The sequence below is a fragment of the Manihot esculenta genome, chromosome 1, assembly GCF_001659605.2.
Source record: "Manihot esculenta cultivar AM560-2 chromosome 1, M.esculenta_v8, whole genome shotgun sequence".
Lineage (NCBI taxonomy): Eukaryota > Viridiplantae > Streptophyta > Magnoliopsida > Malpighiales > Euphorbiaceae > Manihot > Manihot esculenta.
The window spans coordinates 25,921,294-25,992,595 of record NC_035161.2 but is presented as its reverse complement, the minus strand read 5'-3'; the positions used below and the strand labels follow the sequence as shown (position 1 = coordinate 25,992,595).

General features: G+C 32.7%; 8 protein-coding genes and 1 pseudogene across 9 annotated transcripts in view; 3 read left to right on the top strand and 6 right to left on the bottom strand.

Moving 5' to 3' along the window:
• The window catches only part of LOC110627726 (probable copper-transporting ATPase HMA5), a 5,162-nt gene extending 1,963 nt beyond the window's left edge, over positions 1–3,199 (top strand). The window contains exons 2-6 of the mRNA XM_021774084.2: positions 1–881; positions 963–1,217; positions 1,699–1,821; positions 2,000–2,479; positions 2,567–3,199. The exon at positions 1–881 is cut by the window's left edge and continues 514 nt beyond it. Of these exons, the coding sequence (XP_021629776.1) occupies positions 1–881; positions 963–1,217; positions 1,699–1,821; positions 2,000–2,479; positions 2,567–2,983 (2,156 nt within the window). The 3' untranslated portion in view covers positions 2,984–3,199. The remainder of the gene's footprint in view (positions 882–962; positions 1,218–1,698; positions 1,822–1,999; positions 2,480–2,566) is intronic.
• A 5,068-nt stretch (positions 3,200–8,267) lies between these two features.
• LOC110627718 (glutathione S-transferase T1) lies at positions 8,268–11,881 on the bottom strand. The gene is made up of 7 exons (XM_021774071.2): positions 11,660–11,881; positions 11,490–11,563; positions 11,012–11,072; positions 10,864–10,917; positions 10,315–10,394; positions 9,279–9,484; positions 8,268–8,643 (listed from the first exon to the last, which is right to left on the bottom strand). Exons 1-7 carry the CDS (start codon positions 11,722–11,724, stop codon positions 8,431–8,433), a joined length of 753 nt encoding a protein of 250 aa, XP_021629763.1. The 5' UTR covers positions 11,725–11,881; the 3' UTR covers positions 8,268–8,430.
• Positions 11,882–13,185: 1,304 nt separating this feature from the next.
• LOC110609175 (kiwellin-1-like) lies at positions 13,186–13,613 on the top strand. Its single transcript, XM_021748570.1, has 2 exons — positions 13,186–13,209; positions 13,263–13,613. The coding sequence occupies exons 1-2, from the start codon at positions 13,186–13,188 to the stop codon at positions 13,611–13,613; spliced, it is 375 nt and encodes a 124-aa protein (XP_021604262.1).
• A 15,355-nt stretch (positions 13,614–28,968) lies between these two features.
• On the bottom strand, positions 28,969–32,150 carry LOC110620441 (glutathione S-transferase T1). The gene is made up of 7 exons (XM_021764178.2): positions 32,011–32,150; positions 31,806–31,879; positions 30,957–31,017; positions 30,608–30,661; positions 30,264–30,343; positions 29,559–29,764; positions 28,969–29,453 (listed from the first exon to the last, which is right to left on the bottom strand). Exons 1-7 carry the CDS (start codon positions 32,073–32,075, stop codon positions 29,304–29,306), a joined length of 690 nt encoding a protein of 229 aa, XP_021619870.1. The 5' UTR covers positions 32,076–32,150; the 3' UTR covers positions 28,969–29,303.
• Positions 32,151–35,721: 3,571 nt separating this feature from the next.
• Positions 35,722–37,807, top strand: LOC110616911 (probable phospholipid hydroperoxide glutathione peroxidase). Of its 2 annotated transcripts, XM_021759445.2 has the most exons (7): positions 35,722–35,823; positions 35,910–36,003; positions 36,432–36,508; positions 36,760–36,821; positions 37,063–37,181; positions 37,329–37,496; positions 37,606–37,807. In XM_021759445.2, exons 2-7 carry the CDS (start codon positions 35,956–35,958, stop codon positions 37,636–37,638), a joined length of 507 nt encoding a protein of 168 aa, XP_021615137.1. In that variant the 5' UTR covers positions 35,722–35,823; positions 35,910–35,955; the 3' UTR covers positions 37,639–37,807. The 2 variants fall into 2 exon arrangements, with proteins under 2 accessions (XP_021615137.1, XP_021615131.1); XM_021759439.2 differs by lacking the exon at positions 35,722–35,823 and having other exon boundaries at positions 35,836–36,003.
• An 8,284-nt stretch (positions 37,808–46,091) lies between these two features.
• Positions 46,092–47,310, bottom strand: LOC110617670 (kiwellin-1). Its single transcript, XM_021760624.2, has one exon. It carries the CDS (start codon positions 47,297–47,299, stop codon positions 46,721–46,723), a length of 579 nt encoding a protein of 192 aa, XP_021616316.1. The 5' UTR covers positions 47,300–47,310; the 3' UTR covers positions 46,092–46,720.
• A 7,832-nt stretch (positions 47,311–55,142) lies between these two features.
• LOC110599740 lies at positions 55,143–55,702 on the bottom strand (annotated as a pseudogene).
• A 1,591-nt stretch (positions 55,703–57,293) lies between these two features.
• Positions 57,294–58,156, bottom strand: LOC110616016 (kiwellin-1). Its single transcript, XM_021758316.2, has one exon. The coding sequence runs from the start codon at positions 58,103–58,105 to the stop codon at positions 57,527–57,529; it is 579 nt and encodes a 192-aa protein (XP_021614008.1). The 5' UTR covers positions 58,106–58,156; the 3' UTR covers positions 57,294–57,526.
• A 3,148-nt stretch (positions 58,157–61,304) lies between these two features.
• LOC110630827 (AT-hook motif nuclear-localized protein 5) lies at positions 61,305–66,454 on the bottom strand. Its single transcript, XM_021778431.2, has 5 exons — positions 65,309–66,454; positions 64,619–64,686; positions 64,168–64,299; positions 62,134–62,292; positions 61,305–61,758 (listed from the first exon to the last, which is right to left on the bottom strand). Exons 1-5 carry the CDS (start codon positions 65,754–65,756, stop codon positions 61,522–61,524), a joined length of 1,044 nt encoding a protein of 347 aa, XP_021634123.1. The 5' UTR covers positions 65,757–66,454; the 3' UTR covers positions 61,305–61,521.
• Between the last annotated feature and the right edge of the window lie 4,848 nt (positions 66,455–71,302).

The following is a 71,302-nucleotide window of genomic DNA, read 5'->3' as shown; positions in this document are numbered from 1 at the left end:
CGATATTTCCTGAAGGATCAGGAGGAAGAGAAAACCATAGACAAGAGGAAATTAAGCAATACTACAGATCATTTCTGTATAGTTTGGTTTTCACAGTTCCTGTATTCTTAATATCCATGGTTTTTATGTACATACCTGGAATTAAGCATGGATTGGACACAAAAATAGTCAATATGCTGACTGTAGGAGCAATTTTGAGATGGGTTCTATCAACTCCAGTGCAGTTCATCATTGGCAGACGGTTTTATACAGGTGCCTACAAAGCATTAAGGCATCGTTCTGCTAACATGGATGTTTTGATTGCCTTAGGAACAAATGCAGCCTACTTCTATTCAGTCTACTCTGTGTTGAGAGCTGCTACTTCTCCAGATTTCATGGGCTCAGATTTCTTTGAGACTGGCTCTATGCTTATATCATTTATTCTTCTTGGTAAGTATCTAGAGGTTTTGGCTAAGGGAAAGACATCTGAGGCTATTGCTAAGCTTATGGACTTGGCACCTGAGACAGCAACATTATTGACTCTAGATGATGAAGGCAATGTGATTAACGAAGAAGAGATTGATAGCCGGTTGATACAAAAGAATGATGTGATTAAAATCATTCCTGGTGCAAAAGTCGCTTCAGATGGTTTTGTTATATGGGGTCAGAGCCATGTCAATGAAAGTATGATAACAGGAGAAGCACGACCAGTGGCAAAGAGGAAAGGTGATCCAGTGATAGGAGGTACTCTGAATGAGAATGGAGTACTGCATATCAAAGCAACTAAGGTTGGATCAGAGAGTGCTCTTTCACAGATTGTTCGTCTTGTTGAGTCAGCACAGATGGCTAAAGCTCCTGTACAGAAATTTGCTGATCGTATTTCCAAGTTCTTTGTGCCTCTGGTAAGTATTGGAAAAAATCATGTGATAAGTGTTGTAGAAGTTGTTCTTGTTCCTTCCTAAATAATTAACTATCGTTTGCAGGTCATCATTCTTTCGTTCTCAACTTGGCTTGCCTGGTTTTTGTCTGGAAAATTTCATGGCTATCCAGAATCTTGGATACCGAATTCTATGGACAGCTTTGAGCTTGCTCTCCAATTTGGAATCTCTGTTATGGTGATAGCCTGCCCATGTGCTCTTGGATTAGCAACTCCAACTGCTGTCATGGTTGGTACAGGAGTTGGTGCATCTCAGGGCGTTCTAATCAAAGGTGGCCAAGCATTAGAAAGCGCACACAAGGTTAATGGCAAATCCATTTTTCCTTCAACAAATCTAGTTTTGAAATTTGACTTGTGTTGACATATCTAGATAGATACTGCTTCAAGACCAATTCCACCGATTTGCTTGAAATCAAAAAGGGTTTCAAGTTGCTGAACTTGTGTCCAAATCTGGTTGCATTGATCTGTGATCAACTATTTAACTTCTGGAGTGGTGTTTCTTTTCAATATCAATTCTCAGTTTAGCATCTTAATGAATTTTAGTAGCATAACTGAACTGCCAACTTTTTTTTGTGTTTAATCTCAATGAATACATGGAAGATGAAATTTTTTAGAAATAGTATGAGCACCATAAGACTTCTGGCATAAGCAAGTCCTCACAACCATTAAAAAAAAACTCTTTATTCCTGTTAGATTTAAAACTGTGTATTGTTTTCAAAGTAATGTGCATAAGCCTGCAGTACTAACTATTCTTCTAATTGGACTGATTATTGATCTTGCAGGTGAATTGTATTGTGTTTGACAAGACAGGAACTCTTACAGTTGGAAAGCCAGTGGTTGTTAACACAAAACTCTTCAAAAATATGGTACTTAGAGATTTTTACGAACTTGTTGCTGCCACTGAGGTAGGTTTTCTCCTTAAAAAATTGCAGTTTAAGTGTTAACTCAGGCTTGTCTTTTGGAAATACTATCTATATCTTAGACCTTAAAAGAGACTTCACTCGAACTCAAGAACGGAACCTTTAACATCTGTTTATTTTGTGATGACCATCGACCAAGATTACGCTTATCTATCCATATCAGGTAAACAGTGAGCACCCTTTAGCCAAAGCTATCGTAGAGTATGCCAAGAAATTCAGAGAAGAAGAAGAGAACCCTGTTTGGCCAGAGGCACAAGATTTTGTCTCTATTACTGGCCAAGGAGTGAAAGCCATTGTCCGCAACAGGGAAATAATAGTAGGAAACAGAAGCTTAATGCTCGATCACAACATTGCCATTCCAGTTGATGCTGAAGAGATGCTTGCAGAAACTGAAGAGATGGCTCAAACTGGGATTTTAATATCTATAGATCGAGAAGTCACTGGAGTACTGGCCATATCTGATCCATTGAAACCTGGGGCACATGAAGTCATTTCCATTCTCAAGTCTATGAAAGTAAGGAGCATAATGGTGACAGGTGACAACTGGGGAACTGCCAATTCCATTGGTAGTGAAGTGGGGATTGAAACTGTCATGGCAGAAACCAAACCTGAGCAGAAAGCGGAGAAAGTGAAGGAGTTACAGGTAAATGTGGCTCATGTTTATTATACCCGTAGCTAAGATGTCACAGGTTGTGACAACCTTTTAAAGTTTAATCTCTACGAATTGCAGTCATCGGGGTATGTAGTGGCAATGGTAGGCGATGGAATAAATGATTCTCCAGCACTTGTAGCAGCAGACGTTGGAATGGCAATTGGTGCAGGCACAGATATTGCTATAGAGGCAGCTGACATAGTTCTGATGAAGAGCAACTTGGAGGATGTGATCACTGCTATAGATCTTTCCAGAAAGACCTTCACCCGTATTCGTCTGAACTACATTTGGGCTCTGGGTTATAATCTACTAGGGATCCCAATAGCAGCTGGGGCACTTTTCCCAGGAACTGGATTCCGTTTACCTCCATGGATTGCTGGAGCTGCCATGGCAGCTTCTTCAGTAAGTGTGGTTGTGTGTTCCCTCCTGTTAAAATATTACAAGAGACCCAAGATGCTCGAAAACCTTGTGATTCGTGGAATAACGATTGAGTAACTGACCACTGTGGTTGTCGAACAAGTTCTGTTTATAGTTTAGTTTGCTGCTAGGACAAATTAGCTTACATGATGCGAAGATGATATGTGTTTTTTTTTTTTTCCCCTTATAAAAAAAAAAAATTATATGCGAAGATGATTGTTGGGTTGCTCTTGTATATATGTAAAGTGTTTTTTCAATATAATCTTAATACCAAATAATATTTAGGTGTGTTTATTTGTGGAACACAATTTTTTTTTTATTTTCCAAAAAAATTATAATTCTATTTCTCTATGTAAAATAATTAAAAATTAAAAATTCGTTAATAATAACAAAATTATTTTTAAATTTAAAATAATGAAAAAATACTCATAAGTTTCATAGAACTTAATTATTTTGCTTTCAAATTCTTTTATCAGATAGTAATATATTTATTATTTAATAACATAATTTTAAATTTTTTTAAAATAATTACTTAATTTTGATTATAAAAATGTTATAATATATATATTTATTTATGAAGGAGTTATTAATAATTATTTGAAAAAGAATTTAAAAAATATTATAAAAGAGTGAAAAATATTTTTTAAATTTTAATTAAATGTTAAAAAAATTGAAAAATTAATTTTCAAGTTTTTCATTTAAAAAATTATACACGTGAAAACAAAACTCTAATTTTTAGTTTTTATTGGATTTTTTTTTTTACAACTAAATAAAAAACAATTGTAAATATGAATGACACGAGAAATCTTTTCCGGCTAAGGACCAACAAAAAAGGCACAGACTTTATGTACACTATTATTGGGCTGTAATATTATGCATCTAATCAATGCGAGAAAATGAGAATTGAAATGTAAAGTAATATATTCATCATTTTATTTTCATACATATTATTGCGTGTGTACATATTCTACTTATTAAAAATTAATAAAATTATCATATCAGTCGTAATATTAATATCACCGCACCATATTACTATTATTATTTTTATCAATAATTTTATAATAAAAATTTACTTTCATCTTATTTTAATAAAAATCATTATTCATCGACTTTTTTTAAATTTATCTAATATATTTATTATTTAGTATTATTTTAAAATTATCATTAAAAAAATAATCTTATTAAAACTAGCATTATTATGATATATTAAAAAATAATTTATGATAATTTTTAATATGAATCAATTTAAAAATATAAAAGATAATAAAATACTTTTTTTAGGATGCTTTTTTTCAAGTATATGAATTAAGTATTTGATTGTTTAGTCTCACTCAGTTAAATGCTTAAAAAAATATAGGGTAAATTGTAATTTAGTTCATCTGGTTTAGTGAAATGCAACATTTTATCCCTCTGTTTTAAAAAATCTTCAATTTAGTCACTGTGATTTTTAAAAACTATGACATTAGTCCCACTCATTAGATTTTCAGTTAAATCACCGTTAATTTTAGTTAAAAAGACTAAAATACCCATTCTCTCTCCTTCCTCTTCCTTCTTCTCCTTCCCGATCTCCTTCTTCTTCTTCTTCTTCTTCTTCTACACTGCTCTAGTTTCTCTTATCGCACTACAAAAATCTGTCGGAATAGTAACGGATATTAGTAACGGATTTAAATCCGTTACAAATTTGTAACGGATTAGTAACGGATTTTATATTCCGTTATTAATTTTTATTATTTAGTAACGGATTAATAATCCGTTACTAAATCTGTTACTTAATAAAATTATTTATAAATTTAATAACGGATTTTGAGATCCGTTATAAATCCGTTACTAAATTAGCTAAAAATTAGTAACGGATTTCAATCCGTTAATAAATTTGTTACTAAATCGGTTACTAAATAAATAAATAAAATAGTAACGGATTTAATAACGGAATGCAATATATTATATAATTAGTAACGGATTTAGTAACGGATTTAATCCGTTACTATTTTTTAATAAAAAATCGATTTTTTATTTTTTAAAATTCCAATTTTTCTTTTTAAGTTTAGTAACGGATTTAGTCCGTTACTAAATCCGTTACTAATCTAAAAATTAGTAACGGATTAAGAAATCCGTTAATAAAATTTGTTTTAAAAAATGCCGCCTTTTTATTTTAGTTCGCCCGCATTTTTTAAAAAAAAATTAGTAACGGATTTGATCCGTTACTAAATCTGTTAAATTAGTAACGGATTAAGAAATCCGTTACTAAAATTTGGAGAATAATGCCGCCTTTTATTTTAGTTCGCCCGCGTTTTTTTTTTAAAATTTAGTAACGGATTAAATCCGTTACTAAATCCGTTACTAATTCGCGTATTTATACACTCACCCATTTTATCTCCCTTCACTCCATTCATTTTCTTTCTCCCCATTTTATTTCCCTTCATTTCATTCATTTTCTTTCTCCTCTTCTCTCCTCATTTCTTCATTTCTCCTTTATCTTTTTTTTTCTTAATTATTAACTCCATTGTTTTTTCATTTTCTTTCATTTCCTTCAATTTTCTTTCATTTCCTTCAATTTTCTCTTCAATTTTCTTTCATTATTGATCTTTCTTTTATCACTTGATTTTTGTTTTATTTTCTCTCATATATTTTTCTTATATTTTCTTTCATTTTCTTCTATTTTCTTTCATTTTCTCTTCCACTTTCTATCATTTTCCCTTCCTTTTTCTTTCATTATTCATTCATTTACTTTCTTTTCTCTTATATATATACTCTAACCTTTTTTTTTTACATTCTTTTGTATATCTTCATTTTCTCTTTATTTTTCTTCATTTTTTCTTCATCTTTTTCTCATTTTCTTTCTTTTTTCTATTTTTTCTTCCTTTTTTCTTCCTTTTTTTCTCATTTCCTTTAATTTTCCCTATTTTCTTATTTGCTCTTCATTTTTATCATTATTTTCTTTTATTTTCTTTCTTTTGTTATTTTCTCTTTTATATCTCATTTTTTTCTATTCTCTCACATTTTTTTCTTTTTTTAAATTTTCTCATGTAATTTTATAATAATTTTCTCATAAAATTAATAAAATTTAAAATATTAAAGTTAATATTTAATATAAAATACAATGAAAAAATTAATAGTTTACCATAATTAAATTATTATCTAATGTAAAATATAATGAAATAAATTAATTCCATTTAAAAAAATGAAATAAATTAATAATTTAATATAATTTTTAAAATAATTTTTAAAATTAACAATAGATTTAATAACAGAATATAAATTTAAAATATTTTTTTTATTTTTTATTTTATCAAATTAGTAACGGATTAGTAACGGATTTCTATCCGTTACTAAATTTAGTAACGGATGCAATTTATTTATATATTTTTAATTTTTATTAAATTAGTAACGGATTTGAAATCCGTTACTAAATTTCATTACAAATCCGTTACTAAATCCGTTACTAAATCAGTAACGGATTGCTAATCGGTTACTATTGCATTAGCAACGAGGTTCATAGTAACGGATGTAAATCCGTTACTAATCCGTTACTAAACTGGTTAGTAACGGATTTTTCATTGATTAGTAACGGAAAAATCCGTTACTAATCCGAAAAAATCTTGTAGTGTCGGGTGCTTTCTCTTATCCTCTTTTCGATCTAAGGGTTCTTTCTTCCTTCCTTTTTTTTCTTTTTATTTTAATCGTAATCTCATTCAACATATCCTTTGGTTTGGTTACTTAAAATTTCATTGATAGGTTTCAGCTTAATCGGATACACATTTAACTGCCATTATTTTGATTTCCTTTTTCTGCTGTGATGAGATTGTGGAAGAACAAAAATGAAGAAATTAACCCTACAGAGACCATAAACGTGAAAGAAGGATAATTTGATGTAGAGGTCAAAGGTTTAGCCATTGATTTTGGCCCTCTGAAAATGCTATAAGAATCTCTTCCTCTCACAATTTCTTGAATTCTTACAATATTCCTCTGCCAATATATTGCTTAAATGCTATTTGTGGATTTTAGATGAACGGGAAAAAAATAATATGATTACTTTTGTTGTGGATGTTATAGTTATAGTCTTTTTTGGGTTAACTGAAAATCTAACGGGAGGGAGATCGGGAAGGAGAAGAAGAAGAAGAAGAAGGGGAAGAAGAAGGAGATCGGAAAAGAGAAGAAGAAGAAGAGGAAGGAGAGAAAATGGGTATTTTAGTCTTTTTAACTAAAATTAACAGTGATTTAACTGAAAATCTAATGGGAGGGACTAATGTCATAGTTTTTAAAAATCACAGTGACTAAATTGAAGATTTTTTACAATAGAGGGACAAAAAGTTGTATTTCACTAAATCAGAGGGACTAAATTATAGTTTATCCAAAAATATATAATTTATCTGAAAATATAAATATAAATTTTTTTTTTTAAAAAAATTATTAATAGAATAAATAATTGTTAAAAAAATTCTACACTTTTAATTTTGTTACAATTATATTTTAAATTTTTAAATTATTATCAATTTTACTTTAAAATTTATTGATGTAGCATGCAAATAGCCATGTCAATGGCGAGTGATATTATAATTTTATTAATTTTTAATAATACGAATAAATACAGATATAATTGGAGCAAAAGTTTAAAAAATTAAGGTTTAATTGACAATAACTCTTAAAATAAATCATATAAAAGCCGGCAATTTAGTTAACAAGCTCAGAGACTTTGAAATTTCATGTCTGGAATGGTTAATTTTAAAAAAAAAATTAAAATAAATATTTTTTAAAAAAATATTTATTTATTAAATTTTTGTAAAAATTAATTTTAAATTAAAAATAAATCTTTTTAAATTAGTAAAATTTTACAAGGAATAATTTCATTTAAGGCTATTGATATCAAAATTAGAAATTGAAAACTTTTTTTATTTTTTGTTTTTTTATTTATTTTAATTTTATTTTTTATTTTTTAATTAATAAATGCTCTTTAAAAATTAATTTAATTAATATTAACTATTAATATTTAATAAATTTATAATTAATATTAAAATACTTATTATAATACTGTTAATTTTTTGAAAAAAACTATCTTAGTGGCAAAAATAATGTAAAATTAAGATATTAAATATTATAAAAATATTAATAATAATTCTCAATTAATGTGATTAAAAAATAATTGTTATTTATAAGAATAAAGATTTATATTTAATTTAAAATAATAAATTAATTAAATCGATTTTAATTTATTATTCATTTGTTTAATATGAAAGAGTTGAATTGAATTTTATTATATTTGAATTGATTTTAAATGAATAAATCTTTTTATAAATAGAAATGAAATAGAATTTAATTTTTTTTTTCTTATAAGAAATATATACTAAACAAAGGACTTAAAAAATTGCTGGAATTTGTAACTAGCATATGTACTCATTGCAACCATGAATTACATTATTTTCCTAATTCTCTGGGTAAGTCTCCTTATTCTTGGCTTGACCATATACAGGTTCACACCAGAAATACTTGATACATTTCTTTGGGAAGGCAAAAACGTCAAACAATTTTTACAACTTTGAGGGCAATGTTGTTTTCAAGCTTGATTGAGTCTCACTGCTTTTTGCCATTGACCTCTGCTTTTGCAGTCTTGCTTTGGCTTTAAATAGGATCTTATGCACTTCATCAAAGTGAGGTCTTGTTGCTTGTCTTGTATCCTCAATCCATTGCTGAACTTTCTTATATGGAGCAAGTATTCGACTACGATCATTTTCGTCCAAAACCTAAATCCAGAAGTAAATTTTTACACTGATATCATACTATAACTACATATTTTTGCCTATGAACTTCCTCTCAGTAAATCAAATGACTTTGAGCTGAGACAATTTTAGAAACAGAGAGATCCCCGATTCATAATGACATGACAAGCATCGGAAACAGAGCAGTGAATATCTAGTCAAACTACCATGTAATCAAAACCGGCATACAGAAGTGCTCCAATGATAATCCTAGAGAGAGTTTGAAGTGAGACCTAGAACATGTTAACAGGAGCAGACTAAATGTCCTCTAGATTTGATCTCACAATACAGAAACACATGAACAGGAGGAAAAGGCTTACTTTGCTTGATAGGACAAGCCACTAAATAAGCTAAAAATAGAGGTTGATTAAACATATTACCCATGTTAAATAATCTAAACATTCATCAGAAAATCAATGTAAAAGCTTGCAGCTGACGTAGAAAATCAGAAACACACAAACCTCATTTTGTCTGTTTGGAAAATGAAATCTCATTGATATGCAAGCTAACTAGAACTCTCTTTCTCCCCCACACATGCATCAATAGCGAGAACTTCTCTCCGATTATCTTAGTATTAACAGAAAATAAAAAAGAAAGAAAACTGGGTTTTATCTGCATACCTCCAGCTGCATTATTTCACAGACAAGGCTTAGATCTGCTATAGATGGTTGATTGCCACCTAGCAAAAATCGACCACTCCCCTTGAGCCAAAAGGATTCCATCTTTGATAGGGATGAAGAGAGAACTTTCTCAGCTTCAGCAGCAGCTTGTGGATTCAAGGGTAGGCCAAATGCAGGTGCCAATGTAGTATGCAATACATATTTAGCTAAAGATGCAGCATCAGCCCATTAGAAAGTGTGAACCCAGTTAACAAAATCAATACAATAACAATACCGCCACCCAAAAAAAAAATTATGGGTTAAGATATCCATGAAAATCGGAAGAACTACCAGCAGTCACATTGTAAATGACTCGACACAGATTCTTGTCCACGGGGGTGATGAGGGAAAAAAAGGGAGGGAGGATCTTTTGAATGGAAGGACCACAAATAAAAGGGCATCCATGAGGCCATTAATTTTTATTTGGCAACCAAAAAAAAAAAAGGATTCTCCTACAATGAAATGATTCATCAAGCAAATAAGCTGTCATAAGCAATTATGATTATGTACATTCTGATAGTTAACAGAAATTGGTAATTAGTTTATGCAAACTTTGCTTTCAGCTCTTCACTTATAAGCACAGACAAGAGACAAATAAGATCTTCAAAAAGCAAGCCAGCTGGTGAAAACAGAATGCATCAATACAGAAGTCAGAGGTTAATTTCTGCAAAAATACTCTCGGCTCCTAGCTTACAACACAGAGGAAAGACAAAAGAAATATGCAATATGCAAAAATAGGGGGGAAAACACAATGCCTAATACACAACTTATCGATTAATTTCTGCTTATATACTCTCATTCCTAGCTTACACAGAGAAGAAAGTCAAATAAAATCTTCAAAATGCAAAGCAACGGCAAAAGCATGCAACCAGAATCCATGCACAACTACCAGCTTATTTGAGAATGCTTCTGAGTTACAAGCATGTTAAGAAACCCAAAAAACACAGTAATATATGTTCCCAACAAATGGTTTAAGATCAAATTAACTATGAAGCACCTGCTCCCTGGCGTAAGTTAGTGTGGTGCCAATCCAACACAGATTGGATCTTAACTCTCTTGAAAAGATCAGCAGGATACCTTGAAATGTGAACAGGATACTGTTAGGAATCAAGCTGCTATATATAACACAGGTATCAGATTAAATATCCTTCAACTGGAAGCATACATATACTACACATAAAGTCAGCAACAGGTCCAACACTACAGGAAAACAAGCAAGCAAGCAAATTGATTATCTAAAGGTATCTGATTTATCAGACCCATCAGTTTTAGAAAAAAGAGGCACACTATACAACTGAGATTGCCATTTCTCAGAGAAACAAAAGATAACAGATCGAGAATTTTGTTGGGTGACCTTATTGATGCTAGCAGTGGTCCTTGCTTACATATGTTTCAGATACAAAGGCCAACAGACACTAGACATCATATTCATTTCAATAGTATTTAATCCTGTTTCCAGCGAAGGTACTTCACATATTTAACCTGTTAAAGCCATATAAATAAATGAACAGAAATTTAATTACAACAGCTAAGCATCTATACTTACCAATGATCAGCAACACCAGGAAACACACAAGCAAGATAGATAAGGATTGCATGACTGCAAAAAAAGTAATAATAAAATTTTTAAGAGAGAAACAGGGATAATATAGTTTCATAACTCAGAGAGAGAAAGAGAGAGCGTTTTTAAAAACCTTTCAAACAGTTTGAATCTTCCATCAACTATAGCTGGCACTTTTCCCATAGGATTTATTTCTGAAATCACAATATTAAAAAAAAAAGGAAAGAAAAAGAAAAAGGAATTACAAGCAGCGACTGCTTTCTTTGCCCATGGTGAAAAAGCAATTGCCAATTTAAATTCATTTCTTTAATGACACTAATCTCTCCATTCCATGTCAGACGGATGACATGATTCCTTAACAATGCTTATACAGAAATAAAGAGGATTTCATCTGAAAACCGATTGCTATAGCTTTAATCCCACCAATTTTTGTTTTCTTATGTTCTTTTTTTCCAAATTAAAAGAGTATCTCTAATTCAAAATTACTTGAGGAAGTAATTTATATTATTCATCACGTCAATGTTAATGCAAAAAATAACTGTGACAGAATTAAAACTAAACCCTAAAATGAAGGCAAGAAATTAATAAAAAACAAAGAAGAAAGAAGAAACCTTTGAATTCAGGAGAAAACTGCTGACGCTTGCTTAAGTCTATTCTGACCTCCTCAAAGTCTATCTCGTTTACCCTGTTGATAAATACCCAATTGAAAAATACTATGAAAAACAGAATCCATTTTAAACGGAATCGAGCAAAAGAATAATGAATTGAAAATGAAAATTACTTGCAAAAGATGATAACTGCCCGTGAAGGCTGGGACATTCGATCTGCATATACTTTCAGCTTCATCTTCTCCACGCTCAGCGTTTCTCTCTCGTTAATAGGCTTATAGCTAGTAGCTACTGATCGCGAAAGTTGATATCTGGTGTCTGGCTCAGTGTAAGCTATTACAAAAGCTTATCTACTGCGCGTTGGAAAGAGAGGACAACGCCATTGTCTCTCAAGTGCATTTCCTACAATTTGTAAAGTTTCAAAACGGGCCAAATGAATAGAAAATTGGGCCTTCCAGTTCCCAACAATCCCCTGCAGTTCCTCCTACGAATCATTGTTTTAGTTTTTTTTTTTTATAAAATCATTGATTTAGATCATATAGATAAACCGTGGTCGGATTATAATAAAAAAAATTAAAAAATTATTATTATTTAATTTATATAATATGTAAAATCTAATCAATTACTTGATTAGTATTAAAAAATTACTCAATTATTATTTTACAGAAAATATTTTTTAATAAAATATTTTTTAATATTTTTTTATATTTAGAACAATGAGAAATTTTAATTAATAAAAAAATTTAATTATTTAAAAAAAAAACTATTTCTATATTTTAAAAATTTTATTACAATCTATCTTTATAAATTTATTAATATATTTTACTTTTGAAAGTAAAATTAAATAATAAAAGTAAGTTATTTTATTGAAACCAAATATAAATTATTTTTTACAAAACAGAAGGCGAAACCCCCCTAAAAATTTTATAACTTTGTATTTTTAGAATTTTATAACATATAAAATGACACTTTATAATTTTAAATAATTATAATTATAAAAATTTAAAAGTTAGATTATGTGCAAATAAATAGCTGTGAACATTTTATCAATTTGATTAAAATAAAATTGAATTGAATTGAATAAATTAAAATTTAAAATTTTAATATTTATAAAAATTGAATCGAATTGATTTTAAGTAGAAATTGACTTAAATCAAATTGATTTTATTTAATTTGATTTGATCGATTGGATTTTTTAGTGAATTTTTTATATTTTACATTTTATTTTTAATATTTTAAAATTTAATTAAAATATTTTAATTTTAATCATGATTTAAATTTTCTATATTATTAAAAAATATACTATTTAAATTAATCGGTTCGATTTAATTTTATTAATTTTTTTATTAAAATTGAATTAAATCGAAATAATTAAATTTTTTAAAAATAAAAATCAAATTAAAAAATAAAAATTAAACTAAATTTCTAAATTAATTTGATTCGATCAATTTTTTCGATTTAAATGAAATATTGATCGCTGCTACAAATAAATATCTTTATAATTATTTTTTAAAAATTAATAAGGTATAATTTTATTTTATTTTTGCTATCCTCAGAAAATTAAGTTCTCAGAATTTGTGACTGCTTTTTTTAATTATACATTTTTCAAGAATCCAATTAGTTTAAAAAAATGTAATAAATTTTATCAGTATATCCAGCACTAGTCGAATTAGTTCAAAGGGTGAATGCAACTAAAATAATGATTCTGAGTGCTGTAAGGCAGGTAAGTATTATATCATCTACAAGTGCTAAGCTCCTGTATCTAAGCATACAAAGGCTACTTTGACTACCAACAATTTTGAGGAAGGTGGCGAAGGCGGTGCACTGTCGAAATGTTATGGGAAGTACCACAGCGACAACACACCAGTGGTGGCGTTATCAACTGGGTGGTTCAATAACAAGAAGAGGTGTCACAATTACATTACCATTCGTGGAACCAGAACGAGTGTGAAAGCTATGGTAGTGGATGAGTGTGACTCAACTGCAGGATGTGATAGTGATTATGACTACCAGTCGCCATGTCCAAATAATATTGTTGATACCTCTAAGACAGTTTGGAAAGGTTTAGGTGTTAAAGAAAGTGATAACATATATGGATTTATGGATATCACTTGGCTTGATGCTTGATTTAGCTTCCATTGTTGTGTTCTTGTCTCCTGCTTCTTATGATAATGCTTTTGCTTTCGACTGCCTCGATAAGACACTGCCCTATTGGATGTGAAGGTGTCATTAAAACTGCTTATTCATTGCATCTAATTAAATGCAATGCTTTAAAGCTAATAATTAATTAAACAATGACACGTGATTGTATTTAATATATCATCTAAATCCACTGAATTTAGATATAAAGATCAATATCTCACTCTATATTTTCATTGAATTCTCTTAAATAGCTTTGCAACAAAATTACCTGATAATAATAATAATAAGATGATGATGATGTTGGAACTTTAATGTTGTAACATCATTTCAAAATGGTTCATCTAGCCATAGATGAGTCATCCGTAAGACTCATCTAGTTATGGATGAGTCAACTATAAGGCTTAACCAGTCATGGATGAGTCAACAGTAAGGCTCACGTAGTCATAGATGGGTCAATAGTGAGGTTCATCCCGCCATGGATGAGTTAATTGGAAGAGTCACTTAGTCATAGATGGATCAATAATAAGGCTCATTCTGCCATATATGAGTAATTGTAAGACTCGTCTTGCCATAGATGAGTCAATTGGAAGACTCACTTAGTTATGGATGAGTCAACCATAAGACTCACTTAGTTATGGATGAGTCAACCATAAGACTCATCCATAATGCATTATCCACCCACTCATAGATGAATCAACTATAAGACTCATCCTACCCATGGATGAGTTAATTGTGAGACTCGCCCAGTTGTGGTAATGACTTATCTATTCGATCATAAATGAGTTAATTATAAGACTCGTCCAGTCATGGATGAGTTAATTATAAGACTCGTCCAGTCATGGATGAGTTAACAATAAGACTCATCCATAATGGCTCATCCACTCGATCATGGATGAGTCAATTGTGAGACTCGTCTAGTCATTAATGAGTCAATAGTAAGTCTTACTCATAATGACTCTTCATTCAGCATAACTCATTCAGCTATAGATGAGCAATTAAGAGACTCATCCAGAAAACATAAAAATACGAGTCAAAGATTACAACCCCCTATCTTTTGGGATTCTCAATCTTATCCTCTATAATAGGAACTAACTATATCTAAAGTCTATATAAAAGGTACCATACTATCATAAGGAGGTAGGTCCTTCTTCCTGATCAATTTATTTCTCTTTAATATCTTAAGTCAAAGTATTATTTACTAACTTAAATATCAGAGTGGTTGTCTATAGTCACCAATCATTGGAGCCATCTATGGGAACAATACGAAAAGCTATGTATCTTTCCATTTATTTTTTAATTAAATGGATGAAGGAACCACCATCTTGAAGCATGATCATCTAGAATGATCGTGGACCTGGTGAAATATCAGCTTTAGGGTTGTATAGCTCATGTTCCAAAATAAAAGCACATAATTGTTGCTCAACCAGGTCACAAGAAAATGAGTTCACACAAGGTGTATTTGTAACGACCCGGAAATCGGACCGCTACCGGCGCTAGGATCCAAATCGGCTTAAGGCCGCCGGGACCCATAGCAAGCCAAACATACATCCTGTGAACCTGTTTAATCCCATACATGATCAACAACATATATAAAAATTAAAACTTTTCTTTCATTCATTCTCTCATACACCAAACTCAACCTGTGCATGCACTATACATAACATAATCATAAGCATTGATCCCTCTGTGGGATCTCATCAGTGCCCCAATGGGTGGCATAACATGCATTGAGTTGGTTTACATAAACATCGTAAAACATCTAAGATCATGTATTAAAAGGGATAACAACATTCTATGGTCAAGCACACCTCTAACATCCATAAACATCATTACATTACATGTCTATACTGTACTTTTACATAACATCATATTCATTTATCATGTCCACACTAGCTATTACATAACCAGGACTTCATTACTCTTACTGACCTCCTGGTCTACCCTGTACCTGCGAACCTGGGGGTTAAGGGAGAGGGGTGAGCTATAAAGCCCAGTGAGCAGAATAATAAAACATTTAAAACATATGATAATATGGAATGCATCACATCACAGTCATATCACATCAAGGATGAATTTGTCACCAATAGTCCTCTACATGGTCCAACTGTGCCAGGGGCGTAGAATGGGCCTCACTAGTCTTTCTCTTACATAACATAACATAACATAACAGTCTAACTGTGCCAGGGGCGTAGAATGGGCCTCACTGGTCTTTCGTACCGTATCATCATCATATCGTAACATACGAGGACTAAAGGATCATTCAACATTCATCCACATCATCAACATATTATGCAATGCAACATATTCGTGAGTTCTAATGCAAACACCCTATTATATCTCATGGCATTCATGATGCGTGAATCATGCTAAAACTGATTTATTTATTTTAAAGCATAAAGAGTTATTCCACTCACCTCTGGCTAGTTCTGACAGACACAGAAGCAGCTGAATTCACTGCTGGGGTCCTCGGTTCCTCGGGTCCGAACCTACACAGGTGGACTCAAATGAGGGACCAAACATACATGAACATAACTCTAAACTACTCCCCAAAAACCCCCTAAAAACACCTCAAAACCTCCATGGAAAGCATGCAAAGGAAGGCTGAACAGGGCACTTTCGGCGGCAGGTTCGGCGGCCGAAAGTCCCTCCAGAGCCGAAAGTCAGGCAGGTTTGGCGGCACCTTCGGCGGCCGAAAGTCCCAGACAGAGACGAAACTCATGCATGTTCGGCGGCACTTTCAGCGGCCGAAACTGCCCTCCAGAGACGAAAGTCCTCTTTCGGGGGCAGGGTTCGGCAGCCGAAAGGCTTGCCTCCCAGGCAGGTTCAGCGGCCGAAAGTCCTTCGGCTGCCGAACCTGGTTTCTGCCAAAAGGGCAGAAACTCGGTTCTTCATGCACAAAAGCCTCCCAAACCTTTCAAACATGCATAAACCTGATCTACAACATGCATACTCAAGCATACAAGCTCCTAGGGGCTTCAAACTATCTTAAACCCCAACTACAACACATCAAGCAACCACATTGTTCATAAACATACATAAACCCATAAACATAATAATAACCTAAACATGCATTTCTACCCCATAGATCTACTTAAAACTTACTTAAAAGGTGCAATGAGCTCAAGATCGGCTCTTACCTCTTGAAGATCGAGAGAAAGACAACCTAAACTTGGAAACCAAAGGAAAGGAGCTCCTGTGCCTTCCAAGCTTCAAAACTTGCTCAAATGCTCAAAAACTTCAAAACAAAGTGAAAACTCATGAAAATCTTGAAAGATCTGAAGGAAGGAACTCAAAATCGGTGAGGGACGGCGGAGAGCTCACCTTGGCCGAAAATGGGGAGAAAACTCGCCCATTTCGGCTAAGGAACCCATTTATAGGTGGCTGGCCAGGCCACATTCGGGAGCCGAACGTGCCTCCGCATGCATGCCATGTTGCGCGGCCGAACATAAGGTTCGGCGGCCGAACCTGGACTTCCCTCACTTATGCTTTCAGGGGCCTAAAGCACTCCCGAAGTGCATACATGTTCGGCTGCCGAACTTGGGATTCGGCGGCCGAACCTGAGTCTTCCTCCAAGGCTATTTTCATTCAAAACTTAACTTCCTTTTTACTTAAAAACATAAAATACATTAAAACATTTTATAAAAACATGGTTTTACCCTTCTAGAGTTTTTCGACATCCGAGATCCCACCGGACGGTAGGGATTCCGATACCGGAGTCTAGCCGGGTATTACAGTATTAGTCGATTGGCAGCACATTATCATTGCTTAATCTGATGCAGGACTATTTACACTCCGTCAGGAGTTGTAACCAATATCGTTTGGTTAAGACGAAATAAGAGAAAAGATAGGCTAAAAGACGAAAAGTCTTATTGAAATTTCTTAAAAATTGGAAAGTGAGTTCCTAATAGCCAAGAGATACTATTTATAATAGAAATAAAATCCTAATATGCAAAAATAATCCTAATCCTAATAGGAGTCTAAAATCCTAATAGCCAAGGGAGGCTATTTACAATAGAAATAAAATTCTAATATGCAAAAATAATCCTAATCCTAATAGGAGTCTAAAATCCTAATAGCCAAGGGAGGCTATTTACAATAGAAATAAAATCCTAATATGCAAAAAATATAAAAATACCCAAAATATCCAAAAATAATAATTAAAATATAAAAGTTAGCCCCGGTCCAAGTCTGCCGTAAAATCCAAGGCTAGTTGCCCCGTGTCATTCCCTTCCACTTGTAAAGAACTCATCCTCGAGTTGTCATCAGTAGGGTAGTACTGAAATAGATCTGTCACATTAAACGTCTTGGAAATTTTCATTTCATGTGGGAGGTCAAGAACATAGGCATTGTCATTGATATTCTGAATGATCCGGAATAGACCAATCTTCTTGGCGTCAAGCTTTTTCTGTCCTCCACCACGCTCCTTGCGTAAATACACCATAACTTGGTCACCGACATTGAAGGACTTGAAACGCCTATATTTATCAGCTGTAGCTTTATATTTGTCATCGGCTTCTGTAAGGTATTGTTGTACCTGTTTGAAAACATCCACGTGTTGCTTTGCCAAGTTGCTTGCTGCAATACTGTTGTAAGCAAATTCCACCTGGTCTTGGAGGTTGTCACTCTCCTTTGGACTCATCTTGTAATGAGGCAGATTCGGTAATTTTGATCCAGGAATGAGATCAATCTGATGTTGGATATCCCACGGAGGTAGAAGCTTTGATGATTCCTCCACTATCTTAGGAAACTCCTTCAATAGCTCTTTGACGGGTGGTGGTAAAGATGGTGCATCCTCCATTGTACTTTTTTCTCTCACCAATAAAGTCAGTGTGCCCCCAGATTTCTCAACTGCGCCTGATAGCTTCTGCACTCCCGTAGAAATAGCAACAACATTCTTCTCTTCCACTTTAGAATGTTTCGCAGAACCGGAAGGCAAGATAGTAATCTTCTTTTGATTCCACGTGAACGTGTATGAATTCTCCTTCCCTTTATGCAAAGCATCAACATCGAACTGCCAAGGGCAACCTAGCAAAATTCCACAGCAATCCATATCCCCAACATCACAATTAACAAGTTCAGTATAAGATTTACCGATCGAGATAGGCACGCTGCAGATTCTGTTGACCTCAATTGTCGGTCCTTCCTTAATCCATCCGACTTTGTATGGTGAGGGATGAGGCTATGTAGGCAACTGTAATTTTTCCACCAACTGCTTAGCTATCAGATTCTCACAACTGCAGCTATCTATAAGCCTGCAAATTGCCTCTCCTACTCGACACTTTGCCTAGAAAATCTTCCTCCTTTGTGTCTCGTCCTCCTGTTTTGTTGAGCATAAGATCTTCTTCACCACATAGGTGACCTCTCCATCTTCAGAACTAGCAATAGATCCATCATCGTCATCCACTTCCTCGTCAGTTTCAGCCACCTGTTCAACTATATTAACCTGCCAGCGGTCAGCATTAACTCCTCTACGTTTTGGACAATTATTTGATCGATGACCAGATTGCCTGCACCGGTAACAGATGTCTCCCGTTGGCTTCTGGTAAGGATTGGTCCTGCCTCCTTTGTCTGTTGTAGTGGTGACTGCCTTGCCCTTACTGTCTCTCCTTTCTTCCATGGTATTCGGAGGGTTGCCAGAATTTACAACCTTAGAAGGCTGCCCGCTGTAGTTGCCTCTATATTGCTGCGTTCCTGTTGAACTAGAGTTTCTGTAATTGAAATTCCGGTTGTACTGCTGCTGTCGTGGCTGCCAATCAACACGCTCTTCTGCCCTTTTTGCCATCTCAATAGCGTCTGCCAAGGTGAAAATCGCAGCTACTCCCATCATACAATGAATTTCGTGATTCAGCCCCCTCTGATAATGAGCAACCTGTTGGGCCTCGTTCTCACAGTTTTCACATCTCGCCTGCAGCCTTAGAAACTCCTCGGTATACTCATCCACCCTTCGGTTCCCTTGTACACAGTCATGATACCGGTTATATAAAACCTGAGCGTGATCGCTAGGCAAGAACTGTTGTTCAAACATCTGCTTCATCAGCACCCAGTTTCGTATGGGCTCCAGCCTCTTCCGATAGCGTTCGTTTTGAATCGAATTCCACCAGGCTGCTGCACCCCCTTTCAACTTATAGGCCACAATTGGAACCTTACGTTCCTCTTCCACGTTCATAATTTCAAAGAAGCGTTCAATCTCCGCCAGCCAATCAAGAACAGATTCAACATCTAATGAACCAGAAAAGTTTTGAAGGTCTACCTTGATCCTGTAACCTTCCTGATAGTTCTGTTAGGGATTTGCAGGCATAGGATTGACGACCACAGGATTGGCGGCCACAGGAATGGCGGCCACAAGATTGGCGGCCACATGGGGTTGTGCGGCGGCGGCGGGTTGGTGGATTCCCTGCTGCAGGGTCAGCTGTCCGATCATCTCCCTCAATTCTGCCAAGGATGCCTCAATCGCAGCAAGTTGCGCCTCTTGGTTATCTACCATGGTCGAACTTCGCTCTGATACCAATATGATACAGGACTATTTAGACTCCGTCAGGAGTTGTAACCAATATCGTTTGGTTAAGACGAAATAAGAGAAAAGATAGGCTAAAAGACGAAAAGTCTTATTGAAATTTCTTAAAAATTGGAAAGTGAGTTCCTAATAGCCAAGGGAGGCTATTTATAATAGAAATAAAATCCTAATATGTAAAAATAATCCTAATCCTAATAGGAGTCTAAAATCCTAATAGCTAAGGGAGGCTATTTACAATAGAAATAAAATCCTAATATGCAAAAAATATAAAAATACTCAAAATATCCAAAAATAATAATTAAAATATAAAAGTTAGCCCCGGTCCAAGTCTGCCGTAAAATCCAAGGCTAGTTGCCCCGTGTCATAATCACAAATGTCGAACAAGTAAATATTATTTATGCGTGGATGAAGAAGGTTTAATTTTGAGAAAAAGGTAACCCATTTGATTGGTATTAATATTTTTTTATTAATTATTATTATAGCAATGATGTAATATCATTTCAAAATGGCTCATCTAGCCATAGATGAGTCATTCATAAAGCTCATTCAGTAATGGAATGGTCAACTATAAGATTCGCCTAATCATGGATGAGTTAATCATAAGATTTAACTATAATGCCTAGATGAATTATTATAAATGGATTGCCTAATATTGAAAGAAAATGCTCTCGTTTTTAATTAACATTACTACCACCAAATATTTTTATTCTCTTAAATAAAAATATTAATGTTTTCCTTCAAAATTATGAAAATATTATCTCGAAAGTAGCTAGAATGAACCCTTAGGTTGTCTTCTTACTGATAGCTCATTTTAAATTGAGGTTTATTGCCAAATGTCATATTTTTGGATGAAATATGTGCCATCTATATATGCTAAGAGTAAATATATAGTCTTTCACAGTGGTTAAGCCATGATTTTATTGGACCACTATTATTGATGGGTCAACAGTAGACTCATCCTGCCACAGATGAGTAATTGTAAGGCTCATCCCACCATGGATGAGTCAATTTAAAGTGTCACTTAGTCATAGATGGGTCAACAGTGAGGCTCATCCTGCCATAGATGAATAATTGTAAAACTCATCCTGCTATGGATTAGTCAATTAGAAGGCTCACTGAAATTGCCGGGCCCGAACTGGCCCAAATAACTTTTGGACCCACTTTCCACTTGGCCCAAAATGGTTAATCCAAGTTATTTAGTAGTTCTGTGCTAGCTATTATATACAAAAGCAGGTGGATCAAAGGTATCCCACATTGGAAAGAGGTAAGGAGGGGGTGTAATACCCGGCTAGACTCCGGTATCGGAATTCCTACCGTCCGGTGGAATCTCGGATGCCGGAGACCTCTAGAAGGGTAGAATCATGTTTTATAAAAATGTTTTAATGTGTTTTATGATTTTAAGTATGAAATTAAATGAGTTTTTGCATGAAAAGTCCTTGGAGGAAAACCCAGGTTCGGCCGCCGAAAGTCAAGTTCGGCCGCCGAACATTGCATGGATGCGGAAGCGCATTCGGCCCCCGAACGTGGCCTGGCCAGCCACCTATAAAGGGGCACTTAGCCGAAATGGGCGAGTTTTCTCCCATTTTCGGCCACAGCAAGCTTCCGACCTTCCCTTTGCAACTCTTGTGTTCTTCCTCCAAATCTCTTCCATTTTTCTTGAGTTTTAAACTCACATTGCAAGTTTTGAGCATTTAAACCAAGTTTTGGAGCTTTGGGAACTCAGGAGCTCATTTTCGTGGATCTCCAAGTTTAGGTCGTCTCCCTCTCGATCTTCAAGAGGTAAGAGCCGATCTTAAGCTCCTTATGTGTTTTAAATAAGTTTTATGCAAGATCTATGGGTAGAAAGACATGTTAGGTTATATGTTGAATTATGGGTTAATATTGATGTTTTGAGCAATGTGTGTTGATTGTGTGTGTTTGAAGTGTTGTAGTTGGGGTATATGACTGTTTGAGACCCCTAGGAACTTGTATGCATGTTTTGGTTGAGATTTATGCATGATTTGAGGTTTTGGGAGGCAAGGGGTTCATGTGAACCAAGTTTCTGCCCTTCTGGCAGAAACCAGGTTCGGCCGCCGAAGGGAGTTTCGGCCGCCGAACCCCCTTGTGGAGGCAGCATTGGGCTGCCGAAGCTTGCCCTCGAAAGAAGACTTTCGGATCTGTCTGGGAGGTTCGGCCGCCGAAGGTGCCGCCGAACCTGCCTGACTTTCGGCTCTGGAGGGACTTTCGGCCGCCGAACCTGCCGCCGAAAGTGCCCTGTTCAGCCATTTCTTGCATGTTTTTATGTGATGTTTTCAGGATGTTTTAGGGGGTTTTTGGGGAGTATTTTAGAGTTATGTTCAAGTATGTTTGGTCCCTCATTTGAGTCCACCTGTGTAGGTTCGGACCCGAGGAACCGAGGACCCCAGCAGTGAGGTCAGCTGCTTCGGTGTTGTCAGAGTCAGCCAGAGGTGAGTGGAACTAAACTTAATATTTTAAATTAAATGTTTTATCATGTTTCATGCATCATGATTATGCTATAGGATGATTGCATTAGCTTCACGAATATGCCGCATTGCATCTATTGTTGTTGATGTGGGTGAATGTTGGATGACCCAATTAGTCCATGACAGGAAGACCAGGACCCCATTCTACGGCCTGGCACGGAAATGAAAGACCAGGACCCCATTCTACGGCCTGGCACGATTGTGGACTCGAAGACTAGGAGCCCAGAGGAGGCCCTGGAATAATGGTAAGTAATGTATGTATGACAGGAAGACCAGGACCCCATGCTACGGCCTGGCACCATGTTAGCTTGGACTAATTGGTGACAAGTTCACCCAACCCTTATGTGAATTGTCTGTGTTATGATGCATTTCATTAAAGCATAGTGTTAAAATGTTTTATAGTTCTACTCACTGGGCATTTAGCTCACCCCTCTCCCTTTACCCCCAGGCTTGCAGGTACAGTATAGTGCGGGAGTCCGGATAGAGTAAAGAAGTCATGTTTATGTAATAGCTAGCAATGGACATGATCGAATTGTATTGTAATGTCTTAATCAGTATAGTTATGTAATGAGATGATGTATATGGATGTTAGAGGTGTGCTTGACCGTAGATTGTTGTTATCCCTTTTAATACATGATCTTAGAGATTTTTATGATGTTTATGTAAACCAACTCGACATATGTTATGTCACCCATTTGGGGGCACTGATGAGATCCCACAGAGGGATCAATGTTTATGAGTTATGTTATATACAGTGCATGCACAGGTTGAGTTTGGTTGATGTATATGGAAAGGAAAGTTTTAATTTTTATATATGTTGTTGATCATGTATGGGATTAAGCAGGTTTTCAGGATGCATGTTACGCTTGCTACGGGTCCCGGCGGCCTTAAGTCGACCCGGATCCTAGCGCCGATAGCGGTCCGATTTTCGGGTCGTTACAGGGGGGAAGCCTTATAAGGGCAAGCCCTAAGAGACTCCAGTGGACGCGTTTTGGGAAGAAAGGGTAGGAAATCCCTTGACCCAGAAACAAACCCGTGAGGGGAAGGACGCTGGGCGTGAACCCAAAGCGGACAATATTCACTGGTGTGGGCCCATGGGCTGTTACAGTTAGTATCAGAGCCTGGACCTCATGAGTACGGTGTGCTGAGCGAGGACGCTCAGGCCTGTAAGAGGGGTAGAAGCCCTAAGCAGGTGGATCAAATGTATCCCACATCGGAAAGAGGTAAGGAGGGGGGAAGCCTTATAAGGGCAAGCCCTAAGAGACCCTAGTGGACGCGTTTTGGAAAGAAAGGGTAGGAAATCCCTTGACCCAGAAACAAACCCGTGAGGGGAAGGACGCTGGGCGTGAACCCAAAGCGGACAATATTCACTGGTGTGGGCCCATGGGCTGTTACAGTTGGTATCAGAGCTTGGGCCTCATGAGTACGGTGTGCTGAGCGAGGACGCTCAGGCCTGTAAGGGGGGTAGAAACCCTAAGCAGGTGGATCAAAGGTATCCCACATCGGAAAGAGGTAAGGAGGGGGGAAGCCTTATAAGGGCAAGCCCTAAGAGACCCCAGTGGACGCGTTTTGGGAAGAAAGGGTAGAAAATCCCAAAATAGTTAACCCAAGTTATTTAGTAGTTCTGTGCTAGCTATTATATACAAATCAATTTTCTTTCAATCTTCCGATGTGGGACGGTCAGTTGCCGCAATTTCGCCAAGCAGGCGGTTGACTGTTACACTCACCTAGTCATAGATGAGTCAACCATAAGATTCATTCTTAATGCCTCATCCACCCGATCATAGATGAATCAACCATAAGACTTATCTTGCCCATGGATGAGTTAATTGTAAGACTTGTCTAGAGACTTATTGACTCAGCTATGGATGAGTTAATTATGAGATTCGCCAAGTCATGGATGAGTTAACAATAATACTCATCCATAATAACTTAACAATAATACTCATCCATAATAACTCATCCACTCAGTCATGGATGAGTCAATTGTGAGACTCGTTCAGTCGTTAATGATTCAACAGTAAGATTCACTCATAATGATTCATCCACAATGACTTGTCACTTGGCATTACTCATCCGGCCATGAATGAGCAACCGAAAGACTCATCCAGAAAATAGAAAAGTATCAGTAAAAAATTACAATCCCTATTTTATGAGATTCTCAATCTTATTCTTTAAAATAGGAACTCTACTTGAACTCTACTCTGTAAATAAGTTCTCATACCTCTCCTATCTCAATTATTTTTTCTTTCAACACCCAATCCATAGAAACCTCGGGAATATGAATGGATTTCTTCAAAGTAGCCCATTTCCTTTTAGATAATTGATTTTATGGTCTACAACATTTCCAACTTGGAGGCATTTTGTTGAGATCTTGGCATATTCTGCAGAGGGAGATTGTTCTATATTAACGATGTTTGTTTCATGACATCGTTTCATGTTATGTAATTTTCGACAGAGGATCAACGTTCCAAGGTATTTGCAAAGAAGCTGTGGGTTGAAGATGGAATTTTTCAAAGTAAAGAAATTTACAAAACCCCACAAAACAAATCCAGAGAAGAATTTAGAGGATAAACTTGTGAGTTGTGACACAGCCAGAAGAACCCAAACCAAGCAAAACTTAATGGTAAAGCCAAGATACACAACTTAACTGTTAGCCAAAACCAACCAAAAACAAAAAATTTATTTGCCAAAACACCCGAACACAACTCAATTCCAAATGTTGAAGGTGAATACAAAATGATAAAGTTCCAAAGAAACAACACTGTCAACACAGCAGCAAAAGACCTTCTAAGGGACCGACAGTAGGACTAACAGGAAGATAATTTCTCGCAATAATCTTAATTGCTCAAGTGCTTGGGTTCTTAACTTCGTTGTATTCCACTTGCGCCTTTGCTACTTGGATTTCCCTTGCAGCCATGGATAGCTAGAGCTATAGCTATATGCTCTTCTCTTCGGTTGGTCACTGTCGTACGTGCTATTTGTTGAAGAATTACACTTTCAAGTGAGTTGAACATGTTAACGGCCGTATTCAATACCTAGATATTACTTTCAAGGGAATTCTAAGTTGCTATAAAAGCTTGTCTACTGCGTACGTAATTTGAATTAGAGCAGTGCCTTCCGCCATTTTGTTTCTTCGAGTGCATTTCCTGCACTTTGCAAGGTTCAAAAACGGGCCTAATGAATTGGTATTTGGGCCTTCCAGTTCCGACTTTCCCCCTGCATTTCCTCAGAGATTATCGGTATTATTATTGTGAAAGAAAAATTACTACTTAATTCCTATGGTATGGAAAAATTAAATAATTGGTCTTTTAGTTTTGAAAAATATATTAAAATATATCTAACATTTTAAAAAACCTACTAATTAGTCTTTCGGTTAGTTATAACCGTTAAATATTGCAAAAAAGTCTAAAATGATCCTGATACAACGAGACTAATTAGTAAACTTTTTTAAAATCTAAAAAATTAATTAATAAATTTTTTTAAAACTATAGAAACTAAATAATAAAATATTTAATGGCAAAAATAACGAAAGAATTAATTAATAAATTTTTTTAAAATATTAAAAACGTTTTAATGCATTTTTAAAATGAAGGGATTAACTAGTAAGTTTCTCTATATCATAAATATTAAATTGTAATTTTTTTTCTTATTTTCATACATCAATAGCTAAATCTCACTTTTAAAACTATATTTTGGAGGAAATTCTTGAACATAAGACCTAACTTTTCAAAATATTAATTTTATCTAATGGGTAATTCTTATCTCAACTCAGCCCATTATAGATTTCATATAAAAATCAAATAGAATTTACATATTTGTATCTCGCATGATGGTGTATTGAGTTTAAATAAACTTTTTTTTTCATATTTTATATATGTATTTGATAACTGTTGGATCTCACACCCGCTTGGACTGAGTCAGGGTCCACAAAAGCAGATCAGACCCTGAGCTCGAAATACCCCTAGACAGGCCTGCCCAGCGGATTCGGCCTGGGCTCCTACATGCATGATAGGCCGGGTCGTCCACGAGTCCAAGCCCGGAAAAAAGGAAGCTGGCCCAGTAATGGGACATGAGGAGAAACAAGCAAATCCCTTCGCAGCCCTATTCGCATGCGTACTAGGAAAAATTAAATGGTCGTTTGATATAAGTAAAGTGACTAACAATACTGTACGTATGAACCTGTCCGATAGAGACGAGTGCCACAGAGAGGCCGTAAGGTGTCATTAGCAAGTCAGAAAAAAAAGAGTAAAAGGGAAAAATCTTTAAATTTAAGGAGACACGGTAAATCTTATTTTCTAAATTTCAGATCATCAATATTGTTATTTTTACTATACTTTAAAAGCTCTCCCTTCGCTTCGCTCCTTCGCTTCGCTCCATGCTTATTTATCTCTCCAGTTTTCAATTACTCCTCATTGATAATATCTCAACTTTTTACGGTCTCACAAAATCAGTCATTTTTATTTACTTATTTTTCACTATTTTTTTCTCCATTTTTTTTTAAAATTCATAAGCTTATATTCATTATCTCTCATTTTTTTATATAGAAATCAATATTTTAACATTGTTTACAATACTATTCATTTATCATTCGTGCTTTGCACCGAAATAAACTCTTTTTTTTTTTAAAATTTATGACAACTCAATTTATATTTTATGATCAAAATGAATAAAATGTAAAATAGAGAGAGTCCATATCTTGACCTAAAGAAAATATCCAAATCATCTTAGTCTAATTAGACAACCCAATCCAACAACTTAATTCAACAATCTAGAGATTACAGCCCAATCAAATCCATCAACCCAATGCAAAATCAGAAACTAGAAAACGCAAAACCATTGGCAAAAACCATTACAAAAATTGCCTTTGAATTCCAGTTGCGCGGATCAGACCAGCACCAGCATCTCAATTTTAAATATTAAATTCATGTAATTTATATGATAAGTGGATGCAGTAATCTAAATGAAAAAACATAAATATTTTTATTTTTGTTTAGTTACATAATAATATGTGAAACATAAAATTAATCTTATATATATGTGAAATAATATGTGAAACATAAAATTAATCTTATATATATGTGAAAATGATAAATGCTAATTTCAAAATAGCAATAAATTGGAGAAAAAAAGAATAAAGATTAACTATTGGATTAGAGATAAGTGGTGACATGGAGCACTCTTTTAAGAAAAGATTAAAAGATAAGTGGGTGGACCTTCTTTTTTAAAAAAAGATTGAATGATGATAAGAAAGAGCTCTTGTGAGTGTTTTTCCTAAAAGAGAAAGCAGACATAAAGAACTTTTTTTCAAAGAGATGTTTCCTACTGCAACTGGAAATGGATGGTTAAAGTAAGTGCACGTTAAGGTGAAGGTGAAAATTGTAATTAAAATAAAAGAAAAAATATCAACGAAATTCATCAACTAAATTATATAAAAAAAAATTGATAAAATAAATTAGCAATTGTTTATTATTTACAATACCAATTTTACCGACAAATGATACAATATATTTTAAGTTTTTTAATTGATTATTTGCAATATAATTACTGTTTTTAAATAAAATTTTAAGTAATTATTTTTTTAATTGGTCTCTAAAATACAAATTAATGAAAGTGTTGTTAACAATTTGAACAATATTTTATTAATATTTAAATATTATTCAATAATTTTGAGAGATCAATGAAAACAATTGAATCTAGTAGTTGAAGGAGAAAAAAAAAAAAAAAAAGTTCTGATGGTAGTGAGAAAATGTCTATCTTAATTCTCAAATTTAGGACTGAGTTGGCTGTACATTCTACATATGTTCTGCTTTGTCTTTGTAAATTCTGATGACTCAGAATTTGTATTTTCTTTATCCTCTCGAGGATTCAACTCAATAATTCAATTATTTTAACCGTTCAATGTTGATTTCAGAGAAAAAGGGGAAAAAAAAAAAAACCACAAACTTTCAATGTTGTTACCTTTCTGTCATGCAATCCTCAAGTAGAGTTTCAAGCTTAATTTATCCCCAATGCTTACTCACAAGTTCAATCTAGATTACTTTCAATTTTTTTTCATTTAAATTAACTCAGAACTTTTAATTTAAGCACAATTTAGTTAAAAAAATATATCAATAAATTGAGCTTATCAATAAAAAAATAAAAAAATTCAAAAAATTTAATCTAAAAATCATGAAATTGAATTTTTTTTCTTTTTATTTTTAATCTAAGTCGATAAATCAAGAAACTTGGACAAAAATATTTTAATTTTATGTTAAAATGAAACTCCTGAAATGATTTTGACAAATAAGGACTAAATTAAACTTGAATTAGATAAAAAGCAGTGAGAACTGAGAACTAGGAATAAACAAACAGAACACTTTGATTCCACAGGACACACCCAAATATCCCATCACAAATGTATGCAACGGGAAATAACACATTACATTGATTCAGAAAAAAAAAAAAAAAAAAAAAAAAAAGAAATAACGCAATACATTTGTTTACTCAAACCTGGTTCTCTTCTTTTAACCATACCCATAAAACTTGTTTGGATATTTTAAACGATGCATACGATAATATCCATAGCTAACAAGTCTTACATCCTTAACACACTCACAAATCTTATTGCAGATCCTTAGAAAATACAAAGATAGCATGGATGTTCAGATGTTCATGTGAGACTACACCTCACAGAGATTATTTCTTCCTCAGTGTTGCACTCAATTGATAAAGGACATCATGCAATTCCTCAAAGTAAGGTTTTATTGCATTTTTTGTATTCTCAATCCACTGTTGGATTTTCTTGTGTGGTTCCAGAAAACGATTGCGATCGTTCTCATCCAGTAGCTATATCCAACAAATAAGAATTCGTGAAAATTATGTCTTCCACAAGTAACTACTATGTTCCAGTACTTGCATGTTTAAACAACTGAAGAGACCAAAAGTACCTACCTCGAGTTGCATAATTTCACAGACCAGGCTGAGATCTGCTATTGATGGTTGATTTTCTCCAAGCAAGAACAACCCACTATCCTGGAGCCAGTAGGACTCTATTATTGACAGAGATGAAATCAAAATTTTCTCATCTTCGGCTGCTGCCTGCGGGTTCAAGGGCAGGCCAAATACAGGTGCTAGTCTTGAATAAAAAACATAGGTAGCTGAAAATGAAAGTCATGTAAACAAGTAAAAATTCCATAGCCCATCAGAGGACACAAAATTAAGCAAGCTGATTACCTTAAAAAGAAAAAATAAAAATCACATGTAGTCGTAAAGAAATTCCACAACTTAAGAATTACAAAGAATTCACATCAGGGAGGGATCAATACCAAGTTAACTACAAAAATTAAGCAATATACCAATTAAACGAAACAAATTGACAGAATAGTTGGTTTGCAATGGCAAGTACTATAATAATTTCCAGGACTTCCATGCCATATAGCATGTGCTAGATTCTTGTGCATAACCATTTCACACCTTTGGATTTGAAGAATGAGATAAATCCTATTTTACCCTCAAGAAAGAAGTTACTATTGTTATACACTTATTACTATTGCCCACGCAAACTACTTCCTAACAGTTACATGCAACAAAGTATAATTGATAGAAACACAAACTTTTTACTAGCAACAAACTCTTATGGAGCTGATTATGAGTCACCTGAGCCCCGGCGTAAATTTGAGTGATGCCAATCCAACACAGAATGAACCTTGGCTCTCTTGACAAGATCAGTTGGATACCTTTAGATGAATGGAAACTGATAAGAACTGAATGAAATATATGAACGTTTTGGTGAAATAAAAGTAACTTTCCAATTAAAATTGCAACTAAAGGTATGCACTTGCGTGCATATTTTAGTATTTCTACATGCATCTAGATTAGGTGCATTTTCTGAAAACAAAGTCTTGATTAGTAATTCAATTCTATTTCCAATTCAACAACATCAACCATTTTACAGGGTTCATGTGACATTAAAACTGCAATAAATGAGAAACTCTGCTCACCAATGATCTGCAACTCCGGGGAATGCAGAGGCAAGATATATAAGGATTGCATGGCTGAAAAGTGAAAACAAGAAGTTGATTAACAAATTAATTTATATGACTGAGGAATTAATACATTTCCGTTCCTAAGCAAATAATTCAACATGTCGTATGACCAGATTATACAAGTTGCAACCACAGGTCTTGGCTGGGTGTTTAGAAGATACACATGGAAGATCCTAGAATTGGGTCATAATTCTCTCCTTCTATGCTGAAGAGGAATTAGTAGGCATTAATAAATTAACTTTCCAGGCATTAACATACATATAAATGCGTATAGATTTAGGAGACAGAGAGATTTAGATCATACCTTTCAAAAAGCTTAAGCTCTCCATGAATGATAGCCGGGACTTGTCCCATAGGATTTATCTCTGCAATTAGTGAATTATAGTTAGAAACAAAAGAACGACAGCAGTACATACTTTCCTTTTCACTGTTAAACAAACTACCAGTTTTAATAAATCTCAAGTACATGATAGATTAAAAAAAAAGGTTTTTTAGCGAATGATTTGGTTTGAGGTACTGCGCTCATGTGAAGGCTTATCTTAAGGTTCCCTGAATCAGCCTCCTAATAATCTACTACTTTTACTGAACAATTACAATGGTATAATTTCCAAACCGAAAAACAAAAATAGTTTTCACTTCATATGCTCTAATATTTTGGTTTCCTTCTTTGATTTCATCAATTCATAAGTGAATCTTCAAAAATAAATCTAATATAATATAAAACACTGAGACTCATTTAGTCTTTGGATATTTTTGAAGGGGAAGGAGAAGGAGAAGGGAAATAAAAAATAAAAAAAAAAGGAAAATATTTTTTATTTACTATGTTTATTTTCGCTCAATGTGAAAAATAAAAAGGGCAAAGCAAGGAAAATAGTAATAGATATAAAAGGACAAAAATGTAATTTTACCAAAAGGATCTGTGGTTTCTTATTTTCTCTCCATTTACTAAGGGAAAATAAATCTATTTTCCTCTGCTTTCATATTTTCCTTTCTACCTTGACATTTTACATCATATATTTTCTTTCTGCCCTACTTTCCCCTTATCCAAACAAAATCTTGGTGACTGTAGATCATAAAATATTACTCCTCTAATTCTAAAGTTTAGCTGACTGCTACTAAAACATCTAGTCGAGTGTGATAGTGAGATAGAAACCTTTGAATTCAGGAGATCTATTCTCTCCCTTAGATATATCAACCGTCACCTCCTCAAACTCTATTCCATTAGCTCTGGAAAATGGAAATTTGGATCAGCACAGAAGCTCTGCTCATCTTGCATCAACAAATTGCTAAAAGAAAACGAAACTACAACTGATTTAAAGTAGATCACAAAGAAAGAAAGGATCGAAATGTGAAATTACTTGCAGAAGATCATAATCGCACGTGATGGCTGAGATGCGCGATGGCCATACACTTTGAGCTCCATTTTCCGTTTGCGCTCACTGTATGTGTGCTGCGAGCCAGCCAATTGATCAATGAGAAGTCAGATGTGGTTGATTGGTTATTCTCCCCAATAAATAATGTATTATGATGGATTATTATATTAATTTTTTATTATTAAAGTAATTTTACATAAAATATAGAAAAGGGAAATTAGCGTAATTGGCATGTTTGACGTATTAAAAAGGGAAAATTAATGTAATTAACATAAACATAAGAAATTAATAAAATTATAAGATAAAATAAACAGAATTCGTATAATATTAAAAATTAACATAATAAAAAAAGAAAATTTAATAATTTACATAAACAACATAATATACAGTAATATGTATAGTAAATTTTCCATATATTATATTACTATATTAATTTTTTTCGATACTATATATCAATGGAAAATTTTATTACTATATACTATAAAATTAATATATAGTAATACAATATTTAAATATATTAGCACAAGGAAAATTTTAAGAATTTTTAAAATAAATTCTTATTTTAATTTAGTTAATTTTTAATTAAAAACTATTGATTGTATAGATGTATATTATGATAAATATCCTTTTTATAATGCATGAAATCGTAAGAACAATAGTTAGATAATGTTTTATGAAATAATATTTAGCAGTTAAAATTTCAAAATGTTTTAGATGAAAATTTAAGTTTCTAATATGATAAACCAAGGTTTTATATAAAAATAGAAAATAAGAGTACGAAAAAATACTCTACAGCCGCATTTAATTTTAGGAGATTTATTATTTATTATTCGGATATTATTATTAATAAATCAATCTTTTATTTTTATAAATCTATTAAAATATTTTTTTTTCTATCAATAAAATAGTCTTTTCATTTATTTTTGCAATATATATATATTTTAAAATAAAGATCAAGAATTAGAGAATAAAATCTGAAATTTTTCAGATTTATTCAAATGCACTGATCAGCAGATTAAGTTTCCAAACAATATATATTTGTATTCTTTGTTATGCCGTGAGTATTAAAAACGATTGTAGTATGCTTCAATTATTAAATGTGTAATTAAAATTATATTATAATTTTAAATATAAATTAACTTGAATTAATTTTTTTAAAAAAAATTAAAGTATAAAATTATAGTGTCAAATTTTAATTTCAAAATTTATTGTTATTATTATTATTATAAATAAGTTTAATTAAATCTATATATTTTTATTTACAAACTAAATAAGTTCAATTTAATTTTTAAAACTAAATAAATTTTAATATAATAAAATATTATTTTTTAAATAATATAATATTATTTATTATTTTATATATTTTTTAATTTTATATTAATTAAAATAATATTATTTTTTTCAATTTAAAATATAAAAATTTAATATTTTAATTAAAATAAATTAAAACATATATATAAATAGTAAATAATTTTATTATTAAAAAATAATATTTTACTACATTAAAACTTATTTAACTTTAAAAGTGAATTTTAAGAGATTATTTAACTAAAAAAATTTAATTAAATTTATTCGACCATTAAATAAAAATATAAAAATTTAATTGATTAGTAATGAAATTAGCTAATAATTTAAGTTATATATATATATATATATATATATATTGAAATGATAAAGTTATTTTAATTATATTTTTAAGTAATGTAATGATAATATAAATTTTTATTAATAAAATTGAAGAGTATAAATATATATTTGAAAAAGAAAACATTCTCACAGTTATATAAATATGGATAACTAATATGCAGTTTCTAGATTTTTATTATTTTACAAGTGAATTTCTTTATTTTAAATGCTGCAATAATATTTAATTGCATCACGATTTTTTTTTATTTATTTTTTTTTTTATCGAAGAGAGCTTTCATTAGATAGTAAATCAAGGGGGCAAGGAGCACAATACAAACAGCAATTGAGCCAATCTATTATAAAGAAATACAGGATCACGGATGGCCTTGGAAGCTAGAGTATTTGCAGCGTGATTTCTATTCCTGCGTACATGTCGAAAGCAGATAAGCGAGAAGTTAGAGGACAAAATAAAAATATCCTTGATCAGACCTTGTATGGATAAAGGACTATTGTGACCATGAATAGCACGGATCACCATCAAGGAATCACCATCGATGAATACACGAGTAAACTTCCTGTTGATAGTCAACATAATAGCATCTCTGCAAGGAATGGCTTCAAGGACAAGCGGATCTTGTATACCAGGGATTATCCTACAGTTCCAATCAACTACTTTGCCCATATAATCCCGAGCGATAACAGCTGTATCGCCTTTATGATCTTTGCAATTCATCGCAGCATCAAAGTTAATTTTCAGTGTTAGGAGGAGGTGAAGACCAGGCATCATCAGTTGTTTGTGTAACCTCATGAGGAGAAAGCTCACCAAGAATCAAGACATTGACAGCAGAAAAATCCTCTAGATGGGACCAAGCATTTGAAATAATTTGGTGCGGATCAACGACTTCAGTTAAACTGATGAGCATTACGCCCTTTCTAAATATGCCATAATAGGAACATCAAGGGTCCACCTTTTTTGTTTGCATCACGACTTTCAACATTCATTTTCGTTTTTCAAAATTAATTTAAATTACACGGATAATTACAGCTTGTCGTATTCTATTATTTTTTTTGGTCAAATTGTCGTATTGTTTAAAAGGGCAGTATGGAGTGCAGGAATGGCCGGATGGGCGGATGACGGAAGCGATGAGTTATCATTTCCGATGAAGCAATCGGACACGTTTTTCCCACGTGTGCTTTTCTTTTTCCGCCACGCGTTGATTCATTATCTACCCAATTCCTGTACCCACGATAGCTATTAACTACTGGTGAACATCCAAGATTTCTGTTCATCACAATTATTATTATTGTTATTAAATTTTTATATTTATCAAGTTTAATTATTTAATTATTTTTTAATACTGCATAAATAAATTAATTAATTAGTATGAATATTGAAATTATAAAATTTAAATAATATAAATATTTAAAATAAAAATAAGTTAATTAATATTTTTATTAAAATATTCAGAGCTTAAATGCTTTCAGAAAAGTTTAATTTTATAAAACTTAAAAAAGTTTTAATTGGTTTTATAAAATTAAATAATTAATAAATACATGTACTATAGCAAATTATATAGTAAATTTAGTATATTACATATTCGTGCATTTTACTTAAAAAAATTATTTTTAAAATTATAAATGATGAAAAGTAAGAAATAAAGAAAAATGCACCGATTACTGTAATAAAATCGTTTAAAGTAAATCATTATCAAAATTTTAAATTATTATGAAATTAATTACTTCCTCTTCATTTGAAAATTTTTAATTAAAATATTTTTATAAAATTTAACTTTTTAATTTAAAAAAAAACTATTAAATGTTTAGTTGTATATTATTTAATTTTATAATTTTAATTATATATATTATTTAATTTATAATTTTAGATGTTAATATTATTTAATATTTTATTAAAATTAAAATAAATTAATTATCAATTTTTTAATAAAATAATTAAAAACTTTAATTTTATAAAATAAAATATAAAAACGTTTTAATCTGGTAATTTTAAAATAAAAATTAACTAATAAATTTTTGAAAAAAAAAATTAGAGAGCTTACATTAATCCTTCCAACAATTCAATATATGTGGGGCCCATTTTTTCATTGTCTGAATGGTTTCTGTGTTCTTCTTGGACTCCGTCTGCGTAGCATCTTCATATGCTTCTCTTCTTTTGTAAGCTATCATATCCTTCTATTTAAACACTGTTGCGTTTTCTTCGTAATTCATCAGTTCATTTGTTTTCTTACTTCATCACACAGGAGATTCAAGGCCTGCGCTGTGTTCTTTGAGATTTGATCATACACAATGGCTAGCCAATCCCAACCTAAATCAGTCCATGACTTCGCTGTTAAGGTAATTTTATTTTAATTTTTCTACTTGTTCTGGTTTTGTTTATGACAATTTTCATTTTTAAAATCATTCTTTGGACTTCGATTTTGAGGTATTGGATTTGTGCCCAGGATGGATTTTCTTATTTGAAGTCATGGGTTTTAGGTTTTCTGAGAACGCAGATAATATTTATTTTCTAATTAAGCGATTGATGCCAAAATGATTTCTCTTTAAGGTGAATTGGGAGTCTCTAGTTTCCAATCAGTCTATTAGTGTTCAATTGCGTTTCTGCTCATGTTCTTAGATGTAAGGATTCACATAATCTACAGTCCTATCAAACCTTCCATTTCTAGTTAATTTTTCTTTTTTCAATCGTGAACTAGCGGTAACTGGATATGTTGAATTTATTTGTGAGCAGTTCTTTATGCTTTGGTTTGTTTTTTCCTGTGCAGGATGCCAGGGGAAACGATGTTGATCTCAGCATTTACAAGGGGAAGGTTCTCTTGATTGTTAATGTTGCTTCCCAATGGTATTCATTTCCACTCTTTTCTTTCTGTGTAAGTGTATAGGATGCTAGGTGTTGCTTTCACAATGTCCAATTATTAAAATAAGGGAAGAGATTGACTTCACCTGTTTTAGCTTAGCTTCTTTCACTGATTTTACAATTGTTGAAGTCATCCCATGCAGTAGGATGCAGCCCCCCTGCGATTCTTTTTCTGTTCCACAGCTCATGTTTGAGGTTGGGACTCTGATTACTAGACATCTATTTTGTTGATGCAGTGGCCTGACTAATTCGAACTACACTGAGCTGACTCAGTTATACCAGAAGTACAAGGATCAAGGTTTGTTTAAATAAATTATCTTTTGTGGGGTTACTGTTTATATGATTGCATAGCATATTCATCGTGATCTAACATTTGTTCTGGGATGGTGTTCTATCTTTTTACTTCTTATTGGTTCTTTGTTTAATTCATTGTTAGGGGTATGAAATTGCTCGAGTATGGTCAATCTTCACTGAGTAATTATCATTTTGCTGTTGTGAAGCCTCTTTCATGTTAATTACTTGCTTTTAAACTAATACAGGCTTTGAGATTCTGGCTTTCCCCTGTAATCAGTTTGGATCTCAGGAGCCAGGGACTAATGAAGAGATTGTGGAGTTTGCTTGTACTCGCTTCAAGGCTGAGTATCCAATATTTGACAAGGTAATACCTGAAATCTGAATTGCTCCACAATTGTCTTTTGGTTCCATTTGTACTTGCTCTCTACATCCTGAACTTAGAACATATAATCGTAGAGCTTGGCAAACTATGTTGAAATTTTGGTTAATTCTTGGCTGCTACTGTTGGTAGATTGATGTGAACGGAAACAATGCTGCTCCTCTTTACAAGTTCTTGAAGTCTAGCAAAGGTGGTATTTTCGGGGACAGCATCAAATGGAACTTTTCCAAGTTCCTGGTTGATAAAGATGGTAATGTTGTTGACCGTTATGCCCCTACCACATCCCCACTCAGCATCGAGGTGAATGGCCTTTTATGCTATAAAACTCCTATTTTTCTACTATGATATTGAGACTGTAGATGTATGATAAACTGAGATTGATCATGGTTGATGATAATATCTTTTGCAGAAAGATGTGAAGAAACTGCTGGGGATTGCATGAGTGCTGAATGCAGAGTCTCAATTAGATATGGAATGTAATTAATCTAAGGATATTATTGTGAATAAGCATCATGAAGGGATGCATTGAAGTTAATCCTAATGTATTTTCCGTACTCTTTCATGTATTATTTTTTATTAAATTAGGAATCTGAGTGCTTTTATATGTAGAAGATCTAGTAGTCTGTTCATTTATGGTCTTTCTTCGTCGTCTCATTTCCTACATTGGTTGCAGTCGCGTGAAGAAAATAGCTTATGCATCGGGCTTTTTGGCTACAATTGCGTGTGAAAGAAAAAGAAAAATTGTTACTCAAAATTGTCCGTGAGAAGTTTTATTTTCAATAAATTATTTTTTTGTCCTTGAGGTATCTAAAAGTATTTTTACTCTTCAAATTCCTAAATTTTTTTTTTCTCCCCAAATCATGTTTGCATGATTCAAAAAAATCCTAAACTTTATCTTCCCGTATCTGAGTCCCTTTTACCTTAGTCCGCTCCTTGCTCTAGCGTATCAAACAGAGAAGAACGCGAGCAATTGAGGTGGTGGTAAGATCTGCTGTAGTTGGGGCTTGAAGCCGAGTTCTCTAATGAAGTTTGGTTCAGAAATGCGGTGAAAAAAAAAAAAAAAACTCTCCAATTTTTTGTCTCAATGTTAAATCACTTTTACCATTCCATCAAGTATTATTAAAATATTTGATTCTAAAAATAAAAAGATAAATATCTTTTTATTAAGTTTGTCTAAATTTAAAGATTAAAAAGTAATTTTTTTATCTTTATTTTAAATAATTAAAATTAATATGTAATCAAACCTTCTTATTTAGGCATAATATATATAAAGGGAGAATGTCCAAAATAATGCACCAAGTGGATCTATATTTTCTGAAAATAATACTCTTTGAACTTGAATATAATTAAAAATCCACCGAGAATTGCTCTATTAGGTCCTAATTGAAGTACCGAGTCAGCACCTAAATTAAACTTAAAATAATTACAAGATTGGAATACAAAATTCTTCGGGACACTCTTCAAAACCCTACGCCATTTCATGTTCTATTGATTATTTTTTTTTTTGGATAAATAAAGATAATTCATTGGATAGAAAAGGAAATACATAAACAACACAATAAATAAAACCCATAAAAGAAAATCAACAAAAGATTTCTTAGAGACCAGACATAAAATACCTATTAAACTATTAACTCTAAAGACCCTTATCCAAATTCAAAAGACTTGAAGCTGACTCGATCAGAATATATATACTTCTTCAACCTCTAAAGCCTTTGACCGCTGCCTGGCTACATCAAATTGAGTGATTTCCGCTCTTAACAATGGTTGAAAAGCCTTAGTAAATAGACTGAAGAACAAAGGCACATTCATTAATCACCAAAGTAAAGTCAAGAACACAAAAACTAAGAAAATACAGAAGCAAATCGATAAAAAGACGATGAGAAACTAGATATTGGAATGAAAGGAAAGTGACAACTTCCACAATCGGACTGGATTCTACTATTTGGGCAAGGAGCAGTCTCTAAACAAACATTATGCGGGAGAAAGGAGTCACTATTGTTGGTCACGCAAACTCTCCCACCTTCATTTCACTTGCGTGCAATAAATCAGTCGAAATCAAAGGCAGCTCCACCTATAGAAGCAATGAGAAAACAACAAGAAGGTAGGAATAAAAACAACTTCCTCTCAATGAAACCAATCTGCTAAGAACCAATAAAATCAACAAAAAATTATAGCTTCACTTGGGTGAGGAGGAACAAAAACCACTTCATGCAATGGCTGTGAAGTTCAATAGAAGATGAGGCCTGCACCAGAGAACTCTCACAACACAGAGAAAAAGTCTTCCACTACAAAAAATTATGAAATAGCGAGAAAAATTTTGGTCATGTAATAGCGACCATTTAGCAACTAAAATAGAATGGTCGGTATTGGCCAATCACTAAATATTTAGTGACCAATTGATGTTTGGTCGCTAATTAGCAACCAAGACTTGGTTGTTGATTCGCTGCTAGAATAAATCTACCATCAGAAATTATGATCGCAAATTGATCGCTAATTGGTAGGTAAATTGGTCGCAATGTGATCACTATATGAAAGATAAATGCTATCTTTGATTGCTATTTTGTCGCGAATCGATAGTAAAATCGAAAAAGATTTGTATTGTTATTTATAATTTGATCGCTGATTGTGGATTATTGATCACTAAATTGGTTGTTAATTGGTTGCTAGGATTGCTTTTAAAGCTAATTTATCCATTTTTTTATTCTAATATATTCGTAAACCTAGTACATAAATTTGAATCCACAATTTTGGAATGTAAAACACCAATAGAAATACTGCCACTAATACTTGCTTAAATATGCTAATGTATACTTTACATCCTACTTTGAAAAATACTTTTGCCTAAACTCTCGTTGAAAAATATTTTAGCACAGAATCAATGTTAGATAGAGACTTTATTAGGCCGCAACTTCTAAGATTCTTTATGCAAATTAACAAGGGATCTCAGTGGATTTAGAGAAACCTACTTCCAAACAGGAAGGGACCTAACTCCACTCTCATTTTGTAATTTTCACACACATAGTGCAATCGATAGTTGAAAGACAACTAATCTAATTGATAAGAAACTATATTTACTCATTTTAAGGGCTTATAGTTACTCCCTATCCTATAATTTTTATTCTTTTTTTTTTGTTGTCCAAAATTATTATTCATTTTTTTTACACCGTCATTGTTATAAATGAAAATAGGAGAACGTAGTCTGAGTTGTGCGTTGCACTGTCAAGGATTATTTGGTAATTTACTAGGATTAAACAAACTCTTCTGAAGCAATTTAGGATCAGAACAAGTTTTTATTAATATAACCTAGCAAAACACAAAAAGATAAAGAGAATAGAGAGACATTTGCAGATAAGGTTTAAAAAATTAAAAAAATAAAAAATAAAAATTTCGCAGCTCTATTTATTTGCATACGCAGGGGACGAATCGATGGATTTAAAATGAAATTGATTTTTCGATTGAAATCCATGCGCGTGAGTCTTGCTCCTCTTACTTGCTCTTTATAAACCCAATAATAAAAAACCATTTATAAACCAAAAGAAGAGTTTGTATCTTACCTATGTGGAACAAAAACTTTTGAAATATAAAATTTTACAATAATTCCTCATATATTTTAAAAGATTTTTCTTTGTTGTGTTTAAAAATTTAGTGTATATATCTCAAATCTTGTGTTTTTAGGACTATGAATTAGCCCTATATTAATAAACTTAATATATAGAGTAACTGATGAAATTTTTGTTTCTATAAATCAAAAATTCTATAGGCTAAAATCTCATCAATCACATTACACTCCACAATTCTTACTGTTAACGCTGTTTTGTGCTAAACAAACCGTGCGTCATTATATATCATCCATAAGAGATATGAATATCATTAAGAGCTTTTAGCTCATTCTTTCATTAATACAGTCTAGCACTTCTCACACAATAGAAAACTACAACGATAAATAGTGCTAGTAGAATTAATAAGTGACTTGTTATTACCTATATGAACATTTTTTATAAGATCTCCAATCACAAAATAATTCCTATCACTGTTAATTTCAAATTGGCTCATGTCTCATTCTCCTCGATGTTTCATTTATTAGTTTTCTCCCTAAAGGTTTAGTTAGAAGATCGGCCAAATTGACTTTTAACTTCACACAATTAATGAAAATAGTTTCATCTTTCAATAGCTACTTAATAACATTATGTCTTAGATGAATATCTATTTTTACTATTAATTTTTTTTTTTGCAATAACTATTTGCTACTTGGCAATCACAATGCATTAATACAGATGATGTTGGTTTTATTGCTAATGGAATATTTGCTAAGAAATTTCTTAACCACTCAGTTTTAATTCCTGCTAATTCCAGAGCAATAGTAATTTTTATAATAATTTTAAATTTATACTAAAAGTTTTATTATAATTCAAAATTAAAAATGTAATAATTATATAAATTTTATATTAAATATGTATTTTTTTTTTCTGAAATGGGGATTGGGGGAGTAGAACCTAATACTGAGACCTCTCAGATTTTACTCAAATACACTTACCATGATATTTGAAACACTTTATTTGAATTATATATATATAATATATTAAATAAACTATGTGATTCTCATGTTTGGAGTCATGTGTTTATCAAATGATAGTTATAATATTGATTTTATAATTTTTAAGATTTTTTTTTATATACAAATCGTTTTACTTTTAATTTTATTTTTATGAAAAAAAGTAAATATTTAAAAATTAAAAATTAAAAATAAAAATATATACGAAAACTTAATAATAACGAGTAAAAATAACGCGAGTTATAAATAATTAATAACAATAAAAGTCTTTAGATTTAAGAAAAGCAATAAATGAGTATTTAATGAATATTTTTAAAAATAAATAATTTTAATATTATGGAAGAATTATTTTATTAAAATTAAATTAAATAATTAATTACCATTGGTAGGACAGGAAATTTTTTATTAAAAATTTTGAAAATAAAAAATTAATGCACATAAATGGCAAATATAATCTAAAATTCAAGAACTACCAAAAATGAAATAAATTAGACAAATTGTACACCTATTCTTATATCTATCAACAAATAAACTCATATATAATTTTTTTTTCTCTTGCTAAATGATATATTTTTTGTATTGTAATAAAAATATAAACGAATATAGTATTTGTAAAAATTATCATATTTAGATTCGAATTCAGCATCAATGCTTGAATCCATTTCAAAAATGAACAAAAGTAATTGAAATTGTTAGAAAGTGATGATTTTGTTAAGATTTTTTAGCATTATACACCTCTAAAGTTGAATAAGGTTTATTTGGATTTAAGTTCAATTCCCATTTTCGCTTTAGAAATAAGTCTCCAATGCTTTTTGATTTTATGTCATAAAACTTATTTCTAAAGCGAAATGGAATTGGACTTTAATCCAAATAAGCCTTGCTCAAATTCTAAAGGTGTACAATGCTAAAAAATTCTAACAAAATCATCACTTTCTAACAATTTAAATTCATGCCCACTCATGCCTTTTTCTTTCTTTTTTTCATTGTTTAAGCTAAAAAGAAAGCGATCTAGAGAGAGAAAAGAAAAAATTGAGATTTCACTAAGTTGGTGAATATAAGAAAAACAGTGATGGGATAAAAAAAAATTAGAGTGAATGGTTAATCTTATATAGAAAGAGAATATTGGAGAATTTTTTTCAAAAATAAAGGAGTGGTGCAAAAGTTTCTTTATACCGGACGGAGATTAGTTTTTGAGTGCAAAAGCATAAAGGAATTTGACTGCAAAATTCAACCATTAAGCTAAAGCTCTAATATGTTTTTCTATGGTGCATAACACTTTAATTCCTTAATAATTTGGGAATTATAAAGCCGCTTTTGGTGATAAAATTGGCTAGGGCCCACCACTGTTGTCCTGGGTAATTTTCTTTTTGAAATTCTTGGATGAAAGCAAGATGCTAAATGTTGGTTGTAACACTGAAGTCCCTTAGTAAAAAAGCTTGACTAATAGAATATAAAAATCAGTCCTCCAGCTCCCCAGACTTTATTAATATCCGGAATGATTTGGCCGACCACTTCAAGACTCATACCACAAATGAGATAATTGAATATAAGAATAACCTATCTCAATAACCAGAAGGAACTTGCCTTTGAATAGGTCAGATGAGTCGGGCATAACCTAATGAAATCAGAGCAAGGCGTCGACCTCCAACGGGATGGTCGATTTCTCTAGACTTCTCCGAGATATTAATTGCGCGTGCGAAAAGACTGTCCAGCCGCCTGACACACCTGCCAAAGAGTGTGGACAAACCAATTATATATTGATTAGACAATTGCGAAAAGACTGTCTAGCCGCCTGACATATTAGACACAACACACTACCATCCAATCTGATGGGATATAAGGCAAGAAATCAGGATATAAGCATCCCTAAACCAACTCCTTGCTTCAGATTCTCACTCTCCCGTTGACTAGCTCTCCAAAAATGAATTTTCTCTCTCACTCTTTTCCCTTCCAGAGGCTAATTCTCTAAGAAGTTAATCTCTCTCATATACTCACAAAAGAATCCTAACAATGGTAACCCTCTTGAAATTCTTTTGAATAATTTAATATTTGTTTTCTCTTTATATTAATAAATCTCATATAATATTTTATCTAATTTGAGCGTCAAAGGGTCTTTATCGGGACATTTTCGATGGACTCCTAATCGTCTTTTTCTATATTACAGGTCTCATTCCTTAATCAAATATAGAAGAATATAATGGAATCGATCATGGATCGACAGTCAACCCATTAAATCGAGTCTCTATTCAGGTGTCTTTATTTGAACACTCCGCTGAATCTCAATTCTATCATATTATATTATTTGAAATTGCATCTCATGTTCACCTGAGATGTAGCTGCGCTTTGCACTTTCTATATAATGAATATTTATTGTTTAAAAGAAAAAAAGAAATCTTAAAGTACAAACTTGAAATGGATGATGGAGAGAAAATTCATCTATCGCGTATAAAAGTAAATGGAAAAATTAAAAATATATGAGAAAAAAAATTATATTTACATTTTAATCTAAATTATTCTCTTGTTCAATTCAAATAATATATATGTCTTTCTCCTAGGGTTAAATTATTCACTTTGAAGGTGTCCTTATTATAGAAGGGTAATATATATTAAATAAAAAAGTTTTAAATTACTGTAAAAATTTGGTAATTTATTTAAATAAAGCTCTTGCAGATCAACTAATAATGTAATTAAAATATGCAGCAAGTAATATCAAGCACATAGTTATTGACAAGTTATTAATCATTACTAAATAATGATTAATAATTTATTTAAAAGAGAAATAAAAATAAAAAATTTGGTAAAATCTAGGAATTATATACACTTTATAATAGAAGATCAAAATAATATAAATATAACTCTGATTATAAAAAATAATTAGCCTAACATTATACAAAATAAAAAAATCTAAAAAAATCTAAAAAAATAACAGGTAGAAGACTAAACAATATAGAGATAATAATAATTATTATTATATATAATAATTAGGTTAGCAAGTATCCCATGATAATTAGCCAAACGTTACATGATAGCCAAAAAAAAAAAAAAAAACATAAAAGCAATAAAAGACCAAAGGGACTTCAAAAATCTAAACCATTTTGGGGATTTTATGTAAATGTTTTAATTTTAATAAATTAGTTTAAATTAAAAAATTTTATATAAATTTTATCTTAATCTAAATTAAAATTAGAGAAGTATGCTTTTAATGACATAACATTATATATAGTTTTTTCATTATTAAATATGAGTCCTATTTAACACGGGTAAAAAATAATTAATTAATATTAAATCAAATATTTATATGTTATAGTGATTTTATCCAAATTTTTTAATTTTTATAATTTAATTTTAAATTAAAAAATTTGTACAAATTTTATTCAAATTTAAAATTAACTCTAAGAAAAGTATGGTTTGTATGTGCAGAAAAAAGTAGTATTTTTATTTATTTATTTTTTTAATTGGAAATTGAGGATTGAAAAGTAGAATATGAATATGAGATTTCTCAAATTTATTAAAATACACTTATTATCAGGCTAAACTTGTGAGTGCGTGGTATTTTTATTTTTAAATATTTAAATTAATTTTAATTTATTATTTATGTGTTGCGAGATTTGTTAAGGTATTAAATAGATTCCACACTTAACAATAGATCCAAACTTAACAATGAAAAGCCCAAATGCAATTCTATATAATTAATACCACACTCCCTTAATTGTGATTTTAAATTAGAATAATTGATATAGATTAATATTAAAATATATTAAATATGAGACTCAATAATTTTAATAAAGTGGTAAAATACTAATCACAGTATCATAATACTATTTTTATCTACCAGAATTTCATATTTTATCTTATTTAAGATTTTATATCATATTCAAGCGGTATCTATCACACTATATAACGAGCTCATAATCTCTATAATTAGTGATACTATTCTCTCGAACAATTAATTTCATAATCTACTCATCACACTTGCTCAATTAAGTATCGGAGAGGTTGCCAATACATAATCTACTCATCACACTATTCACTTAAAATAGTCTCCCCTTTGCATAGCTTTATTATATATATAGATTTGCTTTGAAGCATTGCACTTAGATGCAATGTGTCACGGTTTTAAATTTTGACACTGGCCTGGAACCGTGTGGCACTTGGTTTGAACTCTTTTCAAGCCAAGTCAGCCAAGCTCTCTACACGTTCACCTGTACAAAGGAACGTAAAGGTTAGGACCTCCTGTCCCATTCTCGTAAAAACGTGGAAAACCACAGTTATCATATGAAAATATTGTGATTGGATAATTATAGCAATACAAGCAAATCAACAAGCAACCAAGCACAGAGATTTATTGAATGGGCTACTTATTTTATTCCAGTGGCAAAATAGTCATTACACAATCATGTCAATGATCCATTCCCAACTTGCAGACAGGGGGGAACGCCTGCCAGAAGAGAAGGCACAATCCAGGGACTCAACAAGTTTACGATGGCCAATCAGGTCCAGCCCTTATTGGTGGCCAACTAGTCACTCTCCCCTAAAGAGCCTTAAAAACAAGTAGAACTATGGTGGGAGGAGACATCAATATGTCTGAGGTGACACCCCTAAAGAGCCTTAAGAACAAGTAAAATTATGGTGGGAGGAGACATCAATATGTCTGAGGTGACACTCGTTTAATAAATAAATAAATAAAAATTATAAGAAAATGACACGACCATTTTCTTACTACTAATTTCTACTAACTTATTCCATTATTATTTTCTGAAAATTTTAATATTAAAAAATTATAGTTTTGATCCCTAAAACTCTATGACCCTGACACAATGCACACAGAGTCTTATTGACACCATCACCCTCTAACAGGACAGTGTAGAGTCCAAACTGCCTTTACTAATAAGCTATCTTATCAAGGCAGTCGAAAACGAAAGCATTCTCATAAGAAGCAGAAGACAAGAACACAATAACGGAAGTTAAATCAAGCATCAAACCAGGTGACATCCATAAATCCATATCTGTCATCACTTTCTTTAACACCTAAAGCTTTCCAAACTGCTTTAGAGGCATCAACGATATTATTCGAACATGGTGGCTGGTAGTCATGATCCTTATCACATCCCATGGTTGAGTCACACTCATCTACTACCATAGCCTTCACGCTCCTTCCATTTCCATGTATTTTGATGAAATTGTGACACCTCTTCTTGTTATTGAACCACCCAGTTGATAATGCCACCACCGGTGTGTCGTCGTCGTGGTACTTTCTATCACATTCCGACGGTGCACCACCTTCGCCACCTTCCTCAAAGCTGTTGACAGTTAAAGTTGCCTTTGTATGCTTAGATACAGAAGGCGAGCACTTATAAATAGTATAATACTTACCTGCCTCGCAACACTCAGAATCATTATTTTTGTTGCATTCACCCTTTGGAGGATTTTTTCCCTTAATCTTACCACTTGGCTTACACTTTTGCCCATCAACCAATACACGAGAACTGGCAAGAAGAACAAAAAAGAGCAGGAGATAAGTAGCAAGATTAACGGGAGCTTGCTTCATTTTTTGCACAATGGTTATTGCTTAAGGGTGAAAGGATGCACAAGTTCTGAGGGTATAAATAGAGAAGTAAATATTTGAAAAGGCAGAAAAGGACGTAAAACTTGAACTGAAGTTACAAGAAGATTGCCATATGGCGCATTAATTGTGGTTAATATTGTTTTTAAGATACTTTTAATCGGCCTAGATTCCTTAGACAGATTCACTCAAGCTACAGCGTAATAATTTCTATTGTCTAGAGGAGTTTACCGGCTGTGTGTAAACTCCCGCTGTTTCAGTACTCATTGTTATTGTATTTGAGATGCTTTTTTTTATTGTATTTGATGGGATTCTTGGTCTTCTCACAAAGATTCACTCACAGATTGGGATCCTATAAGATCTTTGAGAAACGAAACCCTCCAAATAAAAGTGTTAGAACTGGCCATTCCTCGACTGCCTTTTGTTTTTTCTTATAAATGGAATCAACTAGACAATGCAATAGACAATTGAAGGCAGCCGATCTAATTGATAAGTGATTAATTCTTGTAATTTTTATTATAAATAAATTTAATACGGTGCTTCAAAGCTTATTTAATTATTGATATTATTATTATAATATTGAAAGTAGAAACATAATGACAATTTAGGGAATGGCAGTAAAAGAGTTGTAGTTGTACAAGAAAATTAAGATTATCAATAGAGATAAAGGTAACTATTAATTAATTACATAATTTCTTATCATTCTCCTCAATTCGAATATCGTAATAATTGATTTAATAGCTTTGTGCACGAGCTCACAAGACTGCCCTTTGTGACTGCTTTGGTAAGACAGTCTACCAATTGAACCTTGGATGAGATGAATTGCTTCATTTGCATTCCTTTTATCCTACCTTGTCTCTTACAAGGTAAAAATTCACTTGTTGGATTGTGATGTTCTAAAATCCAAAAAATAGGATTTACAGCGTGATTGTAAACTTAGGTGCAGATGAAAATGTTCCTCCTCTTTTCCTCCTTTTCTTTTTGTCTGTTAGTGATGTTTAACGGCTTTCTTACTACAGCACCACATATCTCTGTCACTCAGGTCCGTACGTACAGATGTGTCAGAACCCCTCTCCACGCCATACAGCCATTTAATTATCCTCGGCACACATGCGGACAGGGTTGTGAATGACTGGACCTGCTGCTCTTCCTTACGTCACCTTACGTCACATCACCGGACTGGATCACTTCTTGCTGGATTCCAGACTTGCAGTTGACGGTCCGATCTTATCCAGAGTAGATGAAACCCGAAGGTCATCAAATTGGTATTTTGTACAAACTAAGATTAATAAGCCACCGGTTAAAGCCACTATAGCTTATTCTGTAACTGGATTCTCGCTAGAATTGTGATTATTAAGGATAAAGCCTAGCTCTAACTACTTATCCTATCTAGCTTAGCTGTAATTTGTATAGCTGTAATTTGTATTCCATATTTTACGCATTCTTAGCTGTAACCTATCTATATAAGTGTTGTACTCTATGCTAATTATATTAATACTATTTTTCCTATATGGTATCAGAGCCATTAACAATACTCTAACGAGGTTTTTCTAGATCCAGTTGTTTCTCTTTTCCTATGGCTTCTTCATCTCTTTCTTCTGTTATTCAACTCAATGCTCCTACACACTTCCCTATCAAACTCACTCAGGAAAACTTTCCTGTTTGGCGAAAACAAGTTCAATCAACATTGATTGGGCTCGATTTGCTTGGTTTTATTGATGGATCTAAAACATCGCCATCTGAATTTCTTACTGATAAAGACAAAACTATAAACCCAGAATATTCTCTCTGGTTTCGACAAGATCACATCCTTGTTAGTGCTCTTCTTGGTAGCTGTTCTGAGGTTATTCAGCCTCTAATTTCCTCAGCGAACACAGCAAAAGAGGCATGGGATCGGCTTCACCAGAGCTTTGCTAATGTCTCACGATCTCGTATTCTTTCACTCAAGACAAAGCTTGCTCAAAATCCCAAGGGTTCGAAATCTATTGCAGTATTTATGAATGAGATGCGTGCCATTGCTGATGAATTGGCTCTCACTCAGAATCCTGTTAGTGATGAAGACTTGATTGTTCATATTATTACACAGCTTGGTGATGATTATAGCTCCATTGTTGCGGCCTTAAAGGTTAGAGAATTGGCGATCTCCTTTTCTGATTTGTTTGAAAAGCTTACTGATCATGAACGATCTTTAAAAGACAAAGATCCACCTGTTTCATCTCCTTCTATTGCTACTGTTAATTATACTGCTAGGACTGGAAATCGTTCACTGCAACAGAATGGTGGAGGTCGTTCCAATCAGTCCTCATGCAGAAATCGTGGAGGTCGTTCTTATCAATTTCAGAACAATACACGAGGTTCTTATCAATCTCCTACTGTTTGTCAATTTTGTGAGAATGTTGGGCATGTTGCTGCTGAATGCCGTAAGCTAGCACGTTTTCTTCGGAAAAACAATATTGTGGTGCGAACAGATTCCACAAATTCCTCCATAGCTTCCAATGCTGTTCCGTCGGTGAATGCTACGACTGCTATGTCTACCACATCACCTCAACAATGGTTGTTTGATAGTGGAGCTTCTCACCATATTGTTTCTAATCCGTCTTCCTTGCAGGGTTATACGGATTATGGTGGGCCAGATGAAATTCAACTTGGTGATGGTAAATTCTTGCCTGTTACTCATACTGGTTACACTGCTCTGTCAGCTAAAACTCACTATTTGTCTCTTTCAAATGTGCTTTGTGTGCCGAATTTGCGCAAGAATTTAATTTCAATTGCTAAACTTTGCCGGACTAATCATGTTTCTGTGGAATTCTTTCCACTGTATTTTCTTGTGAAGGATCTGTGCACGGGGGTGGTTCTTCTACGGGGCGAGAACATTGATGACATTTACAGTGCAAATTTTTCTCAAAGTCGTTCTAAGTTACAATTGAATACTGCTAGTGTGTCTTCTCTTTCGGCTTTGCATCACAGGCTTGGCCATCCCTCCAACAAGTTTTTTAGCTTAGCTCTTCACAATATGGGTCATGAGTCATTGTCTAAGTCTGTGTCAAATTTTCATTGTGTTTCTTGTTTAATGAATAAAAGTCATAAGTTGCCATTTGCTGTTAATTCTCTTACTAGTTCTAAGCCTTTACAACTAGTATATTCTGATGTATGGGGACCAACGAAACCATCCATTGATGGCTATATTTATTATATTACATTCATTGATCATTATACCAAATACACATGGCTATATCCAATGAAGAAAAAGTCTGATGCTCATAATCTTTTTATTCATTTTCAGAAACTTGTTGAGAATTATTTCCAAACAAAAATAATCTCTGTTTTTACAGACAATGGAGGGGAATATCAAAAATTAAAGCCTCATTTTCTTTCCTGCGGAATATCTCATTATACTTCTCCACCACACACCCCGGAACATAATGGAACAGCAAAAAGAAGACATCGTTTCATTGTTGAAACATGTCTTTCATTATTACATTTTTCTTCTCTGCCAATTGAATTTTGGTCCTATGCTTTTCTTACGGCTGTCTATTTGATAAATCGTTTGCCTTCTTCTGCTATTTCATTTACTACACCGTATTTTAAATTGTTTGGTCGATCTCCAAATTTCACTCGTCTAAAATCTTTTGGGTGTCTCTGTTTCCCTTGGTTGCGTCCTTATGTTTCTTCTAAAATGCAGTCTCGATCTCAGCCATGCATTTTTCTTGGATATTCTACTACTCAATCTGCTTATCGGTGTTACGATCCCATCACTAAGAAGCTATATCTTTCCCGTCATGTTCGATTCGTTGAGCATGTTTTTCCGTCCAAAGATTGCACTAATGTTCCTCAATTTTCTACATTATTTTCTGCTGCCCCCTGCACAGGTACTTCGGCTGGGTTTCAAGAGGTTTCTTCTTTTATTTCGTCACAGCCAGTGGGTTCTATTCTCCAAGAATCAGTCGACTTATCTGATACTGTTGTGGCAGCCCCGGTAGTACCTCTCAATTCTGGACAGCGACATACTTCGGTGGCTTCGCCTGAGGATGGTTCAGTAATTCCTTTACAAAGCATTTTGCCAGTCACTGATTTATTCTCTTCTTCCGCAATCCAACCTGTTCCTGGTTCTGATTCTAGCAGTTCTGTTGTGCCCACTGGTGTCTCTGATCAGCGTCCTCAGCGTCAGCGGAAATTAAATTCTCAGTACTATAATGATGCTTTTATTAATATGACCACTAAATATCCTTTGCAAGAGTCTTTGGAGCCTCGAAGTGTTAAGCAAGCTCTACAGATTGGTCATTGGCGTCAAGCTATGGATTCTGAATTCCATGCCTTATTGAACAATAACACTTGGGAGTTAGTACCAAAGGCTCAACATACACCCATTGGTTGTAAGTGGGTATTTCGTATAAAGAGAAAACCAGACAGTACTATCGACAGATACAAGGCCCGCTTAGTTGCTAAAGGTTTTCTTCAACAGGCTGGTCGTGATTATTTTGAGACTTTTAGTCCAGTGACCAAACCAGTCCCAATTCGTGTGGTTCTAAGTCTTGCTGTATCAAGAGGATGGCCTTTACGGCAACTTGATGTTAATAATGCCTTCCTTCAAGGCACTCTTCATGAAGAAGTATACATGCAGCAGCCTCCAGGTTATATTGATTCTAATTTTCCAAATTATATTTGTCGATTATGTAAGTCGATCTATGGTCTTAAACAGGCTCCTCGAGCCTGGTATATTGAACTTACCACATTCCTGCTTTCTCAAGGCTTTCGAAAATCGCATGCAGATGCTTCTCTTTTTATTTATCACTCCAAAGATGTTCTTGCTTATTTTCTTATATATGTTGATGACATTGTGTTAACTGGCAATACCACGAGGTTTTTGGATGAATGTGTGTCCAAGTTGGCTGCTCGGTTTTCTATTAAAGACTTGGGACATCATTTTTTAGGTGTTGAGGTTATTCCGACCTCTACAGGGCTGTTTCTTTCTCAACATCGGCATATTCATGATTTACTCATTAAGTTTGCTATGGCTGGTGCTAAGGAGGCTAGTACACCTTTATCTAGTGAGAAACTTGAACTATGTGATGGATCACCATCGGCAGACTCTACAGTTTATCGGCAACTAGTTGGTGCCTTGCAATATTTAGCTATCACTCGTCCTGATGTTTCCTTTGCAGTTAATAGACTTTCGCAGTTCATGCATGCCCCAACACAGAGGCATTTCCAAGCATTGAAGCGTGTCCTGCGATGCTTGAAAGGTACAATTTATTATGGATTATATCTTCGTTCAGACTCTTCACATACATTAACTGCGTTTTCCGATTCTGACTGGGGTGGTACTCTTGAGCAAGGTTGGTCCACTACTGCATATGTCTTGTATCTTGGGTCTAATGTTATCTCATGGAAATCTACCAAACAGAAGACTGTTTCTCGATCTTCAACTGAGGCCGAATACAAGGCCTTGGCCAATGCTACCGCCGAAATGATTTGGGTTCAGAATTTGTTACAAGATTTGCATTTGCCTATTAATAAATCTCCAGTTCTTCATTGTGATAATATTGGAGCAACATACTTTTGTGCCAATCCAATATATCACACCAAGATGAAACACCTTGCATTGGACTACCACTTCGTCAGGGAACGTATACAAGCTGGACAGCTTCGAGTACAACACATTAGCTCAAAGGACCAGTATGCTGATATGTTAACAAAGTCTCTTGGACGATTACAGTTTCAGTATTTTCGATACAAGATTGGCGTTTCCGATGGAACCTTCATCTTGCGGGGGCGTATTAAGGATAAAGCCTAGCTCTAACTACTTATCCTATCTAGCTTAGCTGTAATTTGTATAGCTGTAATTTGTATTCCATATTTTACGCATTCTTAGCTGTAACCTATCTATATAAGTGTTGTACTCTATGCTAATTATATTAATACTATTTTTCCTATAGTGATTAGTAGTAATAGTTTCTATTTGTTTGCAAAAATAATTTGTGTTTAGAAAATAATTTTTATGAAAAATAATTTTTAATAAAATAATTTATTTTTTACTGTTTAATTATAATTTAAAAATAAAAAAATATAAATAAAATATATATAGCGGTATTAGTAAAACTTGAAATAAAAAAATATAAATAAAATATATATAGCTGTATTAGTAAAACTTGAAATGCGTAAAAAATATATTTTTTTTCAAGAGAGAAAATCATTTTCAGTACTTAAAATTTTCATTAATAAAAAAATAAATTTATTTATATAGTTTAAAGAGAGATTTATTTTCTAATTAAAAACAGGAATGTATTAATTTATATGTTAGGTATCACCAAACGTGGATTGACGCAACATTTCCATTTATAGGAATTAAAATATAAATTTAATAAGTAAAATTAGGCTGTAATCAAATCGAGTCGAATCGAGTTTTGATAAGTTCATACTCGATTAGAAAATAAATTTAAAAGTTTGAGTTCAACCTCAAATTCGACTTGAACTTCATTTATAAACTCGAACTCGATTTATAAAATAAATATTACACTCGAATTCGGTTCAAACTCGATTCGTAATAAATTTGTTTATCATATTAACGAACCAACTCAAATTTCATTCAAAAAACTCAAATTTGAGTTCATTTAGGCTATTAAAAATCTGTTTGCGAGAGCCGAATCTCGAAGAAGGCTAACAATATTAATAGATTATTAAAGATTTTTAATAGATTCATATCGAGTCGAGTCTCCAACGATGCTAGTAATATTAATAGATTATTATGTAGAGAAGAGTTTATTTAGCTCTTGCCTGATGCAGTCCCATAAGGGAGACAATCTTTTCAACTGTAGGTGGAGAAAGAATACAGAATTCAATATGAAGAAATTTCTACCAGAGCTTGTGAGAGCCCAATCAACCATGGAAGGAAGCTACAACTATGGCAATCACTACAAACCAACATAACTAGATCTGACTCTCGAAAACTAGCGGCGAGAAGCAGTCACAGCATGGCAGAGCTCTAGCTTAACAGTTGTCGTTGAAGGATCAGAGTAACCCATTCCGTCGTTCACTTGAGAGATCAACAAACCTGCAATAGGAGGCAACATAAAAAAATCACAGAAATAGCAAAAAAACATAAAAGCAACTCCAAAGAAGACCCTCAACCATACAGATACAACAACTAACTAAGAAGAAACCAACACTATTTACAATCCCAACCCATAAAGGAGAGAGAAACTCACTTCTGGATTGGAGAAGAGTAGCCTTCCCCTGCCTAGAGGGACACAGGAAAGCCGACCAGCAACTAAATTAAGAGGGATGGAGCCCTAGATGAAGGCATGAACCTAAAGAACATAAACCTCTCTCTGCCTAGGTGAGAGAGGAACCAACCTAAGGCAAGCTCTAATAGTAAATGGGCAAACAACATAAATTTGGTCGTTATGTAACTTTTGCTTTATTCTTTTGTTGTACACACAATTCTATGTTTCGTAAGGACATAACTAGAAGCTACAAAGACAAATATTAGATAGCTGGCAAATTTTGCACTTGGATTGGAAATTATCTTGGGAAAATGACATTTTCTTAGGTATGATGCATCAAGCTTGTTGCAAGACCTTAACATGGTTCATCATCAGTTCAACTAAGTATTTTGATCTTTACAATCTGAATTCAGTGGAATTATTAATGTAGAATATAGAATCCAATTTATTTTTCTTAGCTATTAGCTTTAAAGCATTGCACTAACATGTAATTCCTGAACAGTCTTATTGACACCCATCCCTCCAATAAGGTAGTGTAAAAAGTACAGAATACAAGCTTCACACTGTAAGAAGCATAAGAAAAGAGAATAGTAACATAAGTTAAATCAAGTATCAGACCATGTGACATCCATAAATCCAAATCTGTCATCACTTTCTTTAACACCTAACGCTTTCCAAACTGCTTTAGAGGCATCAACGATATTATTCGGACATGGTGGCTGGTAGTCATGATCCTTATCACATCCCATGGTTGAGTCACACTCATCCACCACCATAGCCTTCATACTCCTTCCATTTCCATGTATTTTGATGAACTTGTGACACCTTTTCATGTTATTGAACCACCCTGTTGATGATGCCACCACCGGTATGTCGTCACTGTGATACTTTCCATCACATTTTGACAGTGCTCCACCATCTCCACCTTTCTCAAAACTGTTGATAGTTAAGGTAGCCTTTATATGCTTGGATACTGGAGGTTAGCATTGCCTGCCTCACAACAATCAGAATCATCACCTTGGTTGTATTTACCCTTTGGAGGTTTCTTTCCTTTAATGTTGCCACTTGGCTTACACTTCTGCCCATCAACCAATACACTAGAAGTGGCAAGAAGAACAACAAAGAGCAGGAGATAAGTGGCAAAACTAGTGGGAGCTTGCTTCATTTTTGCACAGTGGACATTGCTCATGGGGATGCATAAGTTTTGGGGTAAGAATGTATGGAGAGCTAAATATTAGAAACGCAGAAAAGGACGTAAAATCTTGAGCTGAAATTACAAGAAGATTACCACGTGGCGCATTGTGGTTAATACATTTTAGTGGTTAAAATTACAAGAATCTGGTCGTGAATTGATAGTTTGGCTTATTGTTTGTAAGATACTTTTTCTGGCGTACATGATTACATTCCTAGAAAGATTCGCTCAAGATGATTGGGATCTCATAAATGTCTTCCAAAGCAAAATTACCTGTACATCTTTACGAATATCAAAATTAATAAATATATATGTTTTTTTTATTTTAAAAATTTAACTGTGTAAAATATTTTGATTTCATCAAATTAAAATTTTTTTATTAAAATAATATTTAATTATTTTTATTACTTTTTATTTGTAACATAAGAATTATTTTTTAAATTATATATAATTTTATAAGAATTTATTTATATTTTTTAAATAAATATGTCAAAGAAATAATAATAATAATTAATAGTCATTTATGTGCACATTGTATTATTTTTTTTAACTTTTTCGAATTATAACTATATAAAATTATAAAATCACTTTATATTTTTTATATTTTAATTATATTTATTGATTTTATACAATTTTCATGGGTGCTGGATTTCAATTCTAGTGTAGTTCTACCGGAATCAAAATCAAACTTCTGATTATTTAATTTTTAAAAATTAAACTTGAAATTTGAAATATAGGTCTAAATAATTTTGATTTTTATTTCAGCCTTATTTTTTATTTTAATAATTTCAATTTTAGTTAAAATGTTTATTATTACACAAATAAATACGATATAAATAATAATATTAACATTTAAATAATAATAATATTAATATTAATATTAAAATTATATTAGATATAATTTTCAATAAAAATATTATATTATTTTATATATAGTTATTAATTACATACTTTGACAATGCTTGTCGGCACTTACATTCAAGAAATTTTATCATGAAATTGTTAAAATTTTAAAACCAAACATAATTATTATATATACAAATGTTAAAATATTAACCATCAATTATAATAAAATTTATATAAAATTTATCATATTATAAAAGAAAATTAAAAAAAAATGGTTGGCAATTTAATAATCGGTGTAAAATTATTAATAATAAACTGTTGATAATTTATTTTGACGATATTTTTTTATAATTTCATTATAAATTTTATTTTTTAAAATTAATGAATATAATATAATTATTATATTCATTTTTTTAAAATTTCATTCCAACAATCATCTGAACTCGTATTTTTTTTGTAAATCTCGTATTTTTTATCATATGAAGACGACTCTAGCAAGATTCAAGCTAGAGAATACTACTCCATTAAAATAATTTAGAGAAAATAAAATTTAAATGATGTTGGGAAATTATATGAATACCAAGCTCCATGGATTGGAATGGAGAAATAATTAATTTTCATTAAAATAATATTATCAGTATTTAAATCTAAGAAAGAGAAATTATTTTTGATAAAGTAAAAATGTATTGCTAAATTTAGAACAATATTAATATGTCTATTTAAATCTAAATTCAAAAAATTTGAATTGAAAGGGAGAATAATACAATTAATTTTCACTGTGTTCTCAATTATTAGCTTTGCACTTAGAAATAATGCAACAAACGGTTATTTATTGATACAAGAATTCATGCCTACTGCTTTTACTAATAAGCAATCTTATTAATGCAGTAGAAAACAAAAGCATTCTCGTAAGAACCAAAAGACAAGAACACAGCAATGGAAGCTGTTAAATCAAGCATCAGACCAAGTGACATCCATAAATCCAAATCTATCGTCACTTTCTTTAACACCTAAAGCTTTCCAAACTGCTTTAGAAGCATCAACAATATTATTTGGACATGGTGGCTGAAAGTCATGATCTTTATCACATCCCATAGTTGAGTCACACTCATCCACCACCATAGCCTTCACGCTCCTTCCATTTCCATGTATTTTGATGAACTTGTGACATCTCTTCATGTTATTGAACCACCCAGTTGATAATGCCACCACCGGTTTGTGGTCGCTGTGGAACTTTCCATCACATTCCGATGGTGCTCCGCCGTCGCCACCTTTCTCAAAGCTGTTGATAGTTAAAGTCGCCTTTGTATGTTTGGTTACGGGAGGTGAGCACTTGTAGATGGGGTAATGCTTGCCTGCCTCACAGGAATCAGAATCATCACCATGGTTTCTTCCACCCTTTGGAGGCTTCGTTCCCTTAATCTTGCCGCTTGGCTTACACTCATGCCCATCAACTAGAACACTAGAAGTGGCAAGAAGAACAACCAAGAGCAGGAGATAAGTAGCAAAATTAATGGGAGCTTGCTTCATTTTTTGCAAAATTGTATTGCTTTAAGACTGGATTATGGATCAGAGGATGCACAAAGCTGGGGTTTAAATAGAAAAAATTGTATACTGAGAAGTTACAAAAGGACATAAATCTTGAGCTGAAACTACAAGAAGATTGCCATGTCGTATAAGATTATCTAATATTTAATGGTTATAAGGTGGAAAACAAGAATCTTCTAGTGATTGATAGTTTTGGCTTATTGTATTTAAGATTTTGTTTTTTTGGTACACAATGATTAGGTTGCTAAATTAAAAACTTTATAACAATTAAATATATTCAATTTATTTTTTATTAAATTTGTTTTTTAATTATTTTTAATTTTAAAAAAATTATCTTAAAATAAATAGACTCATGCATACAGTAAAAGTCAAGAAAGAAATCATATGAAATTCTTAAAAATAGTATTGTTGGGAGGAATAGTTATTAATTCTGAAGGGATTGGTATGTTATGAAGAGTAAAATTAAATGGACATGAACCTTGATAAATTAAAAAAAATGATTATTTTAATTTTATAATTCTAATTATATAAAATTAAAAAATGTCGCTTTATAATTTTTGTTATATTTTTTATTAAATATATTTATTGATTTTTTTACATAATTATCAACTCATAGAAAGAGATAGAAAAATAAAAATAGTTAAATAGTATTGTTTATGACTAGAGAAAATTATTATGAGAATCAAGGGGCAAAATCGCAAAAAGAATTGCTTAAGAGATACACTGTAGAAGGCCTCTCTCACAAAATTGAAAGCTCTCCAATGCAGGGTCTCTCAATTTCTAGATATGGTCCATCTACCACTTGCTCTTTGCCGATAATTTAGTGATTTATTCCAGAGCTTTTATGAATGAAGCGACCTTGATCAAGCAAAATTTGAATGACTATGCTTCTGTTAGTGGAAAAACTATAAATTATAGTAAATCAGCCTTAGCTTTCAATGCAAGCACTCCTCGAGACATTCGAACCAGCATTGCAAGAATCTTGGGTATTTTCATTCTCAATGGCCATGATAAATTCTTGGGAGCACCTGCCATGTTTAAACAGTCTAAGACCAAGAATTTTGAATACATAAAAAATGTCATTTTGAGCGAGACATCTAGTTGGAAAGAGCAGCTCCTCTCAAAAGGAGGTAAAGAGGTCCTCATTAAATCTGTAGCTTCGGCAATCTTATCTACTCCATGACATGCTTCAGATTTTCCTCAAATTTATGTAAAGATATCACTTCTATTTTAGCTAATTTTGGTGGGAACAAAAGCAAGAAGAAAAAAGGTTGCATTGGATTTTTTTGGAAACAGTTATGCTTTCAAAGCTGTCAGGTGGCCTGGGTTTTTGGGACATAAAAAGCTTCAACAGAGTCCTTTTGGCTAAACAAGGCTGGAGACTCATCTCTAATCCGAGCTCTTTTTTTGCTAGATTTTTCGAAGGAAAATATTTACCTTACTCTTAGTTCCTTTAGGCAACAACGGATGGCAGACCTGATTAGGGATGGTTAGGTATGATTTGGGGTAGAGAAGTCTTACAGGAAGGGTTCAGATGGAGTGTGAGAAAGGGAGAAGGAATCATGTGTAAAAAGGATAGGTGGATACCTCAATATTTTCCGTTGCGTCCGAGTTTGAAAGAGAGCCATGATCCTTCAATTGTTTGGTATCACAACTAATTGATCACCAATTTGCTAAATGGAAGTTAAATTTATTGAAGCAAAATTTTGAGGATCAGGAAGTGTAAAACATTTTATCCATACCCCTTAGTCTGTTTCGGCAAGAGAATTCTCTTATTTGGCATAATGATAGAATCTACACTGTCAAATCAGGATACACAGCCAATAGAAAACTTCAAAATCAAGATCTTCCTATGGAGCTTGCTCAAGGAGCGTTTGCCATCTAATGAGCTGATTCATAGAAAAATCTTCTATGTACCTCCAAACTATCGCTACCGCAGGAATAGAGAATCCTTGAAACACATATTCCTCGAATGTTCTCAGACACACTCCTTTTAGAATTGGATCTTCTTTAATTCCTGAAGTATCAATGATGGGTTGCTGGACCTGTCTATCTTTCTCTTTTTAAAACATGAACAAAGATAATGATTTTGTTTCCCTATTAGTCTTCTTTCTTTCGCAAATTTAGAAGTCCAGGAATGCTCTTATTTTTAGAGATCATAGCTTTGCATTTCATGATGTTGTTGAATTGGCTCTAAAAAATTGGAAAGAATTTAAAGCTAGTCAATCCCAACAAGGAAATGTCCACCAAACTCCTGCAGTAGATCAACAGAGTTGGCCTTAAAATTAACTTTGATGGTGCTTCGTCTCAGCAAAGGAAAGAGAGGGCAGCAGCTGTAATAGCTAGAGATCAGGGAGACTATTCTTGTGGCTGGTTATACAAAAGGTTGAGCCCTATATCTTATCCACTTACAGTAGAGGCTCTCGCATGTCGTAAGGCACCTCTCTTAGCTGTTATAAGAGGTTTTGATAAAGTTTTAGTGGAGGGTGATGCTCTACAAATTGTGCAAGCAATTCACTCAGATAACCCCCCTAAGTGCTATCAAAGGTATCATTGAAGACATCAAGGCCTTGACTTTTCAAATTCAAGATTTATTTTTTACATTTGTTAAGAGGCAGCATAATGAAGTAACTCACAAGGCAGCATAATGAAGTAACTCACAAGCTAGCTGTACAAACCTTACGAGACGAATCTCTCCTCTAATTTGATGTCTCAATCTACTTTTGTTTTTGCCCCGATAGGGCTTTGATATATCAATGAAACAACAGCCAGTATCCTCCGAGAAGAATAAAAAAACTCCACTATTTCAATTCTTGTTATTATATTTTGAGATGCTTCTTGTTCTTGCATTTGATGGAACTCCTGTTCTTGGCATTAATGAACAATGATATGCTTCCCGCTTCCCACAAAGATTCACTAACACGTAGGCCCATAAGATTTTTGAGAAACGACACCCTCCTACGCCAACATGCAAACAAAACTTTCAAAACTAGACGCCAGTTGGTTCGGCCGCCGCCGAACATCACTTGGTTCAGTAGGCCATACTTTGTCATATATGAAGATGACTCCTAGGAAGATTCAAGCTTCTACGGCATACTAGAAGTATGATTGCGTTGATCTATAAACCACGTCCAAAGATTTAACTGGCCATCTTTGGCACAGGAGATCATAAAAAAAAAATAAAAAAATTCAACAAGTTTCAATTGTAAGTTTGCAATCATAAAATGATGAATTCTGGTTACAAACTACGTTAGCACAAACACATTGGACATGGCCGATTACCAGGGAGACCAAGGTGGAACCCAAATTGTTGAAAATTATCACCAGATTCAATACATATACATGTACAACAACACCACATATGTACAAAGTTTTTTCCCATGTGTCTGTTGCAGCTATCATCCTCGCGTCAAGTCAATATCAGTGTGCGGGTTTCTCAGGTCAACTGATCGCGAAACCGGCCATATGTTCATTGGAGAAGGAGTGAAATTTTGGGGTTGATTAATGGGGATAGCAGATTTTGGGGTAGCTGATTTATCACCAGGCGGGGAGGTGGAGTCTTTATTAAGTTTGAGGCGGCCTACCTGTTTATCCTTGTTCTTAGAACCTCCATGCACAAAACTACACACCACCACCTGCAGCAAGCAAGATCAATTTATTTGCTTCACCCATGCAAAGATTAATAAATATATGCGTGAGATCGGAAGAACACATAATTTCATAAGAATTCATCTAAATCATTTTCTTGCGAAATGAATCATTTCAAACAAAATGAACATGCTCATGGTTTTCACTTTTCAATAAACATTAAAAACTAATGTGGATAAATGGACAAGTTATTTAAAAAAAAAAAAGGATGACTCCTAGCACAAAGAAAACCCACATTGACGAGTTCCGGGGAGGTCAATGTATGCTGTATTTCCTTCGCTTTGTGAAAAGAATATTTACGCAGCTATAAACCACCTGTGAACTTTATTGAAAGTGCAAAAAAACAAAAATAAAAATTGTACCTGAACCGGCCCTGCTGCAATGAGCCTTGCAATTGCACCACCAATGACATGACCATCGGGACTAGAAAGAGAAGCACTAATACCACCAGTTCGATTGCGAGGGCCACCATCTTCAGCAACCAAGAATGAACCAGACAAGCAAAGTATCTCAAAACGGCCCTACACATTTGAAATATACCAAATAAGTTTCCTTTTGATTGTCCCAGTTTCTATAGATTAATAAATTAAAAATGATGCAAAGAACGCAAGTCTGGATATACAAGCCTATGTGTGGTAAAGTTATTATGAGAATCAAGGGGCAAAATCGCAGAAAGAATTGCTTAAGAGATACACTATGGTGAGTCCCACAAGAGCAGCCTTCCATGAAATATAACAGGCAAAGTACAAAAGACCAAAAACTTCAAAAGAAAGAAGGCAAGAATCAGTATAAGCTGAAATTTGATCACTACAGTTTCATGGTTAAAGACTCAAGTAAGATATGTTCCTTAGATTCCCAATACCAAGCCCAGTTTTAAAATAACAACTAATCTCCAACTGAATTGAACCAATTAATAGCAACTAGTGCCTCACTGTTTCCCAAGGCAAGGTGCATTTCCTTAGTCATGCAGTTTTTTCTGATATGCTAGCAAAGAAAAAATTAACCTGCAGCTTTATTACCAAGACAAACCAGGAAAAAGAAATATATTTAACCAACTCCAGTTCAGATCATCCATCTTGAGTTGCAGACACATCATCCCACTTGCTGTCTCTTCAAAAAGCCAATGAACACCTTCGGAATTCATCATTCCCCTTCAAACCACTTAAGTTCACTATGCATTCGTGAAACTCACCCAAACAAATTAAACCACAAATTTATCACAAAATTACAGATAATCCGAGCGAACCATCATCAGAAGATGATACCAACTTCAATCGCTATTTTCAGCACAAATAAATGGACTAAACTTGTGATCATTTAAAGTCTCACTAAAATTCAGTTGATCTTTGATTTTGTTTCAATAACGTCACTATTACTTTATTTTTCACAAATTTCGCCAAAATTTATATATAACTAAATAAGTCAGATCTTAGCCTACAAAGCTCAATCAGAAAAAATTCCACTCAATTAACATGCCAAAAATCCAGCTAAAATTCTATAAAAATCCAGCATTAGTGATCAGACTCTCAACTCTGCTATGAAGCCTACACATCTATCTACAGTCAGAGATAAGGACATCACTGGTGATACAAAATCCTATTTATTGTCCCAAGTTGCACCACATTACACAATATTTAGGCATAAATCCAACAAAGTACCCTCAATATTGGAAATACATTGGTTACAAACATACAGATCTATTATGCATGTTTCTCTCCAACATTAACGTATGTGAATGCAATGACATTTGATGTGAAGCAAGTGTGTAGCACACTAAATTGCCATAGTATTTGCATCAACATTGATATCTTCAATTTTGTGGTTGGTACAATTGATGTTCCATATGACAGACATCAACATTAGAATCATTTTACAGTACCCACATCTGATCCATCTAAACTTGTTCTAATAGAGGGTTCCACCTGAACCACACATTCATTTCAGTACCTTGCATCCTTTTCGTTCCATGCATCAATTTTACGTTAGTTCAGCTCAGAAACTTCCTTTAAATGATTCCATTCACATAATGGTTCTCAACGCACCACAATGCAATATTACAAGTGTTACATTTATTAGATATAGCTCAAGCACACGGCACACTGGTGCTTTAACAACTAAAGAACTACTCAACAATATTACAAAGCTAGATCAGTAAATATGCTCAACTACAATAGTGCACAAGAATATGAAATCAAAATAAGTAGAAAAATCAAGTAATTTACAATTTTGGACATGCAAGGTTTTCCATGACTTATCACTAGGCAAAAAAAGAGTGAACTATATCTCAATTTCAAAATAAAAACAGGAGGATAACTAATTGAAATGCATTATCTTCATACAAAAATTTAAAAAAAATAATAATAATAAAAAAGAAAAGATATTAAGACTTGTTTAACCTCAAATGTGACAGTAGGACCCGAAGATGCCGGCTGGCGCAAGGTTACTGAAGAAACAGTACCCGTCCCAGACAAGATGCAAACTGCCCGAGGCCTCTGTTGGGCAAATGACAGTAATTTTGCAACAATATCCTGCCATGGGAAAAATTACAAATCAACATCCTCTTGGAAAATGATCCAAATGCATTTGTGCAGAAGTATATTTACGCGTTTGCAAGTAAACATGTGCCCTACTGTCTACTTTAGAGATGCAGTTTCCTATTGAAACATCTATGTACTTAACTATTTTTAGCCGCATTATCCAAGTAACAGGAAAACCATTGCTACCTCTAATAGTCATTTTGAATGGACAATCGGACATGGTTACAAATGACCACTAACTTGACCTCAAAAAGTCTCATCAACATAGTCAAAGTACAACAAACATGAAATCATACAGGATATAAAATACCTCTCCTGATCCAATGCATATAACATGTGGTGAAAAGGCTACTCCAGCAGAAGCATTCATCCAGTCACCTACAAAAATCAGTTAAACACAAAGCATTTAAGAGATCTGGAAAAAAAAAATTCCCACAGACCTAGTACAATTTAACGAGGGAGAAGGTCAAATCAAATTTGTCAACAATTAGACATAACTAAAGCTGCTTCAAGATAAAAGGCATGTCAGCAGAATTGCATGAAAGAAGTCCCTTGTTCTCCCTTACAGTATCTCCACGCTAAATGATTAAAAACAGAGATTCCACTCAATTTTAGATTTGATATAGTCATTTCAAATTAAGTTTTTTTCCCAAATTTTGTGTTCTAATTTTACAGTAACACATGAATCCATCACTAAACCAAGAGGTACTTGGTATGACTATGAAATAACATCAGGTGTTGAAAAAAGAATTAATGGATGCAAGGTTAAGTAAATGCTCCCAATAGCTTATAAAAACAGTAGCAATAAACTGAAAATAAAAAATTTCAATGTCAATAGCACATTTAGTGACTTCTTGAATACAACACATCACATAATTGGACATGACCAATTTCAAATACAAATGTCTAAAGTGGCTCATAACCAGCAAATACATTTCACCAAGTTCTTATCAAACACGGTACAAAGTTGAACTCATTAAATTCCAAATAGAATGCTTACCAAGAAGAGCCAATTGCTGCTTCCTCCCACTCCCAGGTGGACGCCCTCTGCCCCGTCTAGGGGTCAGTGGATCCGGCCCTGAAGGAGGCTTAGACTTTACTGGCATGGGAGACAATCCAAGAGAAACTTGCCCATCTGGAGCATATTTTCGGGGCCTCCCTCGCTTCTTCTTGACTGGTTCACCCACTGGCACCCCAGAGGGAACAGCGATGTTAATGCCATGAGCAAAATTTGCATTTGATGGCTCCATTGAAAATGCTGGGCCAGATGAACCTGGCCTGGCATTTGATTGAGCTGCTAGATTGGGGTTTGACAAGGGTCTGAACCCAGGTGGGACATGTATTGGACCAATTTGAGATCCAGACCCAGACCCAACAATCCCACCTCCTCTATGAATGAAATATGGTGCTGACCCACTAGCTAATGCCATGGCTTCTCTTCCATCCATGCATTTACTAAGAGCTACAGTGCAAGATCACAACAGCAAAACTTCACCCCTTTCTTACTTCCTCTCGTCCTGGCTTGGCTAAAGCTAGTGTCTTTAGAGCCCTTTAAGCCTAACCTCTAAAACTGAATCATAGGTTACAAAAATTAAATAGAAAAAAAAAAAAAAAGGAAGTTCATGAAAGGGGTTTTGCAAGGGTTTTTCTCTAAATAGAGGAAATATATAAAAACAAGAAAAATTTCATATCCTTCATTCAAAGGATTAGCCCTAAACCTTCAACAAAATATGAACACAGGGAAATTTCAGAAAAAGGGTTTTACAGGGGTTTTTGTGCTTGAAAACAGGATCAAAACAACCCAACTAGAAATTCAACCTAAACCCACTAAAATAAAGAAAGAAAATGATGTTAAACAGGAAGCAGCTTCACCTTCAACATCCAATAGGAGAGATTGTTTTGAGAAGAAATGTGAAGGAGAATCAAAAAAGGACAGCTACAAACCAATAAGCTAAACCATGCTGTAACACCTCAAAAAGAAAAGAAAAGAAAAGAAAAGAAAAACCCTAGATTTCTAAGCAATCTAGGGTATGAGAAGAAAATTGCAGGAGGAGTAGAAAAGACAAGGACTAGGAGAGAGAGGAGTAAAATGAATTGAAAATATGCAAATGTGAGCTTTTGAATTAAAGGTTCCAAGTAAAGACCTTTGCTTTTGTTTGTTATTGTTTAGGAGTCAGGATTAGGGAGTGTTGTTAGTGTACGTGTTGCAAGTATTTTGACTGAAAGAGTGTTATTGTGACAGTGTGGTGGCCTACCATATACCAAAGTACTCAACCCCTACACTACATGTCCTCATCACATACTGTACCAGTCTTTGGGGCCGCGATCTTTTTTTTTAATGCAAAAATTACTATTTAATCCTTATTTTATAAAAAACTTCATTAATTAACTTTTTAATTTTAAAAAATTTAATAAAATTTATTACTTAATTTAATCATTAAATATTAATAAAAATTAATTAATCATTAAAATATTTATTTTTATAAATAAAAAATTAATTATTATTATAAATAAAAATTAATTAATCATTAAAATCTTTATTTGTTATTTTTTATTTTTTATTTTTTATTTCTATAACATGGGGTTCATATGATGATTGGGCTTGCTTCAGCTGCAATTTTTCTATTTTGATGCAAATGGTAAGAGAAACGAACAAAACATTGCTCTGACAAAAGTGTCAGAAATAAACGAGGCTTTTTGCCAGACGTTAGCCTAGACCTAATCCATCTAATTTTTGGCTTAAAATTTCAATTCATCCTTTCACTTTAATTAACACCACATTTTTTTAGTGGACTTGTTGGGCAGTGATTAAAAGTATCTCACTTGGATTTGAAATTTTTCGAGTTTGAGCTTTTCACTCCTCATGTAATCTATATATATATTTTATACGATTTAGATAATTCGTAATAGTAATAATAGTTTAATAGACAGAATAGTTAAAAGTATTTGGAGTTATTATTTATTAACTGCAGAAGTTCGTATCGTCCTTGAAACTCTTCGATTAGATTGAATTCGACATTCTCGATCAATTATTTATATCATTGATTCAGATATCTTATTTGTAACATTAACTAATTTGATTTTTTTACCACTTTCTGACATTACAGCTATTGTTATAGTTATTTGATTTTTGTACTCTTAGCTAGATAATCTTTCTTTTAAATTTATACATTAGAATGGCAATATAGCTAATGATATAATTGTCACGCTTAGCTAGATAATCTTTCTTTTAAACTTAAACATTAGAATGGCAATAGAGCCGATGATATAATTGTCAAACTTTATTTAAGAAATGTTTTACCGTCTTAATTGGATTGTAGTTAATCCTCTAAAATTAGTTTCAGTTATAAAATTTTATTGCATTTAAAATTATGCATTATCGGATAAAAAAAAATAATTTGCCCATATAATTTAAATGGTATTAAACATAAAAAAATAATAATAATAACTTTTAAAGTTTGATTTTATATAATTTTGGTCTAAATGGTTTTCAATTCGTTAGGCTACTTGTTTAGACATGGTCTAGTGTGGATTTTGGTCCTATTTCTGGTTGAAATGGCTAGTTTGTTTAGCTTCATAACTAATTTTAGTTCAAATTAATATATATTTATAAATCGAATTAAACTATTTTATTTTTATTTATGAAAAAAAATTAATTTAATTTGATTTTTTAAATCAATTACGTATATTTTTTTTTTCAATAATCAAATAAGTCCTATTCTAATATAATATTATTTTTTAATTATAATATTTCATTTTGTAGTTTAAAAAAATTATTGACTATTTTATGTATTTTTAATTTTTATGTTAATTAAAATACTAATTTTTTAATATTTCAAATTAAAAAATAATTTTATTATTAAAAAAATATTATATTAACTCAAGACTTATTTGATCTTTAAAAAAATACACTAACTTAATTAATTAAAAAAATAATTATTTATTTTAAATAAAAATATAAAAATTTAATTAAACTTATTTTTTCGATAATTTTATTCAACAACAATTTTAAAACAGTTTTCCTTTATGATAAAAAAAATTATAATTTAATTCAGATCAGAAATTTTAAAATTACAATAATGTTAATAATTGGATAATTTTTAATTAAAATATATAATTTAGTTCCTGCTATTTTAATAATAAACTATTCAGCCCTTAAAATTTTATTTTATTAATAAAATAGTCTTTTTTTAAAAGTTATGGTTATACTATAACAATTTTATAATTTAATCTTTTAAATTTTACTTTTTATAATAATTTAATTACTTTAATTTTATTAATTTATAATAATTAAATTTTTATTATTTTAATATTTATAACAATATGCTCTCTTTAATTTTGGGCTGACTTTTTTTATTTACGACTCACTAATTTACCTAACGCTAAATTTAACAGCAAAGCTAGTTTATTAAGAAAATTAAAAATTAAAAATTAAATTATTTGTTATCAAAAAATAGAAATTAAATTATTAATTTTGCTAAAATTTAGAGACTATACTATAAATTATACTTAATATTATATATATTATAAGGTAAAATTTTATAAGATATCGTTTATAATATGAAATTAAAGAGAACTAATATTAATTAAAAAACTTTTTAAATTGAGCCAAATTAGTCAAAAATTGCTGATCAAATTAACAATTTTAGTTAAAGTTAAAGGATCATACCGAAATAGTTTCCTATATCCTGCTTTTAAGCTGGTTCATAGACCAAAACTATTTGCTTGGTCTGATTCCTAATTCAACCCTAGCTAATTCCAGTCTGGTTAGGGAGGAGAAACTAGGTTTCTACGTAAAACTTTTCTCTTGTTCCCATTTTTCTTAGGGTTAGAGCATCTCCTGACTGCCGAGTCATTGGCTTCTACCGTCCAATGATTTGGCGTAGGTTTCCCTCCTATCAGAGCTTGACTTATGAGGGTTCTTTTTATATTGTGTTGTTTGTCTCTCAGCCAAGTATGTTTGGCTTTTTCTTAGTTTCTCTGATGGTTTTCCTTGTGTTGTCTTAGGCTTTTGCCGGTTTAAAGGCAAAAGTGCAGTAGGGGAAGCTTTTGTTCCATTTGTATGTCGTTATTTAGGGATAACTCCAATAGTATGTGCTCCTTTCTGTTTAGATCAATACGTAGATCTTGGTAGCCTGTTTGATTATGGCTCTGTTTTGAGCTTCCCAACCCCTGCTTGATTGGCACTCAAGCATCGTAGTCTCCTGGTTCTCTCTTAGGGTTGCCTTTACTATATTTTTATGGGTCCTTTTATCACAGCACCACCTCCCAAGTTGTTGTTTTTGGATGTCTGTTTATATTGAACTAGAATTTTTGCTTCAGGAAACACCTTACCCTAGTTGGATCGAATATTTTCCAGCGTCTAGAGAAGGGATGATGCAGCTGCTGGAAGCTGCGATTCTCTCTCCTTCAACCAGCTGGCTTAGGGTTAGTATTTATTTAACAAATCTCACGATTTTAGATTTTCACATTTGTCCGAAACAGTGTAACATTTGACTTGAACCAATAAAATTAGAACATTTTGTTTTCATAAAAGTAAGAAAAAATAATAAATATTATCTAAAAATATCATTATCAAATAATTATAGTAATACAAATATACTAACAGCTAATTAAATATAGAGATTTAATGAACCGCAAGCAGAAAAAACACTATCTAAAAACTCAACAATTCTACCGTTGTCAATTGATTTCAGCTCTCATCGATAACTCGATAGCAAATGCATTAAGTTGAATCTTGAGATCTCTCAAATTTAATTCCAATTCTTTATTCTTTTCAAAAAATAAATATCTTATAGTACTTTTAAAATAAGATAAACATAAATGAGATTTTAAACCTCTTCCCTCACTTTTTATTTATTCCCACTGTATAAATTATAAAAGTTTAAAAGCAAAAAAAAAAAAAAAAACTTATGAAATTGAGATATTATCATGCTAAGAAAAAAAATTGGAAGTGAACAAAATAATAATTAAATAATATAAAAGTGTGAATATCCAGTTAAATTCAAAAATCAAAAACCAGCCTCTCAAAATGAAAAATCAAATATAAATATAAATATAAATATAGAAATAGGACTCTGGGCATCAGCTGGGAAGCTGGCAGGCGCTGCTACACGAGCCATGTGGGTCTATGTGAACATGACCCCTACTGCAAAAATCAAATAGCTCGCAATTTATCGACATTCACACTGCCCCGCCGCCTTGTGGAAGGGCACTTTCACATGGTCCTTCGTGTAGCTCGCGAACTCAGATTTTCATTACTTTCTGCTTCGTTCACGAGGAATGGCTATTCCACATGCTTTCGCATTTAAGTAGAGTTGGTCACGGTCAGATTCCGACTAAAAACTGGACTGGAATTTTATTTTAGAGAGCCAATTATGGGTTTCTCCTTTAAATCGGAATCTAAATTCAATAAATTTTTTATATTTTTAGATATTAAAAAAAATTAAAAACTCAAAACATACTTTCTCGTTTTGAAGTATATTCTTGTAGTTGAATTATTAGGACTATACTCAGCTAGTCGCCATTTTCATTTAAAGTCTAGAAGAATATTAGCCGTATGTACTCACAGATATAATTTGATGGAAAATGCACTTGAATAAATTTGACAGATTTTAAATTTTACTCTCTCAATTTTTACTCTCCAATTTAAGAATAATACATTATTTATTATAAATAAAAAAGAAAAAATTTGTCAACTGCCGAATAATTTGTTTGAATTTATAGTTGAAAATTGAAAAAAAAATACTTTGCAATATTATCAACAAAAATATTTGAAAAATCGTTTTAATTTAGTTTTTTTTTTAAGTAAAACTACTGATTGTTTTAATAAAATTTCATCAAATAAAGAGAGATATCATCCCAAACAGAAATATCAATTCTAGAGTTGTTGAAACTGCATTGTTTTAGTTATTGAGTGTGTATGCATATATTGATTAAAACTATGTCGTTTCTTTTATGTTGCCCTCTCCATTGTAATAAGGCTGAGTTGGCT

Bases quoted from the DNA above. Each gene is read 5' to 3' on its own strand.
- LOC110627718 (XM_021774071.2), bottom strand. From the start codon at position 11,724: ATGAAGCTGAAAGTATATGCAGATCGAATGTCCCAGCCTTCACGGGCA. The intron at 11,073-11,489 runs GTTTCTTCTTTC...TTGTGATTTCAG, and splicing joins GTTTTCTCCTGAATTCAAAG to AAATAAATCCTATGGGAAAA. The intron at 8,644-9,278 runs GTATGCAGATAA...TTCTGGATTTAG, and splicing joins GTGAAATAATGCAGCTGGAG to GTTTTGGACGAAAATGATCG.
- LOC110609175 (XM_021748570.1), top strand. From the start codon at position 13,186: ATGATTCTGAGTGCTGTAAGGCAG. The intron at 13,210-13,262 runs GTAAGTATTATA...AAGCATACAAAG, and splicing joins TTCTGAGTGCTGTAAGGCAG to GCTACTTTGACTACCAACAA.
- LOC110620441 (XM_021764178.2), bottom strand. From the start codon at position 32,075: ATGGAGCTCAAAGTGTATGGCCATCGCGCATCTCAGCCATCACGTGCG. The intron at 31,880-32,010 runs GTAATTTCACAT...TCCATTTTCCAG, and splicing joins GCGATTATGATCTTCTGCAA to AGCTAATGGAATAGAGTTTG. The intron at 31,018-31,805 runs GTTTCTATCTCA...CACTAATTGCAG, and splicing joins TAGATCTCCTGAATTCAAAG to AGATAAATCCTATGGGACAA.
- LOC110616911 (XM_021759445.2), top strand. From the start codon at position 35,956: ATGGCTAGCCAATCCCAACCTAAATCAGTCCATGACTTCGCTGTTAAG. The intron at 36,509-36,759 runs GTATTCATTTCC...TTGTTGATGCAG, and splicing joins GTTAATGTTGCTTCCCAATG to TGGCCTGACTAATTCGAACT. The intron at 37,182-37,328 runs GTAATACCTGAA...TACTGTTGGTAG, and splicing joins AGTATCCAATATTTGACAAG to ATTGATGTGAACGGAAACAA.
- LOC110617670 (XM_021760624.2), bottom strand. From the start codon at position 47,299: ATGAAGCAAGCTCCCGTTAATCTTGCTACTTATCTCCTGCTCTTTTTT.
- LOC110616016 (XM_021758316.2), bottom strand. From the start codon at position 58,105: ATGAAGCAAGCTCCCATTAATTTTGCTACTTATCTCCTGCTCTTGGTT.
- LOC110630827 (XM_021778431.2), bottom strand. From the start codon at position 65,756: ATGGATGGAAGAGAAGCCATGGCATTAGCTAGTGGGTCAGCACCATAT. The intron at 62,293-64,167 runs GTTAAACAAGTC...TCAAATGTGTAG, and splicing joins GTCCTACTGTCACATTTGAG to GGCCGTTTTGAGATACTTTG. The intron at 61,759-62,133 runs GTACAATTTTTA...TGCTTGCTGCAG, and splicing joins TTGCAGCAGGGCCGGTTCAG to GTGGTGGTGTGTAGTTTTGT.